We start from the raw sequence: 72,089 nt of genomic DNA on the forward strand, positions 1-72,089 counted from the left end.
AGGGACAATACTGCCCTGTCGTTTGTACCTACTCACCGGTGCTCTCCGGTGCTCTCCGGTGCAACTTTAACATGTGCACTGGCAAGTTCAAAGTAAACATGGTCACTGATCGTCACCTGTAGCTAGCTGGTCGGTGCTAACCTGTACCAGTGTACACCCACGTCATCTAGTAATAGGGCAAACATACAGCGACACGTGTACAGCCGTATGTAAGCAGGCCCCAGTGCTGCGAAACCCCCCAAATCAGACAACAAGCGCTGTGTACAGCAGCACGACTATGCTCGCGCTGGAACACTTACTATAAATGGTTTGAAGGGGCGTCCCGTCCACGTGCCCATCGCGGTTGATCTGCAGGTGAAAGCTGTTTTTGCCTGTGGCGGTGTACAGGTGCATCAGCCTGTCCGGGTTTGACCACCCTGGGTTCATGAGCAGGGGGGAAGAGTTGGGGAATGCAGTGGTCTCTCCCAGAAGGAAGAGGAAGGTGAAAGTCAAGTGCACGCGGCTGCAGAGGCTGCTCCTTGTCATCTTCGGGTCCTTGCCTTCCTGCCCCTCCTTTCTGTGGGTGCTGCTGCTGAAACTTGAGCCTTCCTCCGCACTTGCTCCCAGGGCCCCTTTGCAGTGGCAGGTTCTGGACTCTCGTGCTTCCCAAAGGTTTGCAGCCCTTTATAAAGGCTAGAAATGACGTGACACGGGAAAAAAACGCCTGTCCACATCCTTTATGTTGTAACAGCTCAGCATCATTTTAAGAGTGCCCTGAGACCTGCATGGCCAGGGAAGGCGTTTTTTCACACATATTCCCCAGGGAAACCAAGTCAGACTCCAGTGGGCATGAAAAGATTAGTTTTGGCAGGGCACCCATTTTTTGGCTGGTGTGACCTGACGTCTGCATGTTCGACTCCCAATTCTGTTGGCTCAGGATGTCATCTCCTTTTAAAATATAGTGCAACGAAAGCTGTGAAATTATAATTTAAATGAAAAACTTTAGTATTACAGTCTAATATATGACTAAACCTGTGGCCTTTTGGGCATGTAAGTTGCAGGTGGGTGAGCCACTGACAGTTCGAGCCAGGCTCGATCCTGTAGCCTGGCTTTAGCTCAGCTCTGGGTCCTCTTGGAACTGTAGCCCATGGCGAGGTAAACTTTCAGGTGGCTTCTGCCTGGCACCCCTGGTCTGCCCTCATGCACAAAGAGGTAAAAACAAAGCATTAACATCTGAGGTACCAAAGAAAGATACTTAGCTGCCCATTCAGTGGCTGTTTTTTTTTTAACAAAGTGAAACCAAAAAACCTGGACAAATTGCTGCTACCCTGCTTAACCAAACTGTGTGATTTTAGGTAAATATTTTATTTCATAGATCCTCCTTTTTCTTCAATATCATATATGAAAGCACTTTCAGATATGTGAGTTTAGAATACCAGCTGTACAAAGCCCTATTGTGTTTTATTTATTATACTATATTGTTGTTGCTTCTATAAGAATCCTGGCCACATACAGGGTTCTCATAACAACTGTCTTGCCTATTAGTTTATAAATGGCACTATCTCGAGGGTGGGAACCCATGTTCAAAAACTATCACTTTTATTTAGTCCTTCTCACTGCAGTGCTATAATTTGACGTAATAACACAGAACAACAGAGGCGGACTGTTAGTGCTGCACCTCAAACCCCAGCCACATCAAAGTTGGTATCCTGTGCACAATTCTTCCAGCACTTGCCGCTGTTGGGTGCCACTGTAAACCAGATCAGAACCTAGGAAAGAAATCCATGTTCAACTGAGTGTTCCATCATCTTTTTTATAAAGCCCTGATGAAGTTCCTTTTTCACACAGAACGAAATGTGTTGGCTGGATTTTAACTTGTATATTACTTATTAAAGAAGATGATCAATCAATCAATCAGAGTACTTGTAGAGCGCGCTACTTACCCGTGAGGGTCCCAAGGCGCTGAGGGGATGGGAGGGGGTGCTGCTACCGCTCGAAGAGCCAGGTCTCTAAGAGTCTCCTGAAGGTGAGTAGGTCTTGGATCTGCCGTATGTGGGTAGGGAGGGTGTTCCAGGTCTTGGCAGCGAGGTAGGAGAAGGATCTGCGGCCGGAGGTCGTTCGTTGGATGCGGGGAACAGCGGCGAGGGCGAGGCTGGCGGAGCGGAGCTGGCGGGTGGGGTTGTGGAAGCGGAGTCTGCTGTTCAGGTAGGCAGGTCCGGTGTTGTGGAGTGCTTTGTGTGCGTGGGTGAGGAGCTTGAAGGTGATCCTCCTTTCGACGGGGAGCCAGTGTAGGTCTCTCAGGTGGAGGTGATGTGGCTGCGGTGGGGGGCCTTGACGATCAGCGAGGGCGGGATGTCGTTGGCGCTGGGGTTGTAGAGTTCCTTTACGATGCTGAAGAGCTCTTTGCTGCTGTGCGTGTTGTTGTCCAAGCGGTCTTTGACGGAGGATCTCTTGGCTAGTCTGATGAGGTGGTGGTGTCTGTGGGTGGCGTCCTTGTGGGCTGCGTGGTTGTCCGGTGTGCGTTCATGTAGCCATGTCTTCTCCAGTTTTCGGCATGCACGTTTGGAGGCCTGGAGCTCGTTGGTGAACCATGTGACTCTCCACCTCATCTCTTGTTGGTGTGGCTGTTGGAGGGTTTCTTGAGCGGGGCGAGGGTGTTGGCGCAGTCGTCGATCCACTGTCTGAGGTTGTGGGCTGTGGCGTCAGAGTTGGTGGGGTCGGTGGGTGGGTTCTTGGCGAGGGAGGTGAGCAGCTGGTCTTCGGTGACTTTGCTCCAGCAGCGGCGAGGCAGCTGTTGGGTGCGATGGTGCGTGGTTGGTTTCATGAAGGTGAAGTGAATGCAGTGGTGGTCCAGTGGAATTCAGTGGTGTGGTCGAAGGCGGGGTGGGAGCCTGTGGAGAAGATGGGGTCAAGCCTGTGGCTGGCAGTGTGGGTGGGTGTGGTGACGAGTTGTCTGAGGCAGAGGTTGGCGAGGTTGTCGATCAGGGTGGTGGAGTTGGCGTTGTTGTTGTTCTCGAGGTGAAAGTTCAGGTCCCCGAGGAGGATGTAGTCCGTGGAGGCGAGTGCGTGGGTGCTGGCGAGGTCGGCGATGGAGTCGCTGAACTGAGTCTGGGATCCGGGGGGTCTGTAGATGAGTGTTCCTCCGAGGGTGGTGTTGGGGGTCGGTGTGGATCCGGAAGTGCAAGTGTTCGGCGGTGTTGAGGGTGTCGTCTGCGTGGGTGGCGACTTTGAGGGTTGACTTGTGGACGATGGCTATTCCTCCTCCGATTCCATTGGTGCGATCCCTGCGGGTGATCTTGTAGCCGTCCAGGATGGCTATGGCGATGTCAGGCGCCGAGGAGTCGTTCCACCAGGTCTCGGTCAGGAAGGCCACGTCTGCGGCAGAGGTGTCGAGCAGATCCCAAAGCTCGACGGCGTGTTTGCGAGCGGAGCGGGTGTTGAGGAGTATGCAGTGGAGGTGGTTGGGTCCAGTCTTTGGAGGTTTGGTGGTTTTGTCGCAGGTGAAGCTGCAGGTGTGGCAGGAGAAAGGTCCATGGGTCCGTTTTGGGGCGGCTTGGAAGCAGGTGCGGTTTCGGCCGGTGTTGAGTGCGTGGATGACGCTGGCGTCGTAGTGGATTCTGGTGTCGTGGCATTCGCGGGGTGCAGGGGTTCTGGCGCTGCGCGCGGCCCAGGCGCGAATGGGCGCAGACAGGCTTGCCTATGGCCCGGCCCCTGCTCAGCCTGCATATGAGGAGGCTTGGGAGGGAGGAGCAGCTGGGATGCGGGAGCGGGGAGGCCAATGGGTGTGCTGGGGGTTGGGCCCGCAGGGAGGCAGCGGCCGGAAGGCTGGGACGGGAGCGGTGGGTGAGGGAAGCCCAGGGACCAGGAAGCGGCAGCAGGGGCACAGAAATCAGCCGGTCAACAGGTGACGAGTGGCGGTGTGGGGGCGACCTGCCTACATTTTGACCTGCCTTCAAGCCGGGTCAAAGGTCACTCCCGCTGCCGTCACTCGGCCTGTATTCCAGGAGGCCTGGGAGGGAGGAGCAGCCGGGAGGCCAATGGGTGTGCTGGGGGGCGGGGCCGCAGGGAGGCATCAGCGGGAAGGCTCGAACGGGAGCGGTGGGGACGGGGGGGAAAAACTGACATGCAGGGCGAGGGAAGCCCAGGGACCAGGAGGCGGCAGCAGGGGCACAGGAATCAGCCGGTCAACAGGTGACAAGTGGCGGTGTGGGGGCGACCTGCCTGCAAGCAGGGAACAGTCAGATTGAACATGGACTTCTTTCCTGGAGTACCTTCCTATTGGTAGGAAAATGTGATGTAATAATGTCACAGCTTCCACGTGTCATTTTTTAAAATAATTTTGAAGAGACTTTATCATATTTTACATGATGTTTGTTGCAAGGTTTACATGTCAAAAATGTTCTGGTCTCAGCGTGCACATGCGCTGTTAGAGCAAAGCATTTGGGTTTGTGCTGTCTCGGCTTCTCTCTGGTAATTTGTAGGCTTGTCCACTTCTAATTTCAGTGTGTTTGGTACATAATCAAAGAATACAGGGCCATATGTCTGAACACATTTTCCCACAGACACAAAATGGGAAAAACTCTTTGATGCATCTGGCTCACAGTGTCTTACTGAAGGGATAGAAGCCGTGCTTAATTTGAGCCAGTGGGTTTGGTGCTCGGCACCAGCAATTAATTGTTAGCACGCTCACTTATGAGTTTCTGCCACATGGTGGCACTGTTTGTTTAATTTAGATATGAGCACAGTAACAGTTGTTTATTAATTCAATGTATGTTAAAATGACTAAAACCTACCGCCCAAGCCATTCTTATAGCATTGGGATATTCTGAATTGTCACACTTATAGAGTCAGATGGTTAGTAGTTGTGTTATGCTATGTTAAAGGGTCTTGTAAAGCATGCGTACACCAGGCGGTTTCATGGCGCTAAGGGCAGGTGGGGAGGCGGCATCAACAGGGTAGTTAGCTTACTCATATGACTGGGAGAATAGCAAGGTATTAGGATGCGTTCTGAAAGGAGTATAGGAAGTCGCAGACCTAAGCACTACGGGGAGCGAGTTCCAAAATTGTGGAGCCAAAACTGAGTAGCTTTCCGTTTGTAGGCGGGGTAGTGAGCATATTTAGACAGGAAGAGCGCAATTCCAGAGAAGGGTTATAGCACTGAATCCTTGATGAGATGAAAGCTGGGCTGTTCCCGGTAAGGGCTTTAAAAATGGTGCAGCCCAGCTTGAAAGCACAACGTTTGGCCACCGGAAGCCAATGGAGGCTTGATGATAGTTTGGCCTCGCCGCTTGGTTTAGTACCAACTGCAGGCGATGGAGTTGATAAGCAGGAATGCCAACATAGAGAGAGTTGCCATAATCAACATGGGAGATTACCATGGCTAAGGTGACTAGAGTCAAGGCCACAATGGTCAAGAATCTGCTGATCTTGCGGATTCTGCGTAGATGGAAAAATCAAGTGGAGACCACTGAGCTGATCTGGGCTTTCATTGACAGATCGTTACTGATTATGTCTCCTAAGCTCTTTACGGAGCCTGCTGGGCATGGAGGGCTGCCCAGCAGTGGGGGCCAGAAGCTGGAGTTTCACGGTTTGGCAGTTCCTCCAGTGAGGATCAGCTCGGTTTTATCAGGGTTTAATTTCAATTAATTTGCATACATCCACTCACTAATAAAGCTCATGGTGGATTGAAAATTGGATACTGCGGAGGTGGAGGAGTCAATGTCAAACACCAGCTGAAGGTCATCAGCGTAGTTAAAGGTTTCGACTTTTCTTTAGCGCAGGGAGCAGATCAATGGTAGCAAATACAGATTGAAGAGAAGTGGTGAGAGGGAGGAGCCCTGGGGGACCCCACAGGTCAGTTTCATTTTCTTAGAGGAGAAGTTGGCTATGCGGACTGCCTGAGATCCGTGGCAGAGGAAAGAAGCGATCCACTTCAACGCCAGACCCTGGATTCCAGCATTGCTGACACAGTCCATCAGGAGACCATGATTGGCCATGTCAAAAGCAGCTGATAAGTCCAAAAGTACCAGGGCCTAGGTGAGGCCTTTGTCGGCCCCTCTCCTAAGCTCGTACATGACTGCTAGAATAACTGACTCCGTAGAGTGTGCAGGTCTAAATCCTGCCTGGTAGTGGTCGAGGAAGTGGGAGAGTTCAATAAATGAACTAAGGCCGTTAGCAACGTGGGCCTCTAGAATTTTGCCTAGATAAGGAAGTAAGGAAATGGAGTGAAAGTTGGTAAGGATCAGAGGGTCAGAGTTGGGTTTCTTTAAGATGGGGACAATTTCTGCACATTTGAGTGAGTCGGGACAATGCTTTGTTTAAGAGAGTTATTCAGAAAAGAAAGGGGATGGTCTGGACAGATGCTGAAAGCCTCCTGTAAGATATGAGGAGGGCAACAGTCGGTTGGGGAGCCAGATCTGACTTTTTTGAGTAAGGCAAGGAATTCATCCCTTTAGATTAAGGGAATTTGTTCAAGGAAGAGTGGGTTTTGACATGAGATCAGAGCTGTGGTTGAAGAGTGGGTGAGGGTAGGGATACTCGCTTTAATATTGGCAATTTTCTAAATAAAGTAAGAGTTGAGGGAGTCACAAAGGGATTGTGAAGGGGCAGGTCTCACCATCACTCTGTCCGGTTGTGCGAGCTCGTCAACTATTGAAAACATTTCCTTGGACTTATTAGCTGAGTTCATAATTTTAGAGGAGAAATAGGCATCCTTTGTCTGAAGGATGGAATATTTATATTCTTTTAGCTGGGTTATATAGATGGCCTTTTTTCCTGGAGAATAGTCCCGTCTCCTGCGACGTTCTGCTTGCCTTAAGGCAAGTTTTTAAATTTCAGGTTGTTAGAGAACCAGCGTTGTGCATCGTGAGGGCGCTTAAGCTTAATTTTCTTAAAGGGGGTGATGCTGTCCCTGGCCGCTTTGAGCCACTGTTTGACACTTTTTGCCTGATTACATAGTAACTCCTGGTGAGTAGGCATTGCGGTCTTTAGTAGCGTGGAGAATTCGCCAATGTTGGCCCGGTTGTGTTGGTACAGTCATTGGCAGTGCAGGCAGGTGCAATGGGTGGTAGAAGCAGCAGTGGCTCCCTGACAAGTGAGCTGTCACTCATTTTTTTCTTATTACACATTAAGGATGATCTTGTGTTTCTTGGGGAGTAGATATTTGTGGGCGAGGAAGTAGACCAGAACTATCTATTGATGAGCTGGAGGCTTAGCAGGCCCAAGTATGAATCGGGCCCAAGTATGAATCCTGGGTGAAAATGGATGGGATGTGTAGTTACCGAAGAGTAGAACATGAGGCTAAGTCTATTGATGGCCTGATTTAATACAGAAGTGTAATGCATTAGATGTCAAATATCTGCAATGTCTGGAAGATGTACCTACTGTCGATGTTGCGAACATACATGGTTTGTATTGTACTAAATTTTATAAATGCCAATAAAGATGATTACAAAAAAAGTCTATTGATGACCAGCTGTAACAAGCCCGCTCCCCTGTAAATTAGAGGCAAACAGTCGAGTGTGTGGAACAACGTGCGGAGTAATTACACCAAACTCACGTTTACCCTGCACATAGAGAAGAGGTGCCCACGCAACATTATTAGGATATGTTGAGCATTGATGTCAAAGTTAGCTGCACGATGCACTCCCCCCTTCCCTCGGAGCGTTGTCATCTTATGACTACTGACCTTCATGTGCCTTATGGGGCGCTGTAACCCACTCTGAGATCACTCTCAATTATGTGAGTCTCACAATTATCAATTCAAAACCACATGGCCGTCAAAATAAACGTACACACACCTTGTGTCCTCTCTTCCCTCAGTCAGGTGACCCTTGAAGGTGATTTAGATGTGTTCGATATACAAGTGTTGCCCACTTCATCCCTGCCACCCTTCCTTTACCCCTGACTTACTCACTATCTCACTCACACTCACTCACTTGAGATTAAGTTCTGGTGTTCTATTAGACATGCCTTGCCAACTCTATCCCTTCCTGCCTCCCTCGGCAACGCCACTCTCCATCACTCACTCACTTGCTAATTTACACTCTCTCTCACAAACAAACACGCGCACACTCTTTTGCAAACACAATGACAAACTGACTGAAGCACTCAATCACTCTTATATGCACGTATTCATCCATTGATTTATTTGTCCCCACTAACTCACTCACTTAGTTCATATACATTCACTCGCTTACAAGTTTCTTCAAAGGCTCATTTGCCATCCCACTTACTTACTCATTCATTAACCCACTCGCGGATTCACTCACAATGAAGGCCCACTGACACCCGTGACTGACTATCCTTAGTGCCACCGAAGTACATTGCACTGGACATCTGTATAACGCTTTGCAATAGAAGTCTTAAACTTTCGATGAAACTGTGTATAAGTGGAAACAGTTGACTCCACACCCTTTTTCTGAAGTATACAAAAAAAGCGTCTCCTGGGTTTTTCATGGGTGTGCAGGTTTTACTTACATTAGAATTCCATTACCTGCCTCATTCCTTCGCATACACACCAGTGGACTTGGATTTGTAGAAGTAAAATAATCGTCTCTGTGCGCATTCTCAATTTCTAGCTCTAGAGGGCGCTCATTTTACAAATTATTTAACAGGCCAGTCAATGACAGTGACCACGATCTTCTAATGTGAAATGAAAGAACATGAACTTGAAGCTTGCGCGGCAATATTTCGAATTGCTTTTGTGAGCATATCCTCAAAACGAAGAAGATATTTGATCGAAATTTATTCGTAGTAGATTACTAAACTTGTTCTATTTCTACTGTTTGTCTTTTTTGTGTATCAATTGGATTTAAATAATAATCGAAGCAAATCATATCGCACAGAGATTAGCTTCGAGTTAAAATCCGTAGGATGACAAAGAAGTCCACCCAGGTGCCCTCGTTCAATAGTCTGAGCAAATGTACCTTTCGTCTGCTTCCGTGAGGACCGCAGCGGTTTCATATACTAGAGCATGGGTACTCACAAACTTTCTCTCGGGGGCCAAATTTACAGTGTGGTTTGTGTCCGAGGGCCGCACCGGTGGGGGAGGGGTCAGTGTGGGGAGGGGGCGGGGCTAGAGCAACAAAAAAACTGTGACCGTGAGGTTGAACACAGGTCCCTGCAGCGGACGCCTTCGTCCACTGAGCCACAGACCCGGCACACACACATATCCCTCTCTCTCTCTCTCTCTCCCTCTCACTGTCTCCCTCCCTCTATCTCTCTCTCTCTCCCTCTCTCCCTCCCTGTCTCCCTCTGTCTCACTCACTCTGACTGTCTCACTCCCTCTTACTCCCTCCCTCTCTCTCCCTATCTCTCCCTCACTCTGACTGTCTCACTCCCTCTCACTCCCTCCCTCTCCCGCTCTCTCCCTATCTCTCCCTCACTCTGACTGTCTCACTCCCTCTCCCTATCTCCTTCTCTCTCCTTCCCTCTCCCTCCCTCTCCTACCTTCTCCCTCCCTCTCCCTTCCCTCTCCTTTCATCTCCTTTCCTCCCTCACCCTCACTCCCCTTCCCCCTCACTCCCCTTCCCCCTCATCCCCCTCTCCCTTCCTCACTCCCCTTCCCTCACTCCCTCCCTCACTCCCCTTCCCTCATTCCCTCCCTCCTTCACTCCCTTCCCTCACCCCCTTCCCTCACTCCCTGCCTCCCCTTCCCTCACTCCCCTTACCTCACTCCCCTTCCCTCACTCCCTGCCTCCCCTTCCCTCACTCCCCTTCCCTCACTCCCTGCCTCCCCTTCCCTCACTCCCTTCCCTCACTCCCATTCCCTCACTCCCTGCCTCCCCTTCCCTCATTCCCTCCCTCCTTCACTCCCCTTCCCTCACTCCCATTCCCTCACACCTCTTCCCTCACTTCCCTTCCCTCACTCCCCTTCCCTCACTCCCCTTCCCTCACTCCCCTTACTCCCCTTCCCTCACTCCCTGCCTCAGCTTCCCTCATTCCCTCCCTCCTTCACTCCCCTTCCCTCACTCCCTCCCTCACTCCCCTTCCCTCACTCCCTCCCTCACTCCCCTTCCCTCACTCCCTCCCTCACACCCCTTCCCTCACTCCCTCCCCTTCCATCACTCCCTCCCCTTCCATAACTCCCCTTCCCTCACTCCCCTTCCCTCACTCCCCTTCCCTCCCTCACTCCCCTTCCCTCACTCCCCTTCCCTCCCTCACTCCCCTTCCCTCACTCCCCTTCCCGGCACGGTGAGGTGTTAGCCGGATGCTTTTTCACATCTCCCCACCCTCAGATGCCTTCACTCTCCCACGAAATGTCTCTTGCTGTCGAGAATCCCTCCCCATCCAGGACATAGTTCTTTCTCGCTGTTGCCCTTCCTGTGAGGGTCTTCGGAAGATAAATCCACCCCTCCAAGGAAAAGTTTCTCCCCGGAGCTTTTCTAGGGAGGGGTTCAGGAGCCCCCTCTCCCCCCCACTTGTATTCACCATTAAGGTCGTGACGAGAACCCCGCTCCCTCCACGGGGGTGGTCTCTCCGGCTCACCTCGGGTGGCTGTCTTCACCTCAGATCCCTCCCCCTCTTGATATGTTCTCGGCGCAGTTCATCATGTGAGGGTCTCGGGCTCCTCCAGTGAAAGAGCTCTCTATCATTCAAGTGCCTCACATGATTTTGGGCCTCCGAGGAGACTGCTGCTGCTTTTTCATGTTTATTTAAATCTAGATATATGTCTTCCTTAGCTGCTCCCGACACATTTTCAAACACCCCACTTCACGAGCTACTTATAATTCCTGCTTCTGTGTGACAGTTTTGTGGCCTCGCTTCCAAGACGTTGCACAAACACAGACTTCACTATAGGCTGCTTCCTCCATTCTAACCCTGCCTTCTGGACACAACCAGTAATTAAAATGCATAGAAGTGGAGCCCCGAGGTAGAAAAAAAACCGATAGTTAAATACTGGAGGAAAGCACTCTGTCACTCTCTGTCTCCCTCCCACCTCCCACCTGTCTGCCTCTCTCACCCCCTTCCCTCTCCCCCCCTCCCTCCCTCTGCCACCTCGCCTGGCGTGCGTGTGTGTCAGCCGGGCCTGAGACAGCTTCCCACCGCACCGAGTACTTAACAGGTCTTTAAAGGACCACTTACTTGTTAATGAGGCTTTGTTGTTCTTTAGCCCCTTCTTAGAGCCCCTGCAGCTCCACTCTGACCTTCGCTGGAATCGCCCGGCCCCATAGAGCGCTGCTGCAACCGGCAGTGTTTGCGGACACAGGACACTCTTAAATTTTTCTTAATAACACTGGTAGGATGTCTCTAAGGTCCGCGGGCCGCCAGGGAAGGCTTGCCGGGCCGCCACTGGCCCGCGGGCCGTACTATGAGTACCCCTGTACTAGAGGTTACCAGGAAGCTCGCCCGGCCATTTCGAGCCTCGCAGAAAAACGACCTGCCCATTCTGCAGTTGGATTGTACTCATCTGTATGTCGGGAGTCTAAACATATTCAATCCAGTTGTCCCCAGTAGACTAGAAGTCAGAGGGCCAGGGGCGTAGAAGAGACTGCATTTCTGCTCGGGGACTATGGGGCATATTCAGTGGTCGAAGTGGGGAAAAAACAGTAGGGGAACTGAGGGCGGAGCATCAGGAGAAGGGAATAACAGAGGATTGGGTCAGTGGGTGGAGTCAGAGGTCTGGCTAAAAAGAGCAAACCATACCAATTTTTAATATGTTTAATATGTTTGGCATTTCACTGATCAGTTACATCTTATAATGAACGTTATTTAATATATGCGTTAATGACATTAAGACAGCTCCCGCTGCCATGCATGGAGAGTGACAGAAATTAGAGATTGTCCCAAGCCACTTGTCATGAGTTCCTCCTGTTGAGACCTCAGAAGACATCAGAGATAGCAGAACAGAAAAACAATGAAGTTGCAAGCCAATGCAGGTACGCAAAGACCTGCACACTGAACATGGGAGACCTTGTGTTTCTGCTGTACACCAATCAAAGTGGATGGAAGTTCAAACCACATTTTGAACCCCAACCATGGTATGTTTCAGATCAAAGGTACCATAGTAACAGCAACTCAAGGGGATGCCAATATACTTGCAGTATCTCCCACATGAAAAGAATCTTAGTACAAGCAGCACGGCAGCGTTTGCCTGCCACTATGCATAGAGAAATAACACCACAGTAGCTAGACAAGAAGGCTGAGGCCCATGTTTCCTTCCTGCTCTCGAGCTGAGAAAAGAGTTGGGGCAGAGGGGTTGAGGGGTTGAGAGAAACAGGGGTGATGAGAGAGAGGTTAGAGATGAGGAAAAGAAAAAGACAATTTAGAGAAGGGGACTGGAGGGATCGTAACAAGGAGGTAGTAAAGGCTGGAAACAAAGAGGGAGCCAGAGGAGAATATGATATAACTGTAGGGGGGTGGCCCGAGAGATTGAGAAGCAAAGGAACCAGCAGGGTGTAATAAAAAGAGTGAGAAATTAGGGATTAAACAGAAGAATGATGGGAGGGGGAGAACGAAGATAAAGCGGAAAAGTATAGAGAAGAGGTGATATACAAAGGGGAAAGGAAGTTGAAAGAAGGTGAGACAGTCTGGAAGAAAAGGGAAGAGAAAGTTGGCGAGACAAGAGGACAGACAAGGAGCTGGAAACAGAGACCAGGAAAGGAGAGAGACAAGAGCGAAGGTAGCGTAATGACTAAATGGCGGTAATTTAAAAACAAGCATTTACAATGCAATGGTCTCGGCATTATTAAAGGTAGAGCTATTGGCATTGCTCATGACTTTTTTTTTCTTTTTTTTAAATCATAAATAAATGGTATTGTCATTTACATTGCCAATAGCTTAATCGTTAAATAAATGGCATTGTCATTTACAATGCCAATAGCTTAATCGCTCGCATATGCATGACCTATTGCATTTACACCCACACAGAGCCACACACACAAAGCCACCCACACACACATACAGAGCCACCCACACAGAGCCACCCTACACAGAGTCATTCACATAGAGCCACCTACACAGAGCCACCCTCACACAGACAGAGCCACCCACACAAAGAGCCACCTACAAAAAAAGCTATCCACACAGAGCCACACACACACACACAACCACACACACAGAGCCACACACACACACAGACAGAGCCACGCAAACACACACACACAGAGCCACGCGCACACACACACACAGAGCCACGCACACACACACACAGAGCCACGCACACACACACACAGAGCCACGCACACACACAGAGCCATGCACACACACACAGAGCCACGCACACACACAGAGCCACGCACACACACAGAGCCATGCACACACACACAGAGCCACGCACGCACACACAGAGCCACGCACACACACACAGAGCCACGCATACACACAGAGCCACGCACACACACACACACAGAGCCATGCACACACACACACACAGAGCCACGCACACACACACAGAGCCACGCACACACACACAGAGCCATGCACACACACACAGAGCCACGCACACACACACAGAGCCACGCACACACAGACAGAGCCACGCACACACACACAGAGCCACGCACACACACACAGAGCCATGTACACACACAGAGCCACGCACACACACACAGAGCCACGCACACACACACAGAGCCACGCACACACAGACAGAGCCACGCACACACACACAGAGCCACGCACACACACACAGAGCCATGCACATACACAGAGCCATGCACACACACACACAGAGCCACACACACATACACAGAGCCACGCACACACACACAGAGCCACGCACACACACAGAGCCACGCACACACACACAGAGCCACGCACACACACAGAGCAACGCACACACACACACACACACAGAGCCACGCACACACACACACACAGAGCCACGCACACACACACAGAGCCACACACACACACACAGAGCCATGCACACACACACAGAGCCATGCACACACAAACAGAGCCACGCACACACAGACAGAGCCACGCACACACACACAGAGCCACGCACACACACAGAGCCACGCACACACACACAGAGCCACGCACACACACAGAGCCACGCACACACACACAGAGCCACACACACACACAGAGCCACGCACACACACACAGAGCCACGGACACATACACACACAGAGCCACGCACACACACACACACACAGAGCCACGCACACACACACAGAGCCACGCACACACACAGAGAGCCATGCACACACACACAGAGCCACGCACACACACACAGAGCCATGCACACACAGACAGTGCCACACACACACACACACACAGAGCCACGCACACACACACAGAGCCATGCACACACACACAGAGCCACGCACACACACACAGAGCCACGCACACACACACAGAGCCACGCACACACACAGAGCCACGCACACACACACAGAGCCACGCACACACACAGCGCCACGCACACACACACACACACACACACACACAGAGCCATGCACACACACAGAGCCACGCACACACACACACACAGAGCCACACACACACACACAGAGCCATGCACACACACACAGAGCCACGCACACACAGACAGAGCCACGCACACACAGACAGAGCCACGCACACACACACACACACACAGAGCCACGCACACACACACAGAGCCATGCACACACACAGAGCCCCACACACACACACAGAGCCACGCACACACACACAGAGCCACGCACACACACACAGAGCAACGCACACACACACAGAGCCACCCACACACACACAGAGCCATGCACACACACACAGAGCCACGCACCCACACACAGAGCCACGCACACACACACAAAGCCACGCGCACACATACACAGAGCCATACGCACACACACAGAGCCACGCGCACACACACACAGAGCCACGCACACACACACACACACAGAGCCACGGGCACACACACACAGAGCCACGCACGCACACACACAGAGCCACGCACACACACACACAGAGCCACGCACACACACACACAGAGCCATGCACACACACAGAGAGCCACGCACACACACACACAGAGCCACACACACACAGACAGCCACGCACACACAGACAGCCACACACACACACAGAGCCACGCACACACATACAGAGCCACGCACACACACACAGAGCCACGCACACACACACACAGAGCCACGCATACACACACAGAGCCACGCACACACACACAGACTGAGCCACACACAGACAGAGCCACGCACAGACAGAGCCATGCACAGACAGAGCCACGCACAGACAGAGCCACACACACACACACAGACAATATAAATGCAGCGTGTATGTGTTAGCTGATCACTGCATAAGTGAGTTAAAGAATGTGTTGAGGGTTTCACTTAAATAATTCAGCTGTAGTGCTTCAGGGACAAATTCTACTTGGAAGAGGTTTGATAACGTTCTTTAGACCCCCAAAAGAAACGTTTTGCTTCATTTGTGGGACCAATAAACGCTATTGCTACCTACACAATATAGATTTTTCACAAAAACTACAAAGCTGCTGGTTTTCAGTTCATCAGAAAATGTGCAGTTTAAGTTTTGTCAGGCAGGAGTATGCTTGTGCCCTCCATCGTGCTGTGTGACTCTAAAAGGGGGCGGAAGTGGTACTCACGGTGGTTGTCGGTGTTCTCCAGGACTATTTCCGCCAGCACGAAGGCCCCTTCCTCCACGGTGTCGAGCAGTATGGTGGCGGCCCGCAGCTGGTCGCTGGTCGTCAGGTCCCTCCGCGCACCCACGGCCTGCAGCTGCAGGAGGTCGTTTACCAACTCTACCATGGCTTGCGGAGCAGAGGAAACAGGACGACAAAAGTCCGGTGGGCCGGCACGGGCTGTCAGACATCTACTAAAACATTCTGTGTGATATGACTAATAATGTAGGGCTTAATAATAGGTATTAAACCCTGGCCTGCTCAATGCTCATCATGCCCCCAAATTAATAGTCCTATTCCCGGCAAGTCTTTTAAATTCACGTAAACACAACGTTTCTCAAAAAATTCCTCTATGCGGACAACCACCCATCTCTGTCAGCACACACGGGGTAGCTATGGATGCCCAAGGCATGGGCTTGCCCCCCTACCCTCTGCTCTCTCGGGCAGTGGAGGGCCACAGAAGATGCACTCCTGAGTAACAGAGAAAACAAGAAAAACGAGTGCAATCAGGGGGCAGAAGGCAAGAAAACGAGCCGAGAGGTGTTTCCTTACCTTCAGTTCCTCTGAGCGCTGCAGCAGAAAGAGGGGGAGGAGGAAGGAGGTAGATGGAGGGTGCGGGCTGAGCTGGTGGTCTCCGGCTCTCACGTCCTGGCCATCCTGCGGCAACAACCAGCGAAGGCAGGCTCACAAGGAAGAGGGTGCGGAGGGCAAAGGGCATACGGCAGCCGCGGGATCACCAGTCTACAGGCAGTTCCCACAGGTGCCCAGCCATCCTCTTTCTCAGGCTCTGTAACCTTTGAATCCCAGAGGCTCTCAAATCACCTGGCCCTTGTGGCTCTCAAACCTTCCAACGCCACAGCCCGGGATCCATACAACCCCGTGAGTTATCAAACCATCAGATCCCGGTGGCTTTCAAGTCTTCCAATCAGCGGCCTCCTCGCCTTCCAGTTCCTGTAGCCGTATATTTTCTAATCTCAGTAGCTCTCGAATCCTCCTGTCCCGGTCCCGTCGAGCAGTCCGACCCCGGTGACTCGGGTCTGCAGCCCGCCTGCCCTGCTGTCTGTCGTTCCCGCCCTGCGCCCCTGGAATGCTAACCAGGGAACCGCCGGAGCTGGGAGAAGCCATTCTCCTTCACAGAACTGCTGAGCTCAGCGCTTCGCTTCCCGGGGTGTTTATTTTGTACAAAATCGCTGATCCTGTAAAGTGTCGAGAAACATCTGGGAATTGGCGCGAATAGAAAGATGGCGTTGTCATTTGTGCAGCTTTCTATGCCCTGGCTTCGCGCTGACTAGGCAGGCTGTCTCTGGCTCTCACAAACACGAGCAGCTTCCGACCCGGGCAGGCTGTCACTCTCTCTCACTCTAACAGAAATCTCCACGCACAGGTATTCTGAAGCTCACATACAACTCTCTAGCGCTCCCACTGGCCTCAGTCTCTCATTCTCTCACACGCAGATAATCGGACGCTGTATCTCACTCGGCTCTCCCGACGGAGGCCGTCTTTACTGTCGACCATAACTTTACCCAAAGAGGCTGCCTGCCACTTTCCAACACAATATCTACATTTGAGGAATCCTGTCAGTGGCATAGCAAGGTGCCCTGGTGCCTAACGCAACAAGAAAAATGCCCACTTTCCCCACGTTCGGTGGTTAAAGATAGACATAACTGGGTCCAGTGTCCCCTTCACACACCTGGACTCAATGCCACTGCATCTGCGGAAAAAAAATGGCGGCCGCAAGCTAAAGAAAGTTTCGGATTTGGGGGCGTGTTTTGGCGTTCTGAGTGACAGGTGACGTCACAGTCGAAAGAACGCAAAAAAACACGCCCCCGAATCCGAAAGATTTATTGGAGTGACGCCTGTCTCCTCCAATGGCTGGCCTCTGTTTAGGAAGTCAGCCAATGGAGGAGAGAGGAGGAGAGAGGCGGGTTCAAGCCCCGATACTCCAAATCATTAAATCTCCTCCCGGAGACTGCGCAAGCGCAGCCTTTCGGTCCTCGACCTAAAAAGAGGCGCGACTCGAGTGACAGAAAGAGCCAGTATTAGAGGAACAGAAAGCAAAAGTAAACTCTAGACAGGATTGTAAAATAAACAGATTTTGTTTTTTAAATGTGGAGCCAGTGTTACAAAACTCAATTTTTCCTTCCCTGCTCACCACAGATTGCTGCAATCTCTGCCGCACAGACTCTGCTGGGATATGTCTTTGTCTGTGTTCTCAAACACGTGTATTGCTAATTTCTACAAAATGTTCGAGTGCCATTGGTTAATTCGTTGATGATCTTTACAGTACACAAATACGTGACCTCTCTGGTACTGTATCTATGCCCTTCACATACGTGAGTTATACAGTTAGAGGGGGGTGTGCTCGAAGAGAGATATGCGCATGCCACGCCTCTTGAAGACCCACACTGAAGTGAAATCCCCCCCATGCCTCACTCCGTGATAAGAGCCCAGGGCGGGGTGGGAGGGTGTTTAGAAGGACTGGAACTTCTCACTTCACAGGCAGGGGGCCTCGTCACTAAATGAGGTGTAAATCACTGTAGCACCAAAGGAAGCCGTTTTCGCTGCTGATTGATTACTCCTACTGTGAAACGCTTCTCCTACAGTGTGGTCTCAGATACAGAGGGGAAGGGGGGGAGGTCCTGGTGACTTCAGAGGCCTTCCTTAATCTGCATCACACATGGCTGAACCATCATGCAATACTTTTTACATTTAGACCATCCCTGCCGTCCTGGGACGCATTTTTAAAATAAAGAAGTAGGGGACCGGACTGAGTTCAATTTAAAAAGTAGAGGCACGCCGTGCCCTTCCGATCCCGCCCACTTCCAACACTGGGCATATTAGCAAGAACCTCGGTAAAATTATCACTGTTTTAGCGGCAGGAAACTGTCGCTAACACGGCGATAATGGGCTTGCTAATATGCGTTATAGAATTCCAGTAGAAGCCCAGGTTAGATGTGCAGGACATCTAACCTGGGCTTCTATTGGAATTCTATAACGCATATTAGCAAGCCCATTATCGCCGTTTTAGCGGCAGTTTCCTGTCGCTAAAATGGCGATAATTTTTACCGAGGTTCTTGCTAATATGCCCCTATGTTTTGACACCATACCAAGGGCCCCTATAAACGTATACAATCGCATAGTTCTAAAGTTAACTAGAAAGCAGGCATGTAGTTATAGTTTGCAAGTATTGTGGCCAGGCCATGCGACCATCCCCCCGCAAGCACCCAACCTGCGCCGCACATGACTGGGGGATCGGCAAAATGGCCTGGCCTGCAGCCAACCCCCCACAGGCACACAACCCTGTGTCGCGCACAGCCTTTGGCCTTGCTCAGCGGGGTTTTGGACGCAAAAGCCAGGCCTTAAGACCAACAACCCAGGACAGGGGCACACAGCCCCCCTCCTCAGGCAGGTTTCGGCCAGGGGATCCCATCCCATTCATATAGTAAATGGGGAGGGGGGCACCTAGCCCCCTCCCCATGCCGAAATATGCTCCGGATACCCCATCTCCAGGGGCCCGGCAGTAAGGCAAGGGGCAGAAAAAAATGCTGTCCCGTGCGTGCAGGAGCAATTTATTCAACTTTTTCCCTTTCCGGTTCACTGTGGGCAGGTAAACAGAAAAAAAGTCAGATTCCAGCAGGTGGGAGCATATTTCGTGCTCGGCCCACTGGGAGCTGACGTACTGTTTGCTCTCGCTTGGCGGCAGCTTTAAATTGATCACTCCAAGAGAGAGCAAACAGAGTTTTTGTTTGCCAGTGCGGGGCGGAAAACTGCTATATCCCGGGGGGTGGGAACCCTGAGGCATAGTTGAGCCTGGCCCTGGAGGATGGGCTCCCCAGGGTCATTAATGCACAGCTGTGGAGTCGCGATCCCAGAGGCCGAAAAAATCCTTGGGATGAAGGTTGCATGGCCCCCTCTTCCTTTTATCAATCGGCCTGGCTCCGGGGAGATGGTGGTCCCGAGGCCAAATAGAGCCTGGGAGAGGAGCTGCATGGCTCACTTCCCCTTACCCCAATTGGCCTGTCTCTGGGGAGGTGGTGGTCCCTGGGGCCAAAAATGGCTCGGGATGGGGGCGCATCACCAAATGGTTGTGAATTATTCAAATTAATGGCAAGCAGTAATCTGACTGCTTCCTGTGGACATATCTAGGCGAACAATCCTGTGGCTGTGGCGAGAGACATGCAACACAGCAAATGACAGGAATGTTAAGTAATATTGCATGCTGTGGATGTAAGGACATTGACTTGTGCTTATTTATGGAAGTGAGATGACTTATTGAGACATCAAAGTAAGTATGGTATATAATAACTAATTGTACATTGCCTCATTAACATGGTGGCTGCAATGAGAAGAAAAATTGCACAGTCCTTTTTCATTTGCCCCTTTTTAGGTCTCGCTGAGTCAGCGCATGTGCTGCTCTGGTGAGACATTTTGTCTGTGGGCTTTTAAAAGTGCTACCACAGGTTGGCTGGCAACGAGTGTGCAGTTCCACGCACAATGAGGAGCAGAGGCGCCATATGGCTTTCCTCTCTCGTCATTGTGCGCGCACTTCGCACACCACTCGCCAGCCTACTTTCACTTTTCCAATTGCGCGCGCGCCCCACTCGCATCCATTTTTTGCTTGCGCTTGGTTTTTTTTAAGCATTGGCCACGCGCACACACAACTCCCGCTTCTCCCCCTCCCCCACCACATATCGCATCTCGCGGCCGCTCGTGCATGCGCGGCCAATAGTTGTTTTTAATACGTTACTGCAATTGGGGGGCCTCCATCACAAATGCCCATAATGGGTGCCTATTTAGCAGTGTTCCATTTGCACCCCATCCTGCAAAGCCCTCCACTATGAGGGTGACAGTTTTCTGTTGCCTTTAATTCCTAAAGTTTTCCTTTGTGAATTGTTGCACACTGCAGTTGCTCGATTTTCAGAAGAAATACAGCAGTAGCATTGGTGTCTGTTCTGCTTCTGCTCTGAGTGTAGGCGCTACCCTCGTCTGTTGCCTTTACTTCCGCCCCTCCCGTTGTCCTTGTTTACCACCCGCCTCATCCCTATTTTATATGTACTTGCTTTCAGGGGATTGATATATGTTTGCAGCCTCCCCCCACCCCCGTATAGCTCCTCTGTTTGCTGCCCATACTGGGTGCTGCACCACAGGCTCCCGGCTGGCTCTATCTCGCGGTAAAGTTTAAAAGCAGCTATGCTTCATTGCACACAGTTAACAACATTGTTTTACCAGAGCGCCGCTCACTCCCATGGCGTTTTGCACTCAGGAGCGAGCAGCGGCGTGCAGGTTGGCAGCTGCATTCCTCGTGTCCGGATCAGGTTACTATTCAGAAGGACAAGAACTTACACAACGGAGACGCCTTCGACGGTAAGTGCGCAGTCCCCTTCCCTGTTCGTGACTTTTGCATTGAGCACACAGTATTCAAATGCACTCCATGAAATGAATTCATTATTGGTTATTACACTAAGACCATTTATGGATATTTGAGTAAGCATCGCTTATTTTATCGACATCGGGTGGGTGAAAGGCTGATTGGGCTCGACCGTAATTGAAGGCTATGATTTAAACTTAGATCGCTGTTGTTAGTGCACATCTCACGGAGCTGTTTGACTTTGGTTTGCATTAACAGCCAGGTATTACTCAGAGATTGTGATTGTGCATGCTCATGGGTCGCAGGTAGCATAGATCCCTGCAGCAAGCGCTGAACCCTCCATCGAACCGCTTATTGAGTTTACAGCCTGTAATAACCAGGTCTCTCTCCCGCCCTCATTCACACAAACATGCACTCTGCTGCAAGTCCATTAATTTACTGAGCTGCCTTAGTAGGATTGTGTCAGACCTGTGACGAACGGCTTGCATACAGACCCTCGAAGCAGGTGCATTAGCCCTTTGAGCTGTCTTTGAGACTGTTGTTTACTAGGCGCACCATGATAAAAGCTTCACTAACCGGGAGAGACAATTGATGTGACATGCTACGTCACATTGGCCGAGGGGCCGGAGCAGCTTTTCAGCACGGTAGGCATGAGGTCTATGGAGCTGTGACCTTTCGCTCTGGATGAACAATCCCTTTTCACTTTTGTTTAATGCATAAAAAAGCAGCTCTGCAGTGGATTCGCCTCAGATAAATTGTCTGCTTCGTGGTGCTGCTAACTCACAAAGGCAGTGCTCATCATCTAGTGTTCGCTACATTTCCATGTACTGCTAGATTAAAAGGCACCCACTCTTTATTACTTCAAAATTTGTGAGTTGCTGAGGTCCAGAGGAAAGAGGTGTAACCTGCAAAGCTTTTACTGGGAGCAAACTGCAAGTGTCGCACCTTTACTGTGACTGACGCCATTCCAGACTGACCTCCCCTCTGACATTCCTCTGTTTTTTAGGTCTCGACCTTATCCAGCGCATGCGCTGGTCTCGGTCGAGACATTTAGTAGCTCTGAGAAATGCTACTTTGCCGGCAATCAGCTTGCTAGAAAGTGCACAAGAGTGCGCGCATCGTGCACAGCTGTTGCGGCTCCTTTAAGGCTCGTGAATGCTTTCCCCTACCCCCAGCTGGCATGCGGCTTCTTTTATCTTCCTTTCACGAGCGCGGCCGCTCACGCGTACACTGTGGGCATTGTGACCTTTTCTATGTTCATCACATACTTCGCCGCGTGAGACAGCAGATTCCCGGCCGGGTCGCGCATAAACCTCCTGCTGTGCTTGTCTTGGATCACGGTCTCTGTGCTCTTCCTTGTGTGGCCAGCCTTTCCACACATGCTCCCCAGCACAGCAGGGTTATTTCACCCATCTGCAAATGGCCCCAGTAGGTTCTGCACAGCGTTACCCACTGCAGCGTCTGCTGGGGATGCACCGTTGTGCAGAGATTGTTGCCGGACTCTGGGGATCTACGCTTCCTCCACTCCGGCCCAGCTGCACCGCAGGTAGGAGTCTTCTGCTTATGCAGGGATGGCCTAATCGTATGGATCCTCAGCCGCTTTCTGCTCCGCTGATTCTGGCATGGTACCTTCAACTCACACCAATCCCCGTCTTAGCTCTCTATACATAAACTGGCAGCTCCGGTGGTCTCAGGGGGTGTTATTATTTGTAAAAGAACGAGAGGTGGTGCTCAGAACCCCACGGCTATTAAATGTAAGCGCTGAATGCCTAGTCTTGAATCCACCCCATGCCTCTCTAATCATCCACCAGACACTCCCCGCCCCCTTGTCCTCCTCTTGACTTCTCCCTTTGTTACCTTTTTTCCGTCTTTCTCTTCCGCCTCGCCCCCCCCCCTCCCCTTGTGTGTTTTCCACTCTCTTGCTCTCGGTAGATGTCTGATAAGCGCCGGTCCCAAAAATCGAGTGCCAATGGGTCCCACCGCCTCAAATTAAGCACCATGTTGCTTTTTTATGAAACCTCTACATTTCAATAATTGTGTGTGAGCAGGCTGACTTCAGGCGAGATACGGAATTATCAAGAGAGGGAGTGGAACTTCACTGACCAGGGGCAGTCAAGCTAGGCATCATTTTAAACTCCTCACACTTTTATGTCCTTCCTCTTTAATGTTTCAGCTGCCTCTGCTTTACAGAGAAAGTGGCAAAGATTGCGGACAGGGTCCAAGGTCACGATCTCGATGAACACGACCCCTCCTTACTAAAGTCGGAAGCAAATGCATACCAGTTAGCCACGTTGGAAAGGTTTCCAGGCCTTAATGAGTGTACGTTCAACAGCTTGGTACAAAGTGTATCCTCGGGCTCACCGGAAGACCCCATGCCGGTAAAAATCTGGAAGTCATATGGGCTTCCAACCCTCCCATGGCTGCAGTGTATCTGTAATCAGTCCATTGAGGTGGGTTCGGTCCCGGATGGCTGGAAACAGGCGGTGGTGACACCCCTGTTAAAACCTCGCTGGACACCACCAAGTCGGAGAGTTATAGACCCATTTCCCTGCTGCTCTTCCCGATCAAAATCTTGGAACGGGCAGTGGGTGGGTCACTATCTGGCTTCCTGGAGGAAAATCAGAGGCTGGACAGAGATCAATTTGGATTACGCCCAGCACACGGGACGGAGTCCGCACTGACTCTGATGCTGGACAAACTGAGAATGCGGGCCGACAACGGGAATGTCACGGTGTTAGTGCTTCTCGATATGTCAGCCGCATTCGATACGGTAAACCACTCTATCCTGTTAGGAAGACTGGAGAGTATGGGGGTGCGGGGATGTGCACTACAGTGGCTGCAGTCCTACCTCTCAGGGCGACAGCAGGTGGTCACATTGGCAACCTTCTCCGCCCATAAGACGCCAATAGCCCATGGGGTCCCCCAGGGGTCGGCCATCAGCCCCATCCTGTTTAATGTATATTTACAGCCACTTCTTCCCCTTATTAAATCATTTGGGGTAGAGGTAGTCAATTAGGAAGACAACATGCAGCTGGCTTTCTCCCTGGAAGGGAAAAACGTAGTCCCGATGGAAACATTCCAAGAATGTATACGACATACAGCCAGCTGGCTCCGGAAGAACTCCCTACAGTTCAACGGGGAGAAAACAGAGGTGCTGTACTGCGCCCCAGTAGGGCTAACTCAGCACCTACCGAGGGAGTTCAGGCTTACTCTGGAGGAAGAACCAGTGCCGCCGTCTGACACATTAAGAAATTATGGGGTCCTGCTCGACAAAAATGGACAAATGGAGTCACAGCCCAATAGGATAGCTGGCCTGTGCTTCGGTCTCTTGCGGATGCTGCGTCAACTCCTTCCAATTCTTCCAGATGATAAGCGGTCGTTGGTGGTGAGAAGCATTGTGCTGAGCAGGTTGGACTATTGTAACTCACTGTATCTGGGGGCCCCTCAGTTTGTCATTGACAGGCTGCAGAGAGTTCAGTTGGCAGCAGCCAAGCTGGCTCTAAAGAGGAATCGCAGTGCCTCATCGTCCCAAGCTTTACGAGACCTGCACTGGTTGCCGGTTAAAGAGAGGGTACTATTTAAGTCTCTATGCATAGTATTCAAAGCGACACATGACCTGGGCCCAGTCCCACTGCAGGGCTGTTATTCCTGGTACCGGCCACAGAGACAGCTCCGTTCCACTGGTGTGTGTCTGCTGGAAGTCCCAAGATTCAAGCGTACCAGGTTGGGGGGCAGGGCTTTCCGGGTGGTTGGGGCACGCTTGTGGAATGAGCTTCCTTTGAGTATCAGACGGAGTGAGTCCCTCATGAGTTTCAGAGGCAACCTGAAAACCTGGCTCTTTCCGACCTGCTAGGGTTTTCCCCGTGCTCACGTCCTTCCATCTGAGGATGATGGTGTAAAATCTAAAGCGCCAGGATACCCGTAGGGTGACAGCATGCGCTATATAAGTACCACATACAATACAATACAATATTAATAAAGTGACTCACCTGCGCTCAGACAGCGATGCTGCCCAGCCCCAGCCTATGAAATGAACTTTTGTTGGTAAACACCCTCTCCCTTTAGGTCCCTCTCCCTCTGCTCTTTCCTAGACTAATATTCAGTTTCTTATTCCAGCAGCTCCTCACTACATTTTCCAGAATTCCCTTTCAAGTTCAGCTTCATACTCTTTGTCATTTTATTTTCCCTCAGTTTCCCCTGATGGTCATTCTGTTTCTTGCTCTCTTTCGCTCTCTCTTTTAGATGTTCTCTCTCTAGCCACCATCTCTTCCTTATCTCTGTTTTCTGTCTATCTCTGCTGTCTCTCCCCTTTTCTCTGATCCTTTGTCCCCACTTCTGCAGGGGTCCTTCAACATGTTGTCGCTCTCTCTTTCCTGGCCTCTCTTCCATTGTTTCTTGATTATTATTCTCTTTGCTGGGCCATGGCACTCGTTTTCTGTAGCTGCTTAACACTTATTCTTTTGTCCTTCTTGCTTCATTCTTTCTCTACTGTCTCTTTTATCACCAAGCCTCATTTCTTAAGCTCTTACCACTTACATTTTCATCTCTTTCTCTCAGGGCCCATGTACTTACATTACCTCAAACTGTCCGCCTCTCGGCCAGCAAATTCAAATGATTCTTATTGACTGTAGAAGTTATACCAATGTTGCCAAACTCAAAATATTGGCGTGTTTAAACTGACTTCACAGCGATATTGATACATAGTTTCGGTTTTGATAGAAAAGTATACACATTAGAGTACCTATACACGAGAATCCATGCTTGACATTTCATGTCACATCTAACATCATGGCAAATGTCGGCTTGTCAAGCATTGGCATAGCCAATAGGTCTCGCTTTTGGGACCTTATAAGTTTTTAGCCATGCAACAGTTGCTGTTATTGCACCAAGGACATTGTGCTGCATAACGTACGGCCACATGCATCATTGCACCCGTTTGCGATTCCTAAATTGCGAAAATTAAGGAATCGCAATTTAGAAATCGCAAACGGCAATGCATGAACAATTCGCATTTATTTTTGCGATTCTGTATTTTTCCTTAATTACGATTCACAATTTGCGAATGGCAATTAAGGAAAACCCTTCCCATTGATTCCTACGGGCCAAAAGGCCCATAGGAATGAATGGGAAGGCATTCACATTTTGCGAATTTCAAATTGCGATTCGCAAAATGTGAATGCAATTTCAAGGGTGCAGGGGGGGGGGGGTCCAAAGACCCCTCCCTGCACCCCTGAAATGTAACTTTAAATGCAATTTACACACACACATGCCCCAAGGGCATGTGTTTGTGTAAATTAAAACTTTCAAAAATGCAATTTGTGCATATTTGAAAGTTTTCGGTAAATTAGCATGAAGTTCAACTTCATGCTAATTTACCACTTCCAAATTGCGAATTCGCTAATAAAAAATGATCATGCATTGCATTTAAGAAATCTGAAATTGCGATTTCTTAAATGCAATCGCAATTTTAGAAATCGCAACATGGTTGCGATTCCTAAAATTGTGAAATGCATGATGCATTCCAAATTAGTCAATTGCATTCGCAAACGGCCGAAAATTGCGATTCGCACCGTTTGCGAATGCAATTGACTTTGATGCATGTGGGCATAAATAGTTATAAGGGTAAACATCGTTTACAGCGCGGTGTTTACACCGCAGTGCCTTTACAACGATGCCATTACAACGAAAGTCGTTACTACGACTTGCGCTGGATGGCGCTGTTGGACAAGGAATGTTGTAATTTTATATTCCAACACCTTCCCTACTGTTACGTGGACTGGTGTTGGAATATAAAATTATAATATTCCACAATCCGCGCCCTCCAACGCAAGTTGTTGTAACGACTTGCGTTGTAATGCCCGCGTTGTCAAGTACCGCGATCTAAAAGATCGCGTTCTATGAACATACATCCCTTATAAGGTCCCAAAACCGAGACCTATTGGCTATACCAATGCTTGTGTATTTCTCTCTCCCTTCCCACCTCCTTTTTGCCACCCTCTGATGCTTGTAATTACCAGGCCAGTAAGATAGCCCAATGGGTACAGTACCTTCGTCTGACGGTTTTATGTAATTGAAAATCCAAGCCGCTTCAGATAGCTGTCAGAGGTCGATTATAAAAGTACAATTTATAGTGCTACGAAGTTTCAAGCCCATGTGGTAGTGCGCCATTTGCAAGAACTGCATCATCATGACATCATCTTAATGTTGTCATTTGAATGATTGGCAACGCAATGGAAAATGCCCTTGTCGAGACATCCAACAGAACATTAAGGACTACTGCCACCTGTATGTCACCTCTAGTTTTTAACATGAAACATATTGTGTTTTCATTTACGGTCACATAAACTGAGTTTAATGCATAGAATAATACAAGGAAGGTTAAGGTGTATGTCGGTACTAGAGCCTTGATGGCCAGACAGTTGGATAATTTATTTGAGGTGACTGTGACTGACAAAGCTATAGGGGATGATACATGTGTTATAGGGACAGAGGCTCAACTCAACATTCTAAATAAGGCATTTCCTTGTTTTTTGTTTTTGTTTTTAGCATATATCTGAATGTTTTTGTCGGTGTCTTTCCTCCTGTGTATGCATGTGCTGCATGGCTAAACACTTAAAAGGTCCCAAAGGCGAGACCTAATGGCTATGCCAATGCTTGTTTTAAAGTACCAATGAGAATGAAGTATTCGCTTTTTTAATTAATTGAATTATGTGCAACTTCTATATACATTTTAATCACTAAGGATGGCATATTACTGAAACGCGTCTGCATAGAAAAAATGTATAACTCTGGCAATCCCATGAGTGATCTGTAATTGTTGGAACTTTGCATTTAAACATGAGACCTACCCTCATGATTTCGAGGCACCAACTTTTAAAAAAGAGTTCAGCAGCCAAATGCACGGCTTTGTTTCTATCTATCTATCTATCTATCTATCTATCTATCTATCTATCTATCTATCTATCTATCTATCTATCTATCTATCTATCTATCTATCTATCTATCTATCTATCTATCTATCTATCTATCTATCTATCTATCTATCTATCTATCTATCTATCTATCTATCTATCTATCTATCAATCTATCTATCTATCTATCTATCTATCTATCTATCTATCTATCTATCTATCTATCTATCTATCTATCTATCTATCTATCTATCTATGTGTGTATATGATTTGGGTGATTTCACACACATATACATATATTTATATACGTATACGGTCGCCAGTAGGTAGTTATAGTTAGGATCGTTTTCCATAGGAAATCCGCAACATTCTATTGGGAATAACTTTGGTGCCGAATGAGGGATCTGCCTGTAATTTTTCTTAACTTTGCTTCGCTGCGCTCCGCTCCTTCCCTGAAAGTTTCGGGGGGATCCGTCAAGCGGGAGCCGTAATAAAAGGGGGGTCCCAAAACGTGTTTTCCCCATGTTAATTTCCATAGGGCGGTTGGACTCACTTTTAGCCCGAACGGCTGAATGGATTTCCACCAAACTTGGCAAAATTGTAGGGACTGGTACCCCGATGTGCCTTTGCTATGTCTCAAGATATATGCTCCAGTGGTTTTTACGAAAATGAACTTTGAAAAAATATATATTGGGCTACATTGGGCTATATATATGTTAGAGCCCAAATGTAGCCCAATGTAGACCAATGTATCCCAAAGATGGCCACCAGAGACAAAAAAAAACAAATGTAGCCCAAATATCAGCCAGATGTAGCCCAACTATAGCCCAATGACAGAATGTCCCAGAGTGTTCTAAAGAACAACTAGAGCGCTAACAGTCTTACTTATGACAAAAGTATGGCACACCTGAAGTCATCTTGATTGGAATAAAGTGTTAACACTTTAAACATTTAATTTGCAAAGGAGCAAAATGAGGGGGTTCATTTTGCCATAGAAATTATGATTAGTGCTGAAGAAAGAAAAATTAGGGCACATTTTGAGTGACTTCTCAAATCCTCTTATATTTCATTAAAAAATTCTGATATGCAGTCTCCCAAGATGGCCACCAGAGACAAAAGAGCCCAAATGTAGCCCAAATATCAGCCAGATGTAGCCCAACTATAGCCCAATGACAGAATGTCCCAGAGTGTTCTAAAGAACAACTAGAACGCTAACAGTCTTACTTATGATAAAAGTATGGCACACCTGAAGTCATCTTGATTGGAATAAAGTGGTAACACTTAATACATTTAATTTGAAAAGGAACAAAATGAGGGGTTTCATTTTGCCATAGAAATTTTATATATATATATATATATATTTATATATATATATATATATATATATATATATATATATATATATATATATATATATATATATATATATTCACTGAAAAAACCATAGGTTTCACACCAGTTATAGTTAGGAATTAGCATTTAAAAAACCTATTAAATTCACTGAAAAAACCATAGGTTTCACACCAGTTATAGTTAGGTGGAAATTTTACTCGCATAAAACCATCGAAATTCCCACGTTATAGTTAGTTGGACTCACTATAACTTGCGCGTGCAATGCACTGCTGATGACGTCACATATTACATCACTCATGACATGGTCAGTGACATCACTCATGACATCACTGATGACATCTCAAATGACATCACTGATGACATCATCCAGTGAATGTGTATCTTTCTGAAAAATAAATATTTTTTATATATGTATATCTAAAGGTTGATGGAAGAATAAATGGGTAAATAAATGTCTAAATGGATGTTTTTTTTGTGTAAAATTGATTGGTTAACTGACTTATTAAATGTATCTTAGTGAATACATATATTAGCGAGTAATGTTTAAATATTTAAATATCTGTATCTGTGTCTCACTTTGTGTATAAGTGGCTGCATGGGTTGGTGAGTAGCTACATGAGTGTGTATATGGGTTATTAGTTGTTTTTTTGAGTATCAGTATCAGTGTCTGTATGGTTCGGTGGGGGATATTACTTAAAGCACAGATGCATGAATGAGTGACTCACTATTTGTATGTATTTTGAAGACCGCATGTGTGCAAGACTGTATGGGTGGATCATTGTGTGTATGGGTGGGTTAGTGAGTATGTGTTTTTATAATTGATTGTTTAAGAGAGTAAATATGTTTCCGTTTCTGTAGAAGTATGTGTAGTGGTGTGTATATAGCAGTATAATCAAGTAAATGTTTTTTTGATAGTTTATTTGCATGTGTGAATTTGTGTGTGAGTAACTATATGGATGAGTATTAGTGTGTAACAGGATGTATAGGTGTATGAGTATATATGATGAGTAAGTACATGCATGAGTGACTATATAGAACTGTTGGTGAATGAGTGGATGTGTATGTAGATGTTGGAATTACCTAATACGTTGTTGTAATTGGTATTGGTTTCTCCTTTTTTAAGAAAATGTTAGTTTCTATTTTTGAATGTGTGTGTCAAAGGTTATTTTATGCTGATAGTATGTCTGCCACTTTGTCACAAGGATGTTGTCATCAGTGATGTCATTTGAGATGTCATCAGTGATGTCATGAGTGATGTCACTGACCATGTCATGAGTGATGTAATATGTGACGTCATCAGCAGTGCATTGCACGCGCAAGTTATAGTCAGTCCAACTAACTATAACGTGGGAATTTCAATGGTTTTATACGAGTAAAATTTCCACCTAACTATAACTGGTGTGAAACCTATGGTTTTTTCAGTGAATATATATATATATGAAACAACGACCCCTCCATTGATGAGAAGCAAAAGGCCACACGGGGAATGCCACGGAGAAGTCTTTATTGGAATTCAGGCATAATGCATTTCAGCGATGTTTTTGCCGTCCTCAGATGCCATTGTGAACCTGGCCTGACTCCATCCCCACCTTTAACTCTCCTGCAGCTCTCCCATTTAATAGAGAGCTCCGCCCCACTGTTCTTTGTTCACGCCTGCTGTAGTTTGATATTTTCACTACAGGTCCCACAATTCTTCTGGATTGAAACAGGCAGCACGTGGAGGAAATGTTGTTGAAAATTTAAATTTTTCAGGGAAGGTGAGTGTTATTCCTATGGTTCGGCCAGGTATTTAAAATGCTGTCCCCAGACTTCATCGGGTCCCCGCTTACGTTCCAGCCTCTCCTGGGGACTCCGAGCGAGCCGCGAGTCGGGATATAATGATTCCTGGCTCCTCGTATAGTGACAAGCTGCTCCAGGCAGCGGCCCTGTTTCTTCACCTCAGTCCGAGGCGGGCCGGAGCATACCAATCCCTTGGTGTGCTAACTTCAGCAACAGCTTTGCCAGATGAAGCTCCGGCCTCTTGATGGAACGGTGCCTTTTCAGCACGCAACTGGCAGGCGTGCTTAATCATGAAACAACGACCCCTCCTTTGAAGAGATGCAAAAGATCACATGGGGAATGCCACGGAGAAGTCTTTATTGGAATTCAGGCATAATGCATTTCGGCGATGTTTTCGCCTTACTCAGATGCCATTGAGTACCTGGCCCGACTCCATCCTCACCTTTAACTCTCCTGCAGCTCTCCCATTGAATAGAGAGCTCCACCGCACTGTTCTTTGTTCAAGCCTGCTGTAGTTCGATATTTTCACTACAGGTCCCACAATTCTTCTGGATTGAAATAGGCAGCACGTGGGGATAATGATGTTGAAAATTTAATTTTTCAGGGAAGGTGAGTGTTATTCCTATGGTTGAGTCATGTATTTAAAATGCTGTCTCAAGACTTCATCAGGTACCTGCTTACGTTTTAGCCTCTCCTGGGGACTCCAAGCAGGCCGCGAGTCGGGATACAATGATTCCCGGCTCCTCCTATAGTGACGAGCTGCTCCAGGCACCGGCCCTGTCTATTCACCTCAGTCCGAGGCGGGCCGGAGCATACCAATCCCTTGGTGTGCAATCTTCAGCACCAGCTTTGCCAGATGATGCCCCGGCCTTTTGTCGGAACGGGGCCTTTTCAGCACGCAACTGGCAGGCATGCTTAAACATGAAACAACCCCTCCATTGATGAGAAGCAAAAGGCCACACGGGGAATGCCACAGAGAAGTCTTTATTGGAATTCAGGCATAATGCATTTCGGCGATGTTTTCGCCTTCCTCAGATGCCATTGTGAACCTGGCCCGACTCCATCCCCACCTTTAACTCTCCTGCAGCACTCCCATTTAATAGAGAGCTCCGCCCCACTGTTCTTTGTTCACGCCTGCTGTAGTTCAATATTTTCACTACAGGTCCCACAATTCTTCTGGATTGAAACAGGCAGCACGTGGGGATAATGTTGTTGAAAATTTAATTTTTCAGGGAAGGTGAGTGTTATTCCTATGGTTGGGCCATGTATTTAAAATGCTGTCCCCAGACTTCCTTCGGGTCCCCGCTTACGTTCCAGCCTCTCCTGGGGACAACGAGCGGGCCGCGAGTCGGGATACAATGATTCCCGGCTCCTCGTAAAGTGACGAGCTGCTCCAGGCTCCTGTGTTTTCACCTCTTACCTAGTGGCGGATACCACTAGGTAGTTATTGTTAGGAGGGGTTATTTGTGTTGTTAAAAACTTTGACACCATTTGAGGAATCTCCCCGAAACGTTCCAATAAGATTCTACCTTCTGACTAGTTTGTGCATAGAAAGGTTTGGTGTGAACCATCAAGCGTGGGCCGAGAAAGTAGGGGGTTCTAAAACACAAAGTCCCCATGCATTTTCTATAGGTTTCTTTAGGCGAGGCTACAGCAAAATCTGTGAAGGGAATTACATTATGTTCGGCAGGAGGATAGATCTTGGCCCGCAGATTGTGCCTTTTGTGATATGGTGTAAATCTGTTCAGTAATTCTTGAGATATTAAGGGTCAAAAATAATTGTATATTATTTTGGCAGTTTGCTTTGTGTGAGTCATGTGGGCATCCAACAAGAGTGTAAAATAAACAAGCATTGGCATAGCCAATAGGTCTCGCCTTTGGGGCCTTATAAGTGTATAACCATGCCGCGCAAAATCCTGGCTTACTCTTGAAAGTGCAGTCTAGAGTGAAGCTGTCCGTGATGTACTGAGAGAGAGCTGTCTCCGGTGCAGTCTAGAGTACAGTTGTCTGTGACGTGATGTACTGTGAGAGAGAGGAAGAGCTGCCTCTGGCACAGTCTTTGTCGTGTCCCCAGACCCAGGAAAGCATGCAGGACACGATAGTGTTGTACAGGTATGCCTTTATTCTTGTTCCTTACAGCATATGCAGATCACGACCTCATGCTTCGAGGTCCAGTATCAGAATGTCTCTCTCCCCACCCCTTGACCGGATGGGGTGTCCGGTGTCCCCTCGCCCCTGCGCTGCCCCAGGGTCCTAGTGCCCTTGTCCTGGACAGGACATCTCCCCCCCTGTTGCAAAACAAACATTTTGAGAAAGGAAAGAGAGAAAGAGAGAGAGAGAGAGAGAGAGAGAGAGAGAGAGAGAGAGAGAGAGAGAGAGAGAGAGAGAGATGTTGTTCGATGGCCCAGAGGCCTCTTCGTTTACACCTCTTCAATTAGTCTCTTTAGTTCCATGTGTTTCCTTCTTGATCGTTGTTTTCTGATATCCGCTTGAGCTTCTTCCTTTTGTGTGCCTTTCTATAGTTCTTGCTTTGACCTTTCCGCTTCTCTTGCGTCTGCCTTGCTGACATGCGAAAGGTGCCCTGTGACGTGACACTGGCCAAACTGCCGCCTTTGCCGTCCGTTCTTTTGCTTTTGTCATCTTCAATTTGCCTCCGGGGATCTCGTTGCTCCATTTCCTCGCTTGTCCTTCTTTGACCATCGCAATGCCTCCTTTCTTTCTTTTCCGTTTCGTCGCATGTCTTCCTTTTTTCTCCTGAGCCTTTGTTGTTGCGTTTGCTGTTTGAGCTCTTGCAGCAGTGTCTTCTTGTTCCACGCTTTTTCCTTTCTTGTGTGTGATAGTCTCACTCTTCTTCATTCTCTCATTGCCACCACCTGTCTTCGGTAATTTTTTTTTTGTTGATGTTGTGTCACCTTTGCTACCAGTTCTATTTCGTTGCCATCTGAATTTGGCTTTCTGCGCTGTCCCCGGTCAGCATGTGCTGCGTCGTCCTCGGCCGTCATAGCAAATCTGATCTCTTTCAATTCTTTGTGGTGCTCTTCGGTCCATGTGACACGTTTTCCTTTGTTTGTTAGCCCCTTCGGTGGGGTGCTTGTGATGGCATCATCTTCTTCCAGTCTTTCAGTTGCCATGAGACCCATCATTTGCGTTGTGACGTTGCTCAACAGGCACGGCGCTGTTTCTTCTGTGAACTTTCCTCGCTCCATTTCTTTTGCGTCTGCTGTCGCTCTAGCCTCCGCTCTTGCCAGGATGTTTTCCAGTGATGTTGGCTCTTTTAGTATTTTTGCACGGAAGCTCCTGTCACGGCATCCTTCTATTATTCGCAATCTTATTGCTTGTGTGTTGTCAAATTTGTCAAATTCACAATGTGTTACAAGTTTCCTCAGTCTGGTCGCAAAGTCATCTGGTGTTTCGCCTATTTGTTGAGACGCAGTTGCGAAATTGTATCTTTCAAGATCAATATTTCTTTGCTGGTCAAATTTCATTGTTAAACATTTCTTTAGTTCTTTATAAGTAGTTGTTTCCTTTGTTGGTAGCGTCACTAGGAGGTCCCCAATGTCATCGCCTGCATAATTTAGTAATAGACCCAGTTTCTTTGCCTCTGTCACATCAGTCTCTTCCATGTATCTCTCCAGATGTCTGATCCAATTCTCCCACCTTATTCCTACTTGTGGCTCCGACAAGTTGAATGGTGGTGGTTTTCTGTATTGTGCACTTTGTCTTTCTGGCTTGGGGTCTGTCATTTCTTCTTTTCTGTGCTCTTCTTGACACTCTTTCGTGTGCGCTTCCAGGTATTCTTTTGTTGTTTCCCGTGCTCTTTCTGGCACTCTTCTGTTTCCTGTGCTCTTCCTGGCACTCTTCTATTCTCCGTGCTCTTCCGGCACTCTTCTATTCTCCGTGCTCTTCCTGGCACTCTTTTTTTTGTTTTTGTTATTTCTTCCACTATCTTTTCTATTGTTGTTTCCCCTGCTCTTTCTGGCACTCTTCTGTTTCCTGTGCTCTTCCTGGCACTCTTCTATTCTCCGTGCTCTTCCGGTATTCTTCTATTCTCCGTGCTCTTCCTGGCACTCTTTTTTTGTTTTTTTTGTTATTTCTTCTATTGCCTTTTTCTTTTGTTGTTTCCCGTGCTCTTTCTGGCACTCTTCTGTTTCCTGTGCTCTTCCTGGCACTCTTCTATTCTCCGTGCTCTTCCGGCACTCTTCTATTCTCCGTGCTCTTCCTGGCACTCTTTTTTTTTTTTTGTTTTTTTTTTGTTATTTCTTCTACTATCTTTTTCTTTGCTTTTTCCCGTGCTCTTTCTGGCACTCTTCTGTTTTCTGTGCTCTGCACTTTGTCGTCTTTATTTTCTCTTATGTGTCTTTATTTTCCTTTCTTTCTTTTTACTTGTTGTCTTTTTCTCTTATTCACTGTTTTTTTGTCTTCGCTTGTGCTTTATTAGCGCTCAATTCCTTTAGTTCGATTCTCTTATTCGTCCTTGTCACCCTTTGTTCTTTCTTTATTTTCTTCTTTGTCTGTGCTTTGTTCTCTTGTATCTTCTTTATTTGCACCTGTTCGTTGTGCTGTCACCTTCTTTTCTGTTCATTGTTCTATTGCTCCTTGTTCAACCCTTATTTTCTTATTTTGCCTCTTTTTGCCTTTGCATATGCTTGTTTGTGCCTTTTTCTTAATTTCCTTTCTTTTCTTTCCTTTGTCCTTTTATTTGCCCCTTGCCTCTTTTTGCCTTAGCATATGCTTGTTTGTTCCTTTTTCTTAATTTCCTTTCTTTTCTTTCCTTTGTCCTTTTATTTGCCCCTTGCCTCTTTTTGCCTTTGCATATCCTTGTTTGTGCCTTTATCTTAATTTCCTTTCTTTTCTTTCCTTTGTCCTTTTACTTGTTGTCTTTTTCTCTTATTCACTGTTTTTGTCTTCGCTTGTGCTTTATTAGCGCTCAATTCCTTTAGTTCGATTCTCTTATTCGTCCTTGTCACCCTTTGTTCTTTCTTTATTTTCTTCTTTGTCTGTGCTTTGTTCTCTTGTATCTTCTTTATTTGCACCTGTTCGTTGTGCTGTCACCTTCTTTTCTGTTCTTTGTTCTATTGCTCCTTGTTCAACCCTTATTTTCTTATTTTGCCTCTTTTTGCCTTTGCATATGCTTGTTTGTGCCTTTTTCTTGATTTCCTTTCTTTTCTTTCCTTTGTCCTTTTATTGGCCCCTTTTCTTCTGGTGTTTCTCTTATGTACATGCCCACTTGTCGTTATTTGTCCTTCTTTGTGCCTTTTCTCCTCTTTGATCGGCACTTTCTGATGTTTTTCGCCCTTTGCCTGACTTTAAGATGGCCGCCGCGCTCGTTCTCTGTTCCTATTGGCTTGTACAGCCTGATTCTAAGATGTCCGCCGTCTTCTCGCGGGACTTCGCGGCCAATCGCGATGCAGCCTGACCTCCAAATGGCCGCCGCGCTTGTTCTTCGTCCCTATTGGCCCTAGCGCCTGGCCCCAATATGGCCGCCGAGACTCTCGCGAGAGCTCGCGCTGGCTTTTCTTTTATATCTTGAAGCTCGCGCTCTTTGGCTGGCGCTTACCGGGCTCGTTTCTTCTTCGTGTGCGGCGGTCGGGGTGGGCTCCCACGTCGCTGCTTTCTTCTGGATGGCTGCACTCTTCCCTCTTCCTTCTTGACCACGACGCAATCCAGGGTGGGCTCCTTGTTCAACTCACGATGTTCCGATGGCACAGCATGCGGTCCGTCGTCCTCGTCGCCAGATGTCGTGTCCCCAGACCCAGGAAAGCATGCAGGACACGATAGTGTTGTACAGGTATGCCTTTATTCTTGTTCCTTACAGAATATGCAGATCACGACCTCATGCTTCGAGGTCCAGTATCAGAATGTCTCTCTCCCCACCCCTTGACCGGATGTGGTGTCCGGTGTCCCCTCGCCCCTGCGCTGCCCCAGGGTCCTAGTGCCCTTGTCCTGGACAGGACAGTCTTGAGCACAGCTGTACGTCATTTGATGTACTGAGAGAGAGAGTGCTGTCTCTGGAGTAGTCTGGAATGCAGCTGTCCGTGATGTACTGAGAGAGAGAGAGAGCTGTCTCTGGGACAGTCTAGAGTGCAGCTGTCCGTATGTACTGAGAGAGAGAGCTGTCTCTGGTGCAGTCTAGCGTGCAGCTGTCCCTGATGTGATGTACTGAGAAAGTGAGAGCAGTCTCTGGCCCAGTCTAGAGTTCAGCTTTTCATTCTTCTCTACTGTCCCACAATATAAATATAGCATGGACGCAGAAGGGGAGGCTAAAAGTAACAATGTGTGGGGAACCTACCTACTATCACAGAGAAGGCTGAGTGCTCGAATATTAGCGTGAAGCCAGTTGCACGTTATGCAATGATGATCTGTTTTTACTGTTACTAAAAGTAAAATGTGAAATAAAATCCATAATAAGTGCACCCTGCTCAGTCCACTTCTAATGTTCTTTGGCTTTTTTTCAAACAAAAATAAAATTGATGTTAAGGGACAAGAACAAAGGTACTTCAATACACATTACGATAAACCATCTTGTTCCCTCTAGTTCAGTTTCGTTCTCTGGCAACAGGATACAAATTCAAGTCGAAACTTTACAACAGGAACTAAAGAAAACGTTGTTTAAACAAATCAAGTTTAGGTATGGAAGACGTCTGTGTAAAGGTGTCTTAGTACCTCCTGATAAAGTGGGAAAATAAAGTTAACCGGAAATGAAAGGGTCAAGTAAGAAGTAAGCAGCAATATAAACTAAATCGCGGTCTAACCTCCTCTGCTCAGGAATTAAACCTATTAGGTATCAGCGTGTGAGAGACAGATGAAATAAAAAAAGCTGTGGCCATTGGGAAGAAAGGGAATGAGGACAACAGAAGGGGGTGGGAGCATTGTGAACATGGACAACAGGTGGGGGGCGGGAGCAAAGCAACTGGAAATTAAACTAGCGCGGGCGCGAAAGTGAAAGCGACCGTGCTGTGTTTAATTAGTAACCTGATCCACGACGAGGGAGGAATGCAGCTGCGACCCTGCGTGCCGCTGCTTGCTCCAGAGAGAAAAACGCTGTGGGAGTGTACCTTTGGAGAAGAGGTGGGACATGCACCCACCTTTGGCCATTTGCGTGCTTTCATTATAGAAAGACACACGCAAAGGCCAATTAAATGCCAATCAAATGTATGGGAGGAGTGAGACCCACATGGAGAAGTTTAGAGTGCTCACAGGAACCTCCCATTGAGCTCCGCATGCGCTCTGTGCTAGGCTCAACCTAAAAATGGAGATCTGTGATTGGCCAAGAGGCCCATTTTTCCAGTGAGTCTTCACGCTCTCAGGGGAGCGAGAGGCTTCCTCCAGTCTTGAGAAAGCAAACGCTCTGATTGGCTGCCTACTGGAATGTCAGAAATGGAATGGCTGCCATTATTGTTTTCTGTGAAAAATTGGATGTGTTTTGCAAATGAAGTAAACAAGTTATATAAGGGGGCAGCAGAAAGGCATGCTGTTCCTCTTGATTTAGAGAGGAGGTGTCCAAGGGTTAACTACTGTGAAGAAAATAAAAGTATATTTTTAACTCACTTTTATGATCTTGTGGGACTCTTGAGGGATAGTGAATAGTAAAAAGCAGACGGTGAGTTGCCAATACACTCTATTAGTAGGAATGCATATTATGTTCCTTGTTTTTGAGAGAAAGTGCGTAAGAGATAAGTATTGTGATAATTAGAAGCTTCATTCTTAAAAAAAAAAGTTACGATCTTGCAAGACTCTTGTGGCATTGAGAAAAGTAGAAAGGAGTAGGGGACCTTTGAATACACTATAGTATGCACACTTGCTACTATAGGAAGGAGCATTACTTTAGATGGTGTATATCAGAATGTACTATTAACCCCCATCGGCTTGGTAAGAGTTGTGAGTATAGACTCTTCCCAAACCCTACTATGCACACCTATTATCAGAGAGAAGGGTGATAGTCCCTCTTCACTCACTACTACACATGCTCGTTATCTCAGAGAAAGGTGTCAGCAGAGAGGCCAGTCTCTCTGAACACATCCTACTATGCATACCCATTGCCTGAGGGAGAGCTCTGAAAGGACAGGCCTGTCATTCTCCACACACTACTATGCACACCAGTCATCTGTGACAGAAATCTGAAAGGAAACGCCAATCCATCCACACACCCTACTACGCACACCTGTCATTCAGGAGAAGGGTCTAAGCAGAGGGCCCAGTCTCTCTTCACATACCCTACCACATACACTTGTCCACTGAGAGAGAAGTCTGAAAGGAGAGGCCAGTCCCTCCCCACTCCCTAATACACACATCCATCATCTGAGAGAGAAGTGTGTCAGGAGAGGCCAGTCCCTCCCCATGCACTAATATGCATAACTGTCATCTGAGAAAGAGGTGTGAAAAGACAGGCCTGCCATTTTCCACACACTACTATGTGCACTTGTCATCTGACACAGAGCTCTGAAAGGTAAGGGCAGTCCATCCACACACCCTATTATGCACACCCATCATGTAGGAGAAAGGTCCCAGCAGGGAGGCAAGTCTCTCTCCACACACCCTACCATGCACACCTGTCATCTGAGGGAAGTGTCTGGAAGGAGAGGGCTGTCCCTCCCCACTGACAACTATGCGCACCTGTAATCTGAGAGAGAGGTCTAAAAGGAGTGGCCAGTCCCTCCCCACGAGCTACTATGCACACCTATTATCTGAGAAAGAGGCCTGAAAGGAGAGGCCAGTCCCACGACACACCCTATTATGTACCCCCATTTATGCAAGAGAGGGTTGTCAGCGGAGAGGCTAGTCCCTGCACATGCCCTACTACACATAGTTGTAATTTGAGAAGTTTAAAAGAAGAGGGTAGTCCCTTCTCATACTCCAGTATGCACATTCATTATACAATAAAGGGTTTTTAGTGGAGAGGCTAGTGCTTCCCATATACTACTATTTCCCTACAATTATGTTGCAATCCCATGTGAATCTTGAGAAAGTAGAGTTAAGGCGTCAGGGAGTGAGGCTTGCCGTATGAGGCTCATGCGATCTTGCAAGATCCAAGCCTTTCACAAGACTCACATGGAAAGTTGCTGGGCTTTCACAAGGCGGTTTACGATCCTGTGAGAGGCACATAAGATCGCATAGGAAAATGTAATAAAAAAAAAAAGGGCAAGTGCTCAACCAATAATTACCATTCTTAATACATGTGATTTGGGTGGAGAGCCAGAGATAGTTCAGTTTGTCCTTGGTGCTTCGGAGAAGAAGGAAGTCTGTTTGAGTTCGGCTCAGCAGAAGGGAATTTATGTGGAGAAGAAAGAGACTGGTGCCTTCATCTGTATTTAAGAGAGAACTTCACATTCAGGTGTTTAATTATTTGTTTTATAAACGTTAGTAAAGGTATTCTTCACAAGGTTCACTGAGTGAAGAGCCTTTTGTAGAGGTGTAGATTTCTGAATATAGTTTTTGAGAGGTAGAGATTAGAATGTAGATAAATGTAAACAAGTATTGCAGATTTTGTTAAAAAATGAAGTTTTCCAACTGTATGTACTTGTATATAAAGGAAATAGTGTTTCTAAAATTATAACAGAAAGATTGTGGAATTTGTCAATACAAACCCTAGTGTTTTTTTAACCTCATTGTACATATACTTTAGCCCTATGAGGTGTTTGAATGGTGATATTGCTATTCCTAGTGTGAAAAACTGTTAGCAAAGGCATGTGAAAGATGAATGTGTTACTTTATAAACTCTTATGGAAGGAGAGCTCATGGCATGCTAAATTTCATTGCGAAAATATGAAAAAAAGAGTAGTTGAGGGTGTTCAAGTTTTCAGGAGAAAGGAATAAGATGTTAATGGTGTACTAGATATAAATATGTGAGCGGGGTGAAAACTGTAGCCAAGCTTAGACAGTATAGTGATGTATCACTCTTATAAAGTATTGATCAGTGTGTAACTTTTATCATGTCGGTTATTTTGTACTTTTTTAGGCGGAAAATGGAATCTTGTCTCTGAGAAAAATATTATCTGCTTACAAAAGCAGCAAAAAAAAGCCTTGTTAAGGCAAGCAAGATTATTGTATTTTTTTAGCAATACGTAACACTGCAGGCACAGTGTTTTCAGGTTTTAAGGATCTAGAAGCACCTAAACAATCGTCCAGTTCAGTAGCACAAGCTAACTCTGCATGAGCTATGCTTTGTGAACTGTTTTCTTTAAAAAATCTGACGGGGCATATTCACAATGAAGTGACGGAGTGCGGCGTTAGCTTTGTTGGCGTAATGCCATGCTCCGCCACATCAGAAACACAGGCCTGTTGCGTATTTACAACAATACGGTGCAGCCCTGCATTTCAATCTTCGCTGGCGCTAATTGCAGCTGCCTAGTGCCAATGCAGGCACTCATGCACAATTGTGCAAGGGTGCCTATCTTGCAGGGAACTATTGTTTATGTGCAAGAAGGTGTACCTTCCTGCACATAAACAATCAATAATGGCGATTTGTTACTTCCATATGTGCTGTAAAATGCAGCACACAAAGAGACAGCAAAAATGAGGAGAAATAAAGCATTTCTCCTCGTTTCACCAGGGTAAGATAAGGTTTTCTTTGGTCTTAATTTTGGCGCTGCCCCATTTTTACGCCACCCTAGTAAATATGGGCCAGCATCAAATTCAGTGGATGTTGTGGTGGAACGCCCATCACAACACCCATTGCCGTCCGCTTTCATTCTAAGTAAAGCTTGAAAGGGTGCCTTATTTACAAGGAAGCGTTCATTCACAGAGTGGTGGAGAAAGGGGCGGGGCGTCCCACGAGCCCTCACCAATCCCACAGTGTGGGACTTACTGGAGGTAACAGGAGGGGTTGTTGGCCCCAACAAGTTGCACGCCAGGAGGTCCCTTTACAGAGTGGTTGAGAAAGGGGGCGGGTCTTCGAGCGACTTGCCCCGAGGCTGGCGTTCTTTTTTATTATTTTTAAATTATTTTTCCAATGGGATTTCGGGACTGGGGACCCATCCTTTTGTGGCCCAGCTTCTTTATTCTGGGTTGCCCTAGGGCAGCGCAGGCCCCATGCATTAGTATAAACATTTGCCCTGGGGAGATGGTTGTCCCCGGGGCGCAAGGGTACGGTGTGGTTACCCCAGCATACATAAAGAACAATGCCCTGGGGAAGTCACAGTCCCTGAGGCTTTCATAAGTCCTAGGAGGAGGTACCATGTGTCCCCTCCTATTTCATTGTCATGCCCTCTGGACATGGCCCACTCGGTGGTTAAATAAAAACAAGCCCAAGCTTTTTATTTCCACAAATTTGCGACCCCAGGACTAACCTTATTGGGTCAGGGTAATCCTACTCTGCCCCCTTTCCTTTGTTTTTACACTTTTTTGGGGACTCAGCTGAAGCAGAGTCCCAAGATGGCTGCCAACACTTCCTGGTTGAAGTGTTGTCAGCCAATCAGAGCTCTGCTTTTCCCTGCACGACATCGTTTTTTTTGTGAAGTCGTAGTAGCCACAGATATCACTAAACAACTACTGAATGGATGTGCACCAAATAACAAAAACCCCAATCTGCGTAACTAAACCTACCTTTCTGTCAAATTTGGTGTAATTCTGTCCAGCAGTTCGAGCTGCAGGCATGTCTGTAGGTCCTGTGGGAATTAACATTCGAAAATCCATTTTGTTTTGCCATACCTTTTTTCTCAGTCCCCGCCTGAAACTTTCCATGCACAACAAGACCTAACTTGACACTTTTTTTGGAACATTTTGTGAGGATACATCAACCGGCTTAAAGGTATAGCCAAGTCCAAAAATGCTTTTCCTATGGTAACATGGTCCAAACTACTGTAACCACAAGTAGGTAATATATATATATATATATATATATATTACCTACTGGCGGTCGCCAGTAGGTATATATAGTTAGGATTTTTTTCCTATGGGATTTTTGAAAATTCTATGTCGAATAACTTTGGCGTTTGAGGACGGAATTGGCTGAAATTGTCAGGAAAATTGAACATTTTGTTTCTGAGCAGCCCCTGAAAATTTGGGGGGCTTTCGTCAAGGGGGGGCCGAGAAAAAAGGGGGGTCCCAAAAACACGTTTTTCCCATGCAATTTTCCATAGGGCGGTTGGACTCACTTTTAGCTCGAACGGCTGAATGGATTTCCACGAAACTTGGCAAAATTGTAGATATTGTTTGCCCGATGTGCCTTTGCTAGGTCTCAATATATGTGCTCCAGTGGATTTTGATAAATTAACGTTAAAAAAAATATATATATCTGTAACAGCGCTCCGGTTAGCGCCCCGGTTCCCGTATCTGACGCGTAACGGAACTTCGCGAAGCGAAGCTGATTGGCTCTCCGGGGTCTGTCAACATTCTAAACAGTCCGGAGCGGCCGCCATCTTGTCTCTCGGTAGGATCGAGAGACAAGAGGTGAAGAAAAACGAAGGGGGAAATTAATGAAAGGGGGCAAGGTAGACCCCTCCTGACCCCCTAGGATTGATGAGGGGGCTATTAAAGGGTCCCGCGGGGCAAAAAATAAAAAAAAATAAAAATTAAGTTTTTTCACGGTAGAGGCGCTACCCGGTACGCGAACCGGGTAGCTAACCGGTAGCGTAACGGGAGTCCGCCATCTTGTGTTTACGATGTTGCTTTCTAATGTGGCAGTTGCGCAAACGGAAAGTTTACCGGTTCGCGGACCGGGTCGCGGCACCAAATTGAGCTAACGGGAAGCTACCCGGTGCGCGGACCGGTAGCGAAACAAAAATAAAAAATATATATATATATATACATTAAAAAATTGTATTAAAAACATACAAAATATATTTTTCGATTTAAAGAAGAATACATTTTAAAGCTTTTGATATTTGCTATTAAAAAACCATTGAAATTCACTGAAAAAAACATAGGTTATAGACCATATATAGTTAGGAATTAGCATTTACAAAACCTTGAAAATTCACTGAAAAAACCATAGGTTATGCACCATATATAGTTAGGAATTAGCATTTACAAAACCTTATTTTACTCACACAAAACCATTGAAATTCGCATATATAGTTAGTTGCACTAACTATATATCGCGCATCCGCAATCCACTGCTGATCATATCACATATTACATCATTCATGACATGGTCAGTGACATCACTGATGACATCACTGATGACATCTCAAATGACATCACTGATGACATCACTGATGACATCTCAAATGACATTACCATTCAAAAAGCAAAAAAATGTGGAGTTGGGTAACGTGTGAGCAAGACACACTTTGGTGTCGAAACGCATAACGTTTATTGAGTAATTAAAAAACTTCGGGCATCTCTACTACCGAGTGCGCGTAGTGCTTTCAGCACACTGGGACTAGTCATTGAATTTTTCGGCTTACGGGTTCGCCGGATAACGCGCCACACGACAATGGGAGCGGGACCCCGGAAGGACCCTTTTTGGTTGCAGCAGTAATTTCAAACGAGGGATCCAGAGCCGGCCGTTTATTAAATTGGATTTCCAACACGAGAGAATCGAGAAACTGAGGCGACGCCGAGGCTCCGCTAGGTAAGCCATTCCTTTGTTTTTTCCCCTGTGTGTCCCGGCTCGGCCAACGCAGGAGTGCGGCGGCAAAGCTGGTTGAGTGACAGGGGATTACGGGAAGTGTGCTGCCGCGGTAGCAGGCGGGAGCAAAACGGACATTTAAACAATCAAAGACTGCTAGTGTGAATACTATACTTACCGAGTAGGTCCGTATGTTTTGCACACCTTTCTGAAGTGCTATTTGAACGGCATCGGGAACCACTTATTTAAGTGGGGTAGTAGAGAGAGCGTAATCAGTAATCTGATACCTTGTATATCAGCAGTAAGGCGGTACGGAGTATCGCGCATTTCTCAATTTAACCCAACGCGAAGTAAAACAGTGGGTTCAAGCATTCAGTACAGCTGTTCATGATATTTACAAGTGGAAATTAACAGCATATTATGGATGAAGAAGGTGAAAGAAGGCGCGAGACAGCGTCATTGTTCGCCAGAGCACCTGGCAAAGGAAATCTCAAGACAACAATACAAAATAAAACAGCAAATGATCCCTTGAATGAACAGCTACGAAAATATGAAAGACTGAAAAAGCAGGAAAGTGCGAAATGGTGGGAAGCAACATCATTGCAAGATAATGTGGAGAAAGAAATGGTACCAAGGGGCTTAAGAATCTATATTACACCATCCCACGAATCGTTGAACCCACAAATGCTGGACGATTGGGCGCAGAACTCTGCCGTGAGCTCCAAAAACATGTTAAGCATATTAATTAAATACGCATGGGAGGACCGAGATGTAATCCTACAACAAATAAAAGAATTGGAGGATGAATTTCTTAAAAGTAAGGAACTAGATACCATCAAAAAATTCAAAGAAGAACTTAAAAATAGACTAAAAAAACATGAAGATGACATTAAATACCGTAAACAAAGGAAATTACACCCTGACTGCGGAGATTATGAGAGCGGGTGTATTCTAACGTATAGCCCAAAATATGATTACCTCTACAACCAACAGGAAACCACCCTGAGCTCCGCAAGTCAAATTGATGTGGAAGTTGATCAAACCATAACAATTCCAACAAGTGGCTCAGAAACCGATACTTCCCAACAATCCTCAAGTACAATATCTGTGGTCGATATCACCAAGAAACCGGCGAATTTTTTACAGGAGTTCCGGGTCTTGCGAACACGCAGAAAAAAAGACACGAACTTAGGACAACAAACAGGACCCAAACAGACCCCAACAAGAGGACGACCAAGGGGAAGAGCAAGAGGCAGGGGAGATCGAAACAGAGACGACTCAAGCTCCAGCAGAGGAGAAGAATCAAACAACAAAAAACCAGTGGGAACCAAACGCAGGGGTTACCAAAGAAGGAAATAAATATGGATGAAGAAACGGTAAATAAAACAATAATAAACGTATCTTCTAGAACATTGACTTTTAAAGAAAAACAAACATTATGCCTGGGACTTACATTTTGCCCTACTGAATTATTCGACTATGCGGACACAAGAGTGGATGTCTTTAAATTTATTAGGAAATTGAAACTGACTTGTGAACAAGAAAGCAAGAACTAACTTAGAAGCAAGTGTAAATACACCAGAACTTACAATAGGTGACACTGAGATCCTACAAACTGTGTATTCTTTAGGAGGTATTGTCCCTGATACGGAAATTGACATAGATGTTATAGGAGTAAGAGAAACAAGAACTGACAGGGCCGCTATTACCTCCTTTAGACCTAAGTCAGTGTTCTTTCCTACACTTCCCTACGATGCTATCGACACCTTTCACGAGGTAGTAACCAAAGAACTCACTAGACTTAAACATACATGTCACAAACGGAGAAAAGGAGACATTAATCTGACAAAGGGAGAGATGGATTTCATCTTCTCTGTGGCAGATGATAAAAATGTTATACTGCGACCTTCCGACAAGGGAGGTAATATTGTGTTGTGGGGGAGAGAACTCTACATAAAAGAAGCCCTATCTCAACTCAAGGGGGGCATCTTTTATTGTACAAGTAGCATGGATGAATATAACAGAAGTATCTTAGATACATGGGAACAACTGACAGAGTGGCATAATGAGGGACTGATTTCCTGGCATGAGTTCCGCTACCTCAAAAAAGATTTTCCTAAACTTCCAATATTCTACCTTCTTCCAAAGGTCCATAAAAACCCACTTGTACCTCCAGGGAGACCTATTATCTCTTTCATAGGCGGCATTAATGAAAATCTTTCAAAATATATTGACCATTTTTTAAGAGAACATGTCTGCCAATTACCTTCATATACTAAAGATACAACTGATTTCCTCAAATTACTAGAGAACATCATATGGTCAGAGGGTGCCTTGCTTATTACTATGGACGTAAGCGCACTCTATACCATCATAGACCACACACAGGGGATGGAAGCTAGCTACCACTTCCTCAAACAGAGAGAAATAGGCTTTCGAGAACACACTACCATGCTGATACGTATGATGAAATTGTGCCTCAAAAACAATATTTTTATGTTTGACTGCACAATCTACAAACAAACCCGTGGCGCGGCTATGGGTTCGGCCTTCGCGCCTAGTTTCGCGAACCTGTGTGTAGGGAAATGGGAAGAGGAATTAAGAAATGATGTTACGTTGAAGGAGGATTTCATCAAGGTTAAAACATGGATCAGATATATAGATGATTTGTTCATAGTGTGGGGTGGTACAGAGGAGGAGGCGACCAGGTTCATTGAGAAACTGAACTGGAACGCATACAATATACACCTCACCTACACTATGAACAAACATCGAGTTGAATTTCTGGATACAGAAATAGAAGTCGTGGAAGGGAAATTGATCTCCAGATTACATAGAAAGGATACGGCTGGCAACAGCCTACTCCATGCTTTGAGTGCACACCCTGACCCACTGAAATGGAGCATCCCATATGGGGAATTACTTAGAGCAAAGAGAAATTGCAGCAATGTAGAGGGATTTGAGAAAGAACAAGAATGTATGTTAACGAGATTCCGGGATAGAGGCTATCCAGAATGGGTGTTGAGAAAAGCTGTGGGCAAAGTTGCAGAGGTAGAGAGAGCTGAAACACTCATTCCTAAAATAGACAAGGAGAAAGACAGTACACCCACAAGAATTATAACCACATTTCACCAAAGATCAGACAAGGTCCGCAAAATCATAGCTGATAATTGGAATATTCTCCAGTCGGACAATATAATAGGACCTAAGCTTCCTGAAAGACCCTTAATAACTTATCGAAGGGGTCACAATCTCAGAGACATCTTGGTCAAAGGTGATATCACGGATACTAAAAAACAACACGTACAGGGCCTCAAAGGGTTTTATCCTTGTGGACACTGTGTGGCGTGTAAATCGAGCTACATGGTACAAGAAGTCAGTATCCCGGGACAAAAGACAACACATAAAATTAAACAATTCCTCACATGCAGCACATGCTATGTTATCTATGTTCTTGTATGTCCATGCCACATGAGATATGTGGGCAGCACCACATGCATGGCCAAAAAACGCATACAAGAACATTTACGAGCAATAACCAATGTTGATATACGATATCCAGTCGCAAGACATTTTCAGGAACATCACCAATCTAAGTCCTCCTTGCTAAGATATTTTGCAGTGGAACAAGTCAATGTAGGCAGGAGAGGGGGTAATCGCACTCTAGCACTCAGAAAGAAAGAATCTAAATGGATTATGGAGTTAGAAAGTAGATTTCAGGGGGGCCACAACCTCGATGAGGAACTTGCAACACATCTCTATGAAGAGTAATTCTATCCTGTATATTGTGAACATACTGTACTGAAATGCTTTTGTAATGAATGTTTATAGAATTCTTGTATAATCTTTTAATGCATATTTTATCATTTTTTCCAGGAGAAAAGGAAGGGAGAATTTAATCTTTTTCACATGCACTGCACATCTTCCCTACCCTTTTCTTCGGCACAATAGGAAATCACTGCACTTGATTAAGATAAGAAATTCACTTTTATTCACGTAATTCACTGTTTTCGAATTGTACATTGTCCGGGTTTAAAATTGTGTTAGATTTTCCTTTTTTAAACCAGTTTGCATGAATAGGTGTATACACAGAGAGGTCGAGTCTGAGAATGATTTTTTCTAAACCATAACACATGTATACTGTTTTTGGAACACAATACTCTACAGTTTGTGTCATATACTTCATAGGCACTAGTCCGAATGTATATATATGTAAATAGTAACAGAGAGAATTATGTTATAAATCAGGCACTAGACCTTCTAATATAACTACAAATGGGCTGTTCTTGCATAACTATACAAGAAATTCACTTTTACTATAAGATATTCTTTTTGGAAATATTGCAGCCCAGATCTCAGGTAATGGATAATTATTAACATCCATTCTCTATGTTATGGTTTTAGTTGTCTGGTGAGAATATAATCTCAAGAATAATGCATATCGTGTTTTTTTACTAAGAATTGTATTAGTGAAAACACTAGCTTAAAATGGCGGAAGTTTTTGTATAACATGCATCTGTGTAGCTTATACATTTGTACATCTTCTCTGTCTATGACCCCTGTGTTTACCATTCAAAAAGCAAAAAAATGTGGAGTTGGGTAACGTGTGAGCAAGATACACTTTGGTGTCGAAACGCGTAACGTTTATTGAGTAATTAAAAAACTTTGGGCATCTCTACTACCGAGTGCGCGTAGTGCTTTCAGCACACTGGGACTAGTCATATGTATATATATATATTCACTGAAAAGACCATAGGTTTCAGGAGTTATATAGTTAGGAATTAGTTTTTAAAAAACCTTTGAAATTCACTCAAAAAACTATAAGTTTTAGTGGTGTTATAGTTAGCTGGACATTTTACTCATACAAAACCAATGAAATTGCTCCTATATAGTTAGTTGTACTAACTATATTTCGCGCACCCGCAATCCACTGCTGATGATGTCACATATTAGATCATTCATGACATGGTCAGTGACATCACTGATGACATCTCAAATGACATCACTGATGACATCATCCAGTGAATGTGGTTTGCTTCGTTATTTAAATATGCATTATATATATAGCAATTTACATTGAAGAATGAGTGGATATATATAAATAAATATTTGGATGGAGGATTTAGTAGCAGTGTAATTGACTGTTTACTTGACCAATTTATAATGTCTCACTAAATATAGTGGATAGTGACTAAACTGTGTGAATATCTGTATCACTTTGTCAGTTGTTGTGTAAACTGATTCTACAGTTGGTTACTAGCTATGTGAAAGTCTATATTAGTTATTGATTAGTTAACTGAGTATTTGTATGGGAGTGTGAAAGTGTGTGTGGTTCGGTGGGGGGGGTGTGACTGTCCAAAGATGTGTGAATAGTTGATTCAGTAGATATATGAAGTTAAAACTACATGTTCTAACAGTTTGGGTGAGGGAATCTCTTTATGGGTGTGGTGATGAGCAAATATATTTCTCTAAGGTACAGGTCCAACAAACTAGAAAAATAAAAGGCAGTGTATGTGTCAGTTGTTGTATATAAATAAGTATACATAAGACACAATGATTGTGTGAGTGACTGTATGGATAACTGTATACTTGTAATAATGATTTTATAATTCACTAAGTATGACTTACTATCTAAATGAATAGAAGAAGTGGTGTTTGTATAAGTGTTTTGCTAAGTAAATATGTAAGTATGATCCATTGTTTGCATAAGTGAGTAGGATGACTTCATATGTGAATAGGATGCGTGCTGTTGTTTAATGTCGATATAGATGTATAAGTATTTTTGATAGTGTTCTATTGTTCATTGACAGCATGTATGAGTGAATCCATAGGTAAGTGATCAGATGTATGTATATATCTATGAATCACTGAGGGGATTTTTAGATACTTGTATTGCTGTGACAATGGATTTAAATATGATACTCTGTATTTTACAAACAGTGATGAAAAATTGTAATAGTGTATGAAAAGGTGTATGTGATTGTCACGTGGATGATGTCATCAGTGATGTCATCAGTGATGTCATTTGAGATGTCATCAGTGATGTCACTGACCATGTCATGAATGATCTAATATGTGACATCATCAGCAGTGGATTGCGGGTGCGCGAAATATAGTTAGTACAACTAACTATATAGGAGCAATTTCATTGGTTTTGTATGAGTAAAATGTCCAGCTAACTATAACACCACTAAAACTTATAGTTTTTGAGTGAATTTCAAAGGTTTTTTAAAAACTAATTCCTAACTATATAACTCCTAAAACCTATGGTTTTTTCAGTGAATTTCAAAGGTTTTTTTAAATGCTAATTCCTAACTATATAAGGCCTGAAACCTATGGTTTTTTCAGTGAATTTCAAAGGTTTTTTAAATGCTGATTCCTAACTATATAAGGCCTGAAACCTATGGTTTTTTCAGTGAATTTCAAAGGTTTTTTAAATGCTAATTCCTAACTATATAAGGCCTGAAACCTATGGTTTTTTCAGTGAATTTCAAAGGTTTTTTAAATGCTAATTCCTAACTATATAAGGCCTGAAACCTATGGTTTTTTCAGTGTTTTAAAAAAAAAATTGATTGGTTAACTGGCTTATTAAGTGTATCTTAGTGAATACATATATTAGCGAGTAATGTTTAAATATTTAAATATATGCATGAGTGATGTAATATGTGACGTCATCAGCAGTGCATTGCAGACGTGCAAGTTATAGTGAGTCCAACTAACTATAACGTGGGAATTTTAATGGTTTTATGCGAGTAAAATTTCCAGCTAACTATAACTGGTGTGAAACCTATGGTTTTTTCAGTGAATTTCAAAGGTTTTTTAAATGCTAATTCCTAACTATAACTGGTGTGTAACCTATGGTTTTTTCAGTGAATATATATATATATATCTAAAATTTCTATGGCAAAATGAAACCCCTCATTTTGTTCCTTTTCAAATTAAATGTATTAAGTGTTGCCACTTTATTCCAATCAAGATGACTTCAGGTGTGCCATACTTTTGTCATAAGTAAGACTGTTAGCGTTCTAGTTGTTCTTTAGAACACTCTGGGATATTCTGTCATTGGGCTATAGTTGGGCTACATCTAAAATAAATAAATCATAAATCATACATTCTTATATAGCGCCTTTTCACCGTAAGGTCTCAAGGTGCTTGCTTTGCGAACCCGTCCTGGCCTTTCCCTGCGAGATTAACCCTACTGGGCATCCCCAAGGTGAAGACCAGGCATCCCATCGCGGTGGGGCCATAGTGGAGATTAAGCAAGCTATTGCCCAGAGTTGCAGAGTGTGAACCCACGATTCGAGTAGGCACCGAGGCGAGAATTATCGAGTCCGTGGACATTTTGAGCTCAAGACCCTGCCGCGTCGGGGATTGAACCCTGGTCCCGGGTCTGACCTCTGCATCAGGGACTGCCTCCTGTAACCGGTGAGCCACACTTCTCCACATCTGGCTGATATTTGGGCTACATTTGGGCTCTTTTGTCTCTGGTGGCCATCTTGGAAGACTGCATATCAGAATTTTTTTAATGAAATATAAGAGGATTTGAGAAGTCACTCAAAATGTGCCCTAATTTTTCTTTCTTCAGCACTAATCATATTTCTATGGCAAAATGAACCCCCTCATTTTGCTCCTTTGCAAATTAAATGTTTTAAGTGTTAACACTTTATTCCAATCAAGATGACTTCAGGTGTGCCATACTTTTGTCATAAGTAAGACTGTTAGCGCTCTAGTTCTGTCATTGGGCTATAGTTGGGCTACATCTGGCTGATATTTGGGCTACATTTGTTTTTTTTGTCTCTGGTGGCCATCTTTGGGCTACATTGGGCTACATTGGGCTACATTGGGCTACATTGGGCTACATTTGGGCTCTAACATATATATAGCCCAATATATATTTTTTCAAAGTTAATTTTCGTAAAAACCACTGGAGCACATATCTTGAGACATAGCAAAGGCACATCGGGCTACCAGTCCCTACAATTTTGCCAAGTTTGGTGGAAAACCATTCAGCCGTTTGGGCTAAAAGTGAGTCCAACCGCCCTATGGAAATTAACATGGGGAAAACACGTTTTGGGACCCCCCTTTTATCTCGACCCCCGCTTGACAAATCCCCCCCAAACTTTCAGGGAAGGAGCGGAGCGCCGCGAGGCAAAGTTAAGGGAAATTTCAGGAAGATTCCTCAACTGGCGCCAAAGTTATTCCCAATAGAATGTTGCGATTTCCCTATGGAAAACAATCCTAACTATATATACCTACTGGCTATGGCCAGTAGGTAATAAAACAATATATATATATATATATATATATAGACACACATGAATATATGATATATATATATATATATATATATATAAATATATATATATATATATTCACTGAAAAAACCATAGGTTAGAGACCATATATAGTTAGCTGGACATTTTATTGACATAAAACCAATGAAATTCCATATATAGTTAGTTGCACTAACTATATATCGCGCACCCGCAATCCACTGCTGATGATGTCACATATTACATCATTCATGACATGGTCAGTGACATCACTGATGACATCACTGATGACATCTCAAATGACATCACTGATGACATCACTGATGACATCTCAAATGACATCACTGATGACATCATCTAGTGTCTGTGTGTTTTTGTAAAGTTTAAATATGTTTTACATATTGAAGAATGAGTGGATGTATGGAAGACTGAGTGTGTGTGTGGCTGGCTGGGAGGTGTGTGACTCTGTGCATATCAATGTGTACTTGTATCAGTGATTGTATAAGAGAGTAAGTATGTGTTAGTATATGTGTGAAAAGTATGGTGTTCTGTGTTTAACTGTATAGATGAGGAAATCGAAGTGTGATTGATTCTTCACAGGACTGACTAGGTGTATGAGTGCATATGATAGTGTTGTAATAATGAGTGACTGTATGTATGAGTGATTGTATGGGTGAATGAGTGAATGTGTGTGTAGACGTAGGAATCAGTGAGTGCGTATGTAGTAACTGGTATTGGTGTGTCATGATGTCATCAGTGATGTCATTGAGATGTCATCAGTGATGTCATTTGAGATGTCATCAGTGATGTCATCAGTGATGTCACTGAAGTATGGTGTTCTGTGTTTAACTGTATAGATGAGGAAATGGAAGTGTGATTGATTCTTTACAGGACTGACTAGGTGTGTGAGTAACTCCATGGATGAGTGGCAGTGTGTGAGTGTCTGCATAGGTGTATGAGTGCATATGATAGTGTTGTAATAATGAGTGACTGTATGTATGAGTGATTGTATGGGTGAATGAGTGAATGTGTGTGTAGACGTAGGAATCAGTGAGTGCGTATGTAGTAACTGGTATTGGTGTGTCATGATGTCATCAGTGATGTCATTTGAGATGTCATTTGAGATGTCATCAGTGATGTCATCAGTGATGTCACTGACCATGTCATGAATGATGTAATATGTGACATCATCAGCAGTGGATTGCGGGTGCGCGATATATAGTTAGTGCAACTAACTATATATGGAATTTCATTGGTTTTATGTCAATAAAATGTCCAGCTAACTATATATGGTCTCTAACCTATGGTTTTTTCAGTGAATTTTCAAGGTTTTGTAAATGCAAATTCCTAACTATATATGGTCTATAACCTATGGTTTTTTCAGTGAATTTCATTGGTTTTTTAAAAGCTAATATCTATAGCTGTAAAATATATTCTTTATTACGTGACGTATCACGTAGCCACGTGAGACGCCTCATGACGCGTCGCATAACCGTGACGTATCGGCTCTGCAGCACAAACAAAACCCGTAACGTAAGCGTGCCGGAGCACGCTTACAGATATATATATTTTTTTTAACCTTAATTAGAAAAAATCCACACGTGCCCATATCTTGAGGCCTTGCAAAGGCACATCAAACAAACAGTCCCTACAATTTTGCCAAGTTTGCTGGAAATCTATTCCCTTAATTTTTTTTTACTGTTTCTCTTGGTTTTCCCCTTGTTACGCTTACCGGGACGCTACCCGGTACGCGAACCGGACGCTCCAAAAACACAAGATGGCGGACTCCCGCTACGCTGCCAGTTAGCTGCCCGGTTCGCGTACCGGGAAGCGCCTCTACCGCGAAAAATCGTGGGGGACTTTAATATCCCCCTCATCAATCCTAGGGTGTCAGGAGGGGTTTACCTTGCCCCCTTTCCTTCATTTCCCCCTTCTTTTTTCACCACATCTTGTCTCTCGAACCTACCGAGAGATAAGATGGCGGCCGCTCCGGACTGTTTACAATGTTGACAGCTACGCTGCCGGTTAGCTGCCCGGTTAGCTGCCCGGTGAGCTGCCCGGTGAGCTGCCCGGTTCGCGTACCGGGACGCGCCTCTACGGCGTAAAATTTTTTGCCCCGCGGGGCACTTTAATATCCCCCTCATCAATCCTAGGGGTCAGGAGTGGTCTACCTTGCCCCCTTTCCTTCATTTCCCCCTTCGTTTTTCACCACATCTTGTCTCTCGATCGTACCGAGAGACAAGATGGCGGCCGCTCCGGACTGTTTAGAATGTTGACAGACACTGGAGAGCCAATCAGCTTCGCTTCACGAAGTTCCGTTACGCGTCAGGTACGCGAACCGGGGCGCTAACCGGAGCGCTGTCACAGATATATATTTTTTTTTAAACGTTAATTTCTCAAAATCCACTGGAGCACATATATTGAGACATAGCAAAGGCACGTCGGGCAAACCATATCTACAATTTTGCCAAGTTTCATGTAAATCTATTCAGCCGTTCGAGCTAAAAGTGAGTCCAACCGCCCTATGGAAAAATGAATGGGAAAAACGCGTTTTGGGATCCCCCTTTTTTCTCGGCCCCCCCCTTGACTAAACCCCCCCAAATTTTCAGGGGCTGCTCAGAAACAAAATGTGCCATTTTCCTGAAAATTTCAGCCAATTCCGTCCACAAACGCCAAAGTTATTAGACATAGAATTTTCAAAAATCCCATAGAGTAAAAATCCTAACTATATATACCCACTGGGGGTAGTGTTTTAGGGTTTAGGGTTGTGTTGTAGTGTTTGCGTAGTGTAGGGTCATGCTGGGGGTAGTTTTTTAGGGTTTAGGGTAGTGTTGTAGTGTTTGCGTAGTGTAGGGTCATGCTGGGGGTAGTGTTTTAGGGTTTAGGGTTGTGTTGTAGGGTTTGCGTAGTGTAGGGTCATGCTGGGGCTAGTGTTTTAGGGTTTATGGTAGTGTTGTAGTGTTTGCGTAGTGTAGGGTCATGCTGGGCGTAGTGTTTTAGGGTTTAGGATAGTGTTGTAGTGTTTGCGTAGTGTAGGGTCATGCTGGGGGTAGTGTTTTAGGGTTTAGGGTTGTGTTGTAGTGTTTGTGTAGTGTAGGGTCATGCTGGGGGTAGTGTTTTAGGGTTTAGGGTAGTGTTGTAGTGTTTGCGTAGTGTAGGGTCATGCTGGGGTGTAGTGTTTTAGGGTTTTGGGTAGTGTTGTAGTGTTTGCGTAGTGTAGGGTCATGCTGGGGGTAGTGTTTTAGGGTTTAGGGTAGTGTTGTAGTGTTTGTGTAGTGTAGGGTCATGCTGGGGGTAGTGTTTTAGGGTTTAGGGTAGTGTTGTACTGTTTGTGTAGTGTAGGGTCATGCTGGGGGTAGTGTTTTAGGGTTTAGGGTAGTTTAGTTGTTTAGTGTATGCTAAAGCCATATTCGTTCTAAAAGTTTTCGTTATTTTAATTTGCGGCCTAATAGTACATGCGGGATTTTTTTTGCGGACTGATGGTATGCGGTATTTCGTCATATATTCGCTAATCATACTTTCTATGGCAAAATGAACCCCCTCATTTTGTTCATTTTTAAATTAAATGTTTTAAGAGTTACCACTTTATTCCAATCAAGATGGCTTCAGGTGTGCCATACCTTTGTAATAAGTAGGACTGTTAGCACTCTAGTTGTTCTTTAGAACACTCTGGGACATTCTGTCATTGGGCTATAGTTGGGCTACATCTGGCTGATATTTGGGCTACATTTGTTTTTTTTGTCTCTGGTGGCCATCTTTGGGCTACATTGGGCTACATTGGGCTACATTGGGCTACATTTGGGCTCCAACATATATATAGCCCAATGTAGCCCAATATATATTTTTCAAAGTTAATTTTCGTAAAAACCACTGGAGCCTATATCTTGAGACATAGCAAAGGCACATCGGGCTACCAGTCCCTACAATTTTGCCAAGTTTGGTGTAAATCCATTCAGCCGTTCAGGCTAAAAGTGAGGCCAACCGCCCTATGGAAAATTGCATGGGAAAAACACGTTTTGGGACCCCCCTTTTTTCTCGGCCCCCCCTTCACGAAACCCCCCCAAATTTTCAGGGGCTGCTTAGAAACAAAATGTTCCATTTTCCTGAAAATTTCAGCCAATTCTGTCCTCAAACGCCAAAGTTATTCGACATAGAATTTTCAAAAATCCCATAGGAAAAAAATCCTATTTATATATACCTACTGGCTATCGCCAGTAGGTAATATATATATATATATATATATATATATATATATATATATATATATATATATATATATATATATATATATATATATATATATATATATATATATATATATATATATATATATATATATATATATATATATATATTTCTATTTATTTTATAATTTGCCATTATCCACTTCGCTTATAATTTTTAAAGGTCAATTTCAGTATAATTTTAGGTAAAGGGTTTTTAAACATCTCTTTTCTTAAAAGGTAATCTTGCCTAATGTCAGAAGAAGGGTACATTATTTTATATTTAAGCCCTTTGATGCTCATGGCGGAACCTAGCCGCCATGAGCCACAGGTCGCCAGTGCGCATGATGGCTGGGTTCCGTCCCGACCACGCAGGCGATTGGAATGTCCAGCACCGGGCTGGAACTCCTGCCGCAGGCAAGGTGTTAACCTTCTATTTTCCTTCAGAAGCAAATGCTGTAGATTTACATAAAAAGAATGCTACATTTCTACATTTGCAACACACCTGGTAATTAAAGTGCTCATTGTCCTCAACTCCACCACCCATGTCCAGCTGAAGCACATTTTAACCAGCCAATCACAGCCAGTCTCACCACATAAAAAAATAAGTCACACAGCAATCATCTTTTGCTGCCTTCTCTATGTCCACGAACATGTTTGTTGGTTGCCCCCTCCTTTTGAGGAATAATTATTTGAGGAGGAGAAGAGAGATAACTTAAAGACAAAAGATCAACATCTTTGGGATGTCCAGGGAAGCTTTCACTCATAGATACCCGTTGTCACCTGGGGCTAGATGTAGGTAAAGCATATTTACCGACCCTTAAATACCGAATTTTACCGATTCGGTATTTAAAAGTCGGTAAATATGAAGGGGGGAGATGTAGGGAAATCCAGATGTTTATTTACCGAATCGGTAAAAGTCGGTATTTACCGATCGGTAAATACCGACCTGTAATGCTCCATTCATTCCTATGGGCTATGAAGCCCATAGGAATGAATGGGGCATTACAGGTCGGTATTTACCGATCGGTAAATACAGATTTTTGGCAAGGGTGCAGGGGGTGTCACTTTGACACCCTCTAGCACCCCCAAAAAAGGTTCGGGGGCCATATGGCAGGCATACCTGCCCTAAGGGCAGGTCTGCCTGTCATATGGCACAGGTGTGCATGCGCACATTTGCATGCACACCTGAATCGGTATTTCACCATCAAATTGAATTTGATGGTAAAATACCGATTTCTAAGGCCTTGTGGGACTCATAAGAGTCCCACCTACATATCGATTTTACAGATTCTGTAAATATACCGGTCAGTAAATTTACCGACCGGTATATTTACAGATTCTGTAAAATTACCTATCGGTAAATTTACAGAACGGTAAATTTACCGATTCTGCCCCCTACATCTCAAATGCCTTTTACCGGTCGGTAACGGCCGAATTCGGCCGTTACCGACCGGTAAAAGCCTACCTACATCTGGCCCCTGATGTGATCCTTGACATGGTTGAAGACAGGGAGCAGGGGCTTGAATCACCTACAATCTGGTCCCAGACTATCCATACAACTCACTGGCAAGCCAGTCTCGATGCTTGCATCATGAGCTGCCTCAACAATAGGGCGTATCAGTGTATCGTCATCTCATAGTCACTGGAGGAAACAGAAAGGGTGGCAAGGGAACTCCATGCCTTTACTCCCTTCCCTCATGTGGTGGATGCCACTGACTACACCCACATGGCCCTTCAGCCACCTCACTATACCTTTTCCACAACAGACACAGCTGCCACTGAATGCACAACCTGTCTGCGATGGTAGGGGCTGCTTACTGCTAACTTTCTGGTATGTACACAACAGCTACATTTTGTAGCAGTGACCTCTTGCACGACACTTTGTTGTTGGAGATTTCGGTGGCATGTTATTCATTGTTAATTAACAACACCTCACACTGAGCCTACTCGGTTATCTTTGGGTGGTAGCTCTAAAATACTAATAATCACACACATTAGCTTCACATCCACTGCACTTTGGAGGCAAGATATATTACATTTATTATAGAGGCCCCTTGTAAACTCTTCACATGTCTTTGTTGTTCTCTCTTCACATCTCCTCACAACCTACAGGTGCCCAGCCACACTACCTCAATAGAGGCACAATAGGGCACAAGTCGTTATTGCATGAACTAACTTTTGGGGTCTCAAGTCATGAGGTCTTGATTGTAATCAGGCATGCTGGTGCACTACCCAGAAGATGTGTGAAAGATTGTTGTAGCCTACTGCATGATACAAAGCATCACCTTGCAGGGCTTACATATAGATCTTGAGTCTGATCTATGGCTCATCCATGTTACTGTGGTGGGGTACAGAAAGTCAGGACTGCATGACCTTGGATACAACCAATATACAATTGTAGCTTTATACTCCTTAGAGCCTGATCTTTAACTCAGACGTTGTATGCCCCAAGTTTGAAACTCATAGTATCAGCATTTTATGCCCCATAGATGTACAATCAGGGGCTGACCAGAATATGGCTAAAAGACACATCTCAAAAGGTGAATTCTGACATACTCCAGTGAGGTTTTGAAATCTCGCATGAATGGTGGCCATTTTGTGGGCCCTCCCTATTTAAACCATACCCATTCGTGTGCAACTACCTACCGGGCAGGAGGTTGCGGTGCTTGCTGCAACTTATGGTGGACTTTGGTGCTTTCAGAGCTACTCTGCACAGTTTAATCACACAGATCTCAAGCATCAGCTGTCTAAAGAACCATTAAAAGAAGAATACAAATTGATTTTGAGCATCTAAAGTACGAGAATATGTGCTTACAGTGAACATAAATCACTATTTACCTTTACTGTACTAAAAAGGAACCTAAGGTTTTGGCGACCAAGAACCTAAGAGAAGGAAAAGAACATAGAACACTGATTAATGCAAATTCAGAAATCTGTTGTGAACATTATGAAAATCTGTCATTAAAGTTGATTACAATTGTCAAAATATTGTTATCTCATTTATACTTTTTGGAGACAACAGAATTGAGTGAACCAGTATTTCACTTTGAAATGTAGCCAGAACATTTTTTGTAGGAAAACTGAAAATCATTCAAAGTTATGAAGCTATAAGAAGAATAGCACACAACAGTGGGAAAGAGAAAATGTAAAGATGATTAAGGTTACTAAGTTTTGAGTACAGCTTACCATTAGAGTAGAAGCTGAAAAAGACATAATGCAGATTCATCAGAAGAACCTTTGCTGACTAAGACAATTAGGAATCGACTAAAAGGGCTACCCAATATTCCCCCGGGAGTCTGGGTATATACTATGATAAACAAACTAGAAGCTCCTGTACGAGTAGCTTACGTATACTTTAGGATTAAAATGGAATTGGTATAAAAAGAATGAAACCTAAAAGGATTGAGCAAAGTAAAGTAAAACAATTAAACTAAATTATTATTAGGAAATAGGGTGTACCATACATTAAATTATAAATCTTTTTTTTTTTACATAGAATGCAAATGAGTTACACAATATAACGTACAATAGTCCATCAAAAGCACAATACTTGTTCATTCAGGGTCATCCATTGAAAGCACAACAGATATCAAGAAATAACAGAAGGTAGATATTCGTGTGTTTGTTGGTAATTATTGGTGATCGGTATATCTACCTAACCAAAAGCAGTGATCGGCATATCCACCTAACCAAAACCAGTCACATAGACCATAGTCCCATAATTGTTGAATGACCAGTTCAGAATGGTCATGGCCAAGTAAAGGTCAGAGAGGATGCACCATTGACAGTTTGGTCTCATTGGCTAAAATGTCTGTGAGACCATCTTCAGGACAGGACCATGTTACAATCACAAAGCCAATAGGGTAAACCCTGAGGAAACATAGACTCAAATGTAAACATAACTAATATACCCATCCAACCTTGAAAGTATAAAGGCTCAGATGAATCAAAAAATGCTCCAACAAAACCCATATTATTGCAAAGCTCTGTGAGTCAACAATAAATCTGTTGTGATATAATGATACTCAGAAATTTCCAGCAACTATGAGAATCACTGCTGGTCTGATTGTTGTGCATCATTATATCACTACAGATTATATTACAACCAGTTGTCCCAAATCCAAGTTTTCTTTGATGCCTGTTTCCCCTGCTACCCATGTTTTTCCTTCTTTCTGCTGGGTGTCTGGTCCTGCCATGGCTAGCCATTTGAAGTCCATTTTGGAGGGGTACTTCAACATTGTTGTGGTAAAAACAGGGAGCAAGGATGGCCATGGACTTTTGCCACCCCAAGTCAGGAACATGACTCGGATTCCCCCTCTTGTTGAGGAAATTACTTTGTTATAGTTTGTGACAATTAACACTTGTTTTTTGGGCTTAATATGGACTATTGACATGTGTCCCTTTTGTAGATAAATTGCTTCCCTTCACGTTTACTAACATGTTTGACATGCTTTTATTATTGGATCACCTATCCCCGGAGCTAACATTTTTCCTCTGCTTTAAGATTCAATGTTAGTTACTCTTGGTCCTTCTGAAGACAGTTTTTCATTCCTCTCAAAATAATTTCCTTTTTTGGTAAACATTTGTTTTAGAAAATATTTTTTTAAAACATCTCATTCAATGTCTTTTTTGCTACTTACATTTTTTCTGAATAATGGTCTGTATGTCAAACAAAAGAAATGTATATAGATAGTTAGAACAAACAAAGAGTACATACATAGCACTTTCCAATGTTTTAAATGCAACATCAAACTTTCAGCACAGATTAAAGTTTATTAATCATAAACAGTTACAGTGACTTTGTTAGTGATATAGTTGCTATTTTTCACTTAGCACAACTTATTTCCAGGAGTTCCTCCTACTACTCTGTCTACTCGAAGCTGGTGGTGAGATTGATTGAGTCTGTGCTTGCCTTGTGGGTTGTTGAGTTGGTGGTGTTGGAGGTTGAGCTGGTGCAGGTGGAAGTAGTCCAGGTGACTGTAACAGATGTGCGAGGTCGGCAGCTAGTATGTCCTCCTAAGTTTAGATGCTGCTGAAGAATCTCATGCATGTGTTGGCTGAGAAGATAAATACTAGCATTTTTGTCTATTGCTGCTACCATCACCAGGGCCATGGCATGTTGCTTTGCAATCTCTTCCCTACAAGTTCAAAGAAGTGTTGAATGCATATTTGCCAAGTCTTGGTAACATTTAGGAACATCATCCAAGGCACATCCCTGCCATTCAATCATCTGAGAAAATTGTTGGGATGGAGAAGTCCCTTGCATGTTAATGGACGTATACTGCTCCCCTGAGTGTCCTAGATGGTGTGATACCTGGATCGTTAGTGACAATTTATTGGTCATGGGCTACCACGGATCTAGCATGTGTGCCATGCCTATGTTTGTCACATGGATTGCGGCCTTTCTTAGGCCAAGAGGGGTGCCTAAAGGATTGCTGACTCCACCTAGAGTTAAGTAGTATGAGCGCAGTGGTGGCTGCATAGCTTGTTTTCAATATTAGTGGCCGGCAGAGTGAAGAGGCCTTTTTATTTGGGTTACTGCAGTAAAGAGTTCTGGCCCACTTGTGTAAAGTTCCACTGCTGTGTGCTTAACTTACCCTTGGACTGCATTGGGTTGTATGCAGTGCCAGTCACTGCACATGGTTGCGTGTGCGCATGTGTTCTTGTGAAGTGCAACAGTACATGAGTCAGTGCATGGGTGCATGTATGCACTGGGAATATATGTATTCCTGTGAAGGGGTACAGTACATGAGAGCCTGCGCGCATATGTAATTGCGTGCAACCAGGTATGTATGGGTCCTTGTGAAGGGCACCATACATGGAAGTCTCTGGGTTCCATTTTGGAAGGCCCAGAGACTGCTGGAGGAGCATGTGGAGATAGAGTAACTCCCTAGGCCATTTTGTGTATTGCTGCATTCCCGAGAGTTGAGTGGGACACACACTATAGGAAGTAAGAGTCTGGCTCTTCATTCGCTTTAAAAGGGATTTTTGATTTTTAGAGGTTATTGGTGAACATTAGAAAGGCAATGAGCTGCTAAGGGAATCATAAATAGTAGGGTTGAGGGCCTTTGTAACCCTTTGATATCAATAAACAGTGTCTCCAATTTGATAGCCCCAGACACAGGCCTTGGGTGTGACTAGAGGATCACGCCTGGATGTCAGCCTCTGTAATATGTGCATCAAAAGGTTGCAAAGGCCCCCAGCCCTACTCTTATCAGCTTACCTCCCTCCTGAGATGAGTCCAGGCTACTTTGATCAGTGACCTCTCTTAGAATATAATACCTTTTCAGAAGTGCATGAAGACCCTTGCTTTTCCTTCCTACAGTGTATGTGCTACCCAGCTCTCAGGAAGGCTGCAATCCACACATCTTGCTAGGGGATTTCTCTACTTCCTCATGCTCCTCCAACGGGTCTCAGTTCTGCCAAAATGGAACATATAGACTTCCACGTATTGTGCCCTTCACAAGTACACATACACCCCTGCACACACACCTAATTAATTTGCACATGCTCTCATCTAATGTACTACTTGAGCACACAGCAGTGCAACTTTACACAAGTGAATCAGAAGGCTCCCCTCTAGTGACATTGGTAAAAAGGCTGTTTCACCCTACTGAGCACTAATATTGAAAATGCTGTGTGCTGCCACCACCACACTCATGCTACATAACTCTGGGTGGAGGCAGTAGCTTTTAACCACCTGAGGGTAGCGCTTTGAGTGCCCCTCCCAGACTAAGCAAGGCGCACATGCATGATCCATTTTCACCCATGTCCACACATTTTTACTAAGGATTCAGATTTTACCGCAGCTGGTGCACTCATGGCAAGACTACACGTCCATTACTATGCATGGGGCTTTTCCGTTCCAAAAGATACCCGTCCCAACAGACGCCCCTCCCAGATGAGACTTCCTCAAACCAAACCTACTCCTAACTGGTTAGGTGATCAGATTAGTAAAACCGATGGTAAAGTCCATCAGCATTCCCGTGACTCAATCTGGCTCTGTGGTCAACTGCTAAATCTAACCCTTCAAAGAGATATACCATCTCAACAACTTGGGATTCCCTACCTTCATAGCCACCAGCCAACGTCTTATGATCTGTTTGCACTACATAAAAAGAGCCAGATTTACTAAGGTTTTGCGTTGCCATTGCATCACTCATGGTGATGCAAGGGCTTAAGTGATATTTACTAAGCCACACAAAGCCACCCTGCGTGACTCTGCATGGCTTAGTAAATCCAGAGTAACTCAAGGCAGCGCAAATCGCTGCCTTGCCTAACTCTGCATTGGGACAGCGTTCCTTGGGTGAAGTGTGGGTGTACCCACACATCCACCCATGAAAATTGGCGCATTACCAGATTTGCTAACGGTAGACAAACTGGGAATGCATCAACATGCTACACCATCCCAATAGAGGCATAACAAGGAGAAATATTGTTATTTCTCCTTGTTATTGTGGAATGCAGCATACATAGAGAGTGGAAAAATGCTTCTGAGGATTGCTTTGTGCAGGAAGGTGTTCCTTTCTGCACAAAAACAATCTTATCTGTAGCACAGGCACCTTTGCACCATGGGGCATTGGAGCTAGGCTACACAGAGTGCACCAGTAGAGAGAACACAGAAATGTGCCATATCTTATTAATTATGGCACATTTCTGCTCTCTCCATTTGACACAGCACAGCAAGTTGTCTTGCTGCGTTGCATTGTGTCAAGTGTTTGTAAATCTGCCCCCAAGTGCCAAGCAAGTAAGGGGGGAAAATATATCCACACTAGCGCAAAGCACTCTTTCTCAATGGCCACCCAATTCTCTTCCATGTGTGGTAATTTCTTACTAATAAGGGCTACCAGACGCCCCCACCTTTGTTGAGCTATCACAGCTCCAACTCCCTTGTCAAAGGCATCTGTCTGTACAACTAAGAGCTGACTTTAGTCCGGTGCTTTCAGTACAGGTGCATTGCATGGTGCCTACTTCAGTTCCTCAAATACATTTGACACTCCTAAGTCTAGATCACTTTTTGGGCTGGTTCTTGGCAGTCAAAACAGTCAATGAGGCAACTATACTCCCATAGTTTGCCATAAAGTTCTTGTAATACCCGGTGTGTCCTGAAAAGGCCCTCACTTTAGTCTGGGTAGTAGGCACTTTGCACTGCATCACAGACTGAAATTTGGCACCCAAATGGTGGATATTCCCATTCCCCACCTCATGCCCGATGTAGACTACAGAGAACTACCATATGTCACACCTGATTGCCTCGATGGTCAGTTTTTCCTCCTGGAGCCTTGGTCCTTGTCCTTGGTAAAAGTCAAAATGTGTTAGTATAGTTACTTAAAACCATTGAATAAGAGAAACAAACATTAAAATCCTTACAAAATAATAAAATATTGTGTGAGCATGCAGTAGTCCTATAAAATGTGTAATATAAGCTCTTAAGTGCTTGGAAAGTGTCTTGGTGTAAAATTGTGCGGCGTTGGAGGGATACCTCGCCTAGGTGTCTCAGGTGGCCCTGCCATGAATTGCTAAACACCACATTGTCATCCAGGTAGGCCACACATAACTTCTTCAGCTGTCGAAGAACATAGTTCACCAGGTGCTAAACAGTAGCAGGAGCATTCTTCAACCCAAAGGGCATCACTTTAAAACTGATAAAGGCCCTATCGCTTAGAAAACACAATCTTCTCTTTGGCACTTGGTGCTAAGGTGATCTGCCAGTAGGCACTGGTCACATCTAAGGTACTTTGCAGTTCCTAACTGATCTACTAGCTCATCCGCTCATGGGATTGGATGGGCCTCATTGAGAGCTCAGTAGTTCACACATAAACGCAAGTCAATATACCCTTGTTTTGGTAGTAGTACCACAGGACTAGATCATGGACTACTCAATAGACCCCCCAGGACTAACATTTTGAACAACTTTCCCCTTAATGTATCCCTGAACCCGGTCAGACATTCTGTACATGCTGCCTTGTTTCCTGCCTTGTCTCCAATTTGTCTACTGTGTCTGTGATGCACATAGACAGGTGTCAACCCTAGAGCCAGTGAGAAGAAGTTGGAAAACTGTTTCAACACCACTCTACACACTCTGCTGCTCAGGTTTTAACTAAGGGGCTAACTGTACCCCTTTGACAGTGCCATCCCTCATATTACTATGCAACAAATCAGGAAGAGGCTCACTGTCTTCCTCCACGTCCTCGGCCATAGCCATGATATGCACTGTGTAATCTATCCAGGGGTAAGGCTTCAGCCTGCCCACATGGAACACCCTCTTGGGTTCACTTGCAACACATGTGTTACCTCACCAGTTTACTCAGAAACCTTCTGAACTACCTTGTATGCCCACACCATTTGTCCTCCAAAGCTCTTGTACAAACACCAACACAGCCTGACCTTCCTGATATCCAGTCAGCGTAGCTTTCTGGTTGTAACAGTCCTTCATCAGCTTTTGGATACTCTGGAGGATTTCCTTGGTACTCAGCCATCAACTGCCTGAGTCATGTACTAAGCCATCAACTTCCTGAAGCCAATCACATAATCCACCACATCCTTCTTCGGAGACTGTGAGTTTCCTTCCCATCCTTCTCTGACTAGGGACCCTGAACTGCGTGCCCATGCAGAAGCAAAAAAGGGATTCACCCTACCCCCTTCTGCAGAATCTATCTGTAAATAAACAAAAGACATGGAAGTAGAAAATCCACTTCCTCCTGAGGTTCTCTGGCAGAGTTCCCGCCATGCTGGTAGTAGTGTATGAAGTCGCTACACACACTAATTTGATCCCATGGTGAGTTAAATGTATTGGGTTCAGGAAAACAATGAAATAAAGAGTGCAGTAAATTCAGATTCGTCTCTGAGGGCGTTAGATTACGGCGATAGGTCTCCTTTTCTTCAGGAAGCAATGGGGATATCGAGACGTAAATCAAACAATGTAGTGCCTGAGAAAGATTACAAACCAATCAGATAACAGAGCCATCACAGGAAAATAACATAACATGTTGAATACAAGGAACATTTAAAGAAATAAACTTTGACAAAACTAAAATTATTGACATCACACACAAAAAACGATATAAAAAAAATAAATGCAAAAATAATGTCAGCAAAACAAAATGAAGCCCATATTACAAAGGTGCACTAGCATAGAAAAGGTTTCACCCATTGACTAGCCCTTTCTGGAAAAAAACGTAAAATCTAGCATCGAGGAAGTACATCACCAAATTTAAGAAGGCCTCTCCTGCAAAACAACTGGGATGACAGAACTGGTGCCCCGTTGGCTTATCATTCGGAAGGTAAAGGAGGCTATTTTACATGGAATATGCTGCACCCTCATCCCCCAGGTGTTGTAAATGTAAATGTAAATGTAAATGTAAATGTACAGGAATTTATATAGCGCAAATCACCGAGCGGTTTCTAAGTGCTTGCTTAGGGAACCCGTCCTGGTATTCCCCTGTGAGATAACCCCGGAAGGGTATCCGCAAGGTGAAAGCCAGGCTTCCCGCCGCGAGGGGCCGTTGTTGTGGCGGCAACAATTGTGGATTGGATTCCCCCTGTGTTTTTATTGCGAACTCTATACACCATAGCACACCTAATCATCTTGGCAAGCTTCGTTTATTTAAATTTTAAAAAAAAACATAATCTCATTCCCAATATGAAGTACCTGGGTGGCATGGGGTTGGCCTGGGTGGCATGGCGTTCTGAGGGGGCACGCAAGGAAAAACAAGGGATGTCCCCTTACAATCCAATCAGGGACAAGGGGAGCATACATAAGAAACAAATGAGTCCCTAACAAAAGTGATGATATATCTTGAACAATAAGGTTTTTAACCGAGGTGGAGATCATCATTACCCCTCTCTACAAGATTTTAAGATTTTAATCGTAAGATTTTATCACCAGATGTGTTAGTATATTTGAAATCTAGCATCATCTTCACTATGGTTAGAAAACTGTCCTGAAGAAGGTGTTTATTCACGTATTCACGAAAATGCAGCGTCGACAACTGTTTTCTTGCAATGATGTAATTTTAATGAAATGTTTTTATATAATATTATGTACATAACTGTATTTAATAAATACTTAATGCCAATCTATGAGTTTTTTGTTTTTTTTACAATTGTTGTGTTGACTTTATGATATTGTATAACTGTGATGTTTTCTCAAATCTGTAGCTCCCTGACCACCAGCACTTGTTAAGTTTGTGATTTATCATCACTGTTGTTAGGGACTCATTTGTTTCTTACGTTCTGAGGGGGCACTCCATACATATCATACAGGTAAAACCTTATCTAGCTACAGGCTTCAACAAACAAACACATTTCCACTCTATTCAACTGCTAGTTACCAACTTACATTCGATTACTTAATGGAAGCAACTATTTGATCTAAATCTATGTAAGGGCCTGGCTTTGACGGGTTTTTCATGCGTCCTGGGCGGCATGTGGCCATGCAAATTTAATTTGCAAGGCAAATGAAAGATTTTTTGGGTGTACTTGTGACGTTTCTAGTATATATGAGATCGGTTCTAACCAACGTCGGATTGGTAACGAGGGCACTCGGGCAATGTCCGAGGGGCCGGTATCCGAATTCCAGCTGTGGGCTGTTTTTTGGAGCTGCCTGTGGGCCGATTTGGGCGGTTCTGCCTTGTTCAATGCCACCAGTGGGTTCATAAGTGGCCTTTCGGAGGCAGATGGGCGTCCATTCCCTCCCTTTTATAAAGGGGAGAGGTGTCACTCTCTTTCTCTCACTGGGCCGGTCCATTAGCATATGCATATTGAGCGGGGGCAGGGGGCCTGAGCAGAAGTGACCTCACTTATTTTCAGGTGTGTTTCACCAGTGTAAACTAAGATGTGCATTTTTTAGCCCCGCCCTCCCCCTTTAAAAAAAATAAAAAAATTGCCGATGCAGTGTTTTGCCGAAAGGCAATATTCAAATGTGGGCCACTTTTTTTTACCTTGCCCGGGCTGATTTTTTATCCCATTCCAACCCTGATTCTAACCCATACGGTGCTGAAATAATCAGTACTATAAAGGAATCGCCCTAGCATATTTTTTCAGGGGAAATCCTGTTAGGGAAAAGCCATATATTTCACTGGAATGGTCGAAGTCTAGGAAAATGTAGGCACGGTCCTTCCATTTGTTTCACAAGTGGCACCTCCATGCCTGAGTATGAATCATGCCTTCACCGTGACTAATGGCAATGCTGGCAGCACCATCCTGACAGGCTCCAATGCACAGCCCTCATGATAGAATTCGAAACTTTGAGGAAGATAAAGGAAACACAGAGTCATCAAAAATGCAGAACCTCAGACATGGATCATAGCTTATATAGTCCACATTGGACATTTAAGAGGCATAATATTATAAACTTATACTTGGTTCTCATCTGCATTTTTGTACATCTAAAAGTAAATTAAATTCTTATTTCTTTTCTCATTATGTTGCTCGTACAAGTTAAGTAAAACGTAAGTGAAGCAAAACAGGTAAACAGCCCAGCTACCTTCAAGATGCGCCACTGATACATCCACACTTGAGGGCAGAATGAGGGGCAAGTCTTGTGCTTGGATTGCTAAACACTAGACGGCGCAGATGGAGGTAGCTATAACTCCTGTGGGCTTGTCCGGGCTGGGCTCTTAATTATAGCTTGCTTGGATGGTGGAGTACAGTAGAAGTGCATCAATGAACTTTGTTCTTCCCTGGTGAAAAAATACCCACATCATACCAGTATGCGTCCTTGGGTGGGATACTTAACTAATCTAGTCATCAGCAATAATGTAGTCCTGGGTGGAGTTATGCCCAGAATTACATACCCAAGAGCAGGGCCGGACTGGGAACCAAAACCGGCCCTGGCAAAGTGCTCAGCCGACCCCCCTCCACCCCGGGGGTTGTGGGTGCCGCCGAGCATTTGCCAGGGCTGGTTTTCGGCCAATGCTGCAAAAACGGCCTTGTAACAAACATGGCCCCCAGAGGCCCCAAACCGGCCCCCACCCGTGCGGCGGACCAGGGGATTGCCTAGTGCTCGCTACGGCCAATTCAGCCCTGCCCAAGAGGATTGTAAATTTACGAAGGGGATTTGGCTCTTAACTCTGATTAAACTCCTATTACTCGAATATGAAATACCTTCACAAATTAAGAGATAAGGGAGCTTTTTTGGAAGCTCCTTGCGCTGCAGGTACATCACTTCTTCCCATATTAAAAGTGACACACCTGCGGCGCAAGGGGCTTGTAAATAAGCTCTAGAGGAGCAGTTTTTTTAATTAAATATAATGGCCGGGAAGTTACAGGCACAGGGTCTTAGGACTGTCTCAATTTGACATCGATTTGTAACTTTCTTATATAAAGTTCATTAAAGGTAATAACGATTTTGGGCAATCCTTGTATGGTGAGGGATGTAAGTTGCAGCCTTTGATGTAATAAATTAATTGTCTAATGTATAATGCAGATGGGCCTCAAACTTGCGTGGACACAATGTGGCCAGTGGGTAACATGTCCATATGTCCTGCATGGGGAGCATGTATTCACTGCATGTGCTGTGTCCTGATTGGCTATATGTTCTTAACTCATATGACATCTGACATTATGATGTTTCAGGAGCGCGCGTACCCCTACCGGCCATGTGTGCTTTATCGGGGCCAATCTCCCTTGATCATTGTAGTGTCACTGGGCCCGATTCACAGAAATAACTTAAGACAAAACCCTAAACTTACTACCATTTTCGTATTCACAGAAGGCACTTACTCATTTTGGTATTCACAGAAGACACTTACTCATTTTGGTATTCACAGAAGTTAGGAGTCCTAAGTTTAAGACTCCTAAATGCCGTCTGTGAATACCGAAAGTCTTAAAATTAGGATTTTTCTCAATTTAGTAGTAGTAAAGTTAGGACTCCTAACTTTAGGACTTCTAAAAACCTTCTGTGAATACCAAAAGTCTTAGAATTAGGATTTTTCTCAATTTAGTAGTAGTAAAGTTAGTACTCCTAACTTTAGGACTCCTAAATGCCTTCTGTGAATATCGAAAGTCTTAAAATTAGGATTTTTCTCAATTTAGTAGTAGTAAAGTTAAGAGTCCTAACTTTAGGACTCCTAAACTGAGAAAAATACGAATTTTAAGAGTTTAGGTATTCACAGAAGGCATTTAGGAGTCCTAAACTTGGGACTCCTAACTTTACTACTACTAAACTGAGAAAAATCCTAATTTTAAGACTTTAAGTATTCACAGAAGGCATTTAGGTGTCCTAAAGTTAGGACTCCTAACTTCTGTGAATACCGAAATGAGTAAGTGCCTTCTGTGAATACCAAAATGGTAGTAAGTTTAGGATGTTGTCTTAAGTTAGTTCTGTGAATCGGGCCCACTGTGCCTATCTGTGGGACTGATCTAAGGTTTCCGGTCCATGCGTTTGTTTGCCGCTACATACTAACATACCTGTGACCTATCAATCAATAACGTGGGAACTAGGTCTCAGTGCCTGCCTGACTATCATTTGCGAGTTGGGGTTGATGTGGGGTTCACAATTGGCAAATTCATTAAATAAGACAAAATTTCATTCAGACAAATAAATATATTGTTTTTCATATCAGCATCGACTTTTTCCATATTAAAATTTTTTTATCAGGTGACCTAGTTTCTGTGTTACCTCTGGCTGAGTCTGCTCTGCAGGTAATAGGCCAATTGTGTACGAAAATATTGACAATTAAAAAGAGAAATGCTGAGGAAAGTGAAACCTACAAGGAGAAAGTAGAATGAATAGTGGTGAGGCCAGACTGGCCATTAATGCTAGTGGGCATTTTGCCAGGGAGCTGAACCCACTGCTAGCTGGTTTTAAGGCCAGGGACCACTGCCTCTGTCACTCTCTACAGCCTCCACAACCTCTGTCCTCTATGGCATCAGGCACAGTGGAGGCCAGGAGACAAAGTGAGAGGTGGTTAGGGGGAAGAGAAAGACAGAGGGCCCAATTCCAATTTCGGACGGAAGGGCTCCGAACGATGGTCTGAGCCCTCCCGCCAGAATCGGAACATGCCGACCTGATTCTTTTCTGACCGAGCCCATCGGAAGGGCTTAGTCGGAAAGGAATCCGACTCGGATTTTCGAGTGGCTTACGACGGACT

At 44.9% G+C, this 72,089-nt stretch overlaps 1 protein-coding gene across 1 annotated transcript in view; it reads right to left on the minus strand.

Annotated features, from left to right (window-relative positions):
• The window catches only part of FGF23 (fibroblast growth factor 23), a 19,364-nt gene extending 18,941 nt beyond the window's left edge, over positions 1-423 (minus strand). Inside the window, exon 1 of the mRNA XM_078654179.1 lies at positions 300-423. Coding sequence (XP_078510305.1) covers positions 300-393 — 94 coding nt within the window. The 5' untranslated portion in view covers positions 394-423. The remainder of the gene's footprint in view (positions 1-299) is intronic.
• Between the last annotated feature and the right edge of the window lie 71,666 nt (positions 424-72,089).

The sequence above is a fragment of the Lissotriton helveticus genome, chromosome 1_1, assembly GCF_964261635.1.
Source record: "Lissotriton helveticus chromosome 1_1, aLisHel1.1, whole genome shotgun sequence".
In the NCBI taxonomy this organism is placed as follows: Eukaryota; Metazoa; Chordata; class Amphibia; order Caudata; family Salamandridae; genus Lissotriton; species Lissotriton helveticus.